Source organism: Amborella trichopoda, chromosome 12 (genome assembly GCF_054954075.1).
Source record: "Amborella trichopoda isolate Santa Cruz 75 chromosome 12, AtrichopodaSantaCruz75HAP2 v2.0, whole genome shotgun sequence".
NCBI classification, from domain to species: domain Eukaryota; kingdom Viridiplantae; phylum Streptophyta; class Magnoliopsida; order Amborellales; family Amborellaceae; genus Amborella; species Amborella trichopoda.
In genome coordinates, this window is record NC_142347.1 from 28,464,151 (window position 1) to 28,536,239 (window position 72,089).

Here is a 72,089-nt window from a genome sequence, read left to right on the forward strand (position 1 = left end):
TTTGGAGGTATACCCTAAGCTACTAGACACCCAAAACCAGTCCTAACCGGACTCGAAGCCCTAACGGTTTCAATCTAACTTGCCAGTTTGGGTTCTAACCAACCGATTTTGCTAACACTGTTATAATTAAAGATGAAAATATATTTTAAGACTATCACAAAGATTCTCAATATTGAAATCATATTTATAGACACTATATAAACGTGCACTTTACTTTGATTGTTTAGAGCCTCAGCTCTATACAAACCGCACCCTATAATTTAAGGAAAATTGTTTCATGCGGGCCGGACTGCATGACTACATGCCGTCCAAAAAGTGTAAAGCATACATCTTAAAGATGGATGCAAGTTGGTGTTCCATTTAAAACAATAGAAACTAACGGTCCAAATATTTTCTTACTAGAATTATTATTTCTAGTTTTTTAAAATTTATTTTATTTTTCATACTCATGATCTTCATGTTAGAGATTAGATGTCTTTAAAAATTAAATCCAAAAACCCATATCAAAAATAAATTTAATAAACCTGTATTTTCATATATATATATATATATATATATATATATAGTCTTGGCTGTATAGAAACCAAGTCTAAAATTTAATACTATAAAATAAAAAAGGTTTAACTTTCCAAGAAAATAAAATGCCTTAATTATTTCGCACGGCTGCATGGCCCGCAAAAGGACGGTTCTACTGCACCCGAGTGTCGTATTAGTAGCGGTTAGAGAGAGGACTCAGCTTCCACACAGCACTATTTACTATCTCAGGTCCCTCTCATTTACTACTGCCGCCGCCGTTAACTCTTTGTTTTCTCTCTCATCAACCACACAACGACTCCACTCTCTCTCTTCCCCTTCTTTCTCTCATCTTTTCCAATTCCTTGCAAGATTCCATTCCATGTCTTAATTCTTACATTTCTCTCTCATCGTTTCCATTTGAAATTTGAGTTGAAGTCTCTCTCTCTCTCTGACATTAGCTAACGGTGGGTTTTTTAAGAAGAGAGAAAAAGGGCGTGGAAATGGTCATCTTTGTTCTCACTCCGAAAAAAAGGCTTGTTAGGGTTTAATCCACTTGATCCATTCGCGTGGCCCTTTGTTGGACACGTGTCGCGATTCTAAGGGGACGCTGTATGATTGGGGATGTGGTCACCACCACGCACACCTAATACGTTCGAGGTTTCGTGGGGGATCCGCTACGTGATCGATCCATCATGCCTTTGGTGACCGGCCGTCCAATAGTACAACGCCACGTGTTGAAAGTGGCCAGAGGCTCAGGGCGGTGGGACGTGGGGCCCAGCTGAGGAGGACAAAATAAAAAAGTTGAGGCAGGTAAATCAGACGGGATCCCTGGGTTGATTTGTAATTTTAATATTTGAAATATTTATCGATTGAGTAGATCTATAAAATGCTTTATAAAATATATTATTTTTAAATTGATAAATAATTTTATTGATCACTTTTCTATTTATTTGTGGAGATATCAAATGATTATCAATAAATTTGTTATTGATCTTTAAAAAAAGTCAAGTATTATTTAATAACTTTTTAAGATATCTGTATTAAATTTAGTGGTGATTCTTTGAAATCTTACATACATGGAGAAAGGTCCTATAAGACCATTACTCTTCTAAAAGTTGATGTTTTTTTTTTTTCATGTCTATACATCTTGATGTCGAGATAATCAATTTGAGGTGAGTTTTAAAGCTTCAGCTCTATATAAACATTTTTTTTTATCTTTTGTACATGATGGTCATAATCATTTCTACTTATTAGATGTAAAATTAGATGACTTGGAGTGGGTCATGAAGTCCAAAAATTTTAAAAAAAACTTTGTGTTTATTCAATGGTATTTTTATACCACCCATTTTAAAATCTAAAGGACAAGAATGATTGTAACTTCCACGTATAAAAAACAAATGGTCTCTTAGTTTATAGATAATCCCATATTGAAATTCGTGTTGCCGATATGAAATAGTTTGAAAAAAAAACTTAATAATAATAGTTGTTGTTGTTATAGAGCCTAGGCTCTAAACAATCAAATTAGAGCTTGACTCAAAAATTTCATTGGAAGAGGTTATTTTGATGCTTAAATATCCTCAAATTGATCATCTCGACGTCAAGATGTGTGTGCTTGAGAAAAAAATGGATTTCAAGTTTTAGAAACAGTGCATATTGTAATGTATTTTTGGACATACAATTTTTAAGTTATTCAAGTTTTCATTGAGCTGCTCGATCTACACTATTCTTGATGCTTTAAGTTTTATAATTAAAGATGAAAATATATTTTAAGGCTTGTCAGAATGTGAGGCACCATGCAACTAAGGTATAGAGCCGAGGCTCTAAACAATCAAATTAGAGCCCACCTTCAAATAGTGTTGAGAAATATGGTTTCAATATTGGAAAGTTTTGTGATAGCCTTAAATTATATTTTCATTTTTAGTTATAAATTTTAAAGCTTCAAAAATAGTCTAGATCGATCAGATCTATGAAAACTTGAAAATTTTAAAAATTGACGGTTGAAAAATGAGTTACAAGATGCATTATTGCCAAAACTTGAAATTCATTTTTTAATCATGTCTATTCATCTTGATGCGGAGATGATCAATTTGATTGTTTAGAGACTAGGCTCTATATAAACTTTTCCTTTTTTTAAAGGGAAAAGTTTATATAAGGCAATCCTGTAAACAATCAAATTTGAGCCTACATCAAAAATTTCACTAGAAGAGGTTGTTTTTATGCTCAAATATCCTCAAATTGATCATCTCGACATCAAGATACATGAACATAAAAAAAAATGGATTTTAAGTTTTGGAAATAGTATATTTTGTAGCACATTTTTAGATCATCAATTTTAAAGATGTTCATATTTTCATAGATCTCTCGATCTACACTATTTTTTAAGCCTTAAACATTATAAATAAAAATAAAAAATATATTTTAAAACTATCAAAAAGATTTTCAGTATTGAAACCACATTTTGCAATACTATTTGAAGGTAGGCCTAGGCTCTATACAAACCTCACCCTTCTTTAAATGACAAACCAGCCTAAAAAGCATTCAGCACAAGTAATCCATTGATTTTGGTTTTGAATTCAGTTTTCAAAGTATTTTGGGTGGATTCCTAAAAGATATGAGTGGCAAAAGTAGCCTTCCTTATTACAAAAAAAATTAAAAGAGCCCTCACATTTGTTCAGGTATTCACACCATACACAAGTAGGTACGGTGTATAGTACACTGTGGTTGATGGCCACTGTGGGGGACTTGATCCCCCTTCCCTCTTGTATCCAGTAGTGCCCATTTAATCTGGCCTGTTCGTTTGTCATCGAGAACCACGTCGACGCATGGGGGTATTATTAAGGGAAAATTATAGACAGCCCTCAATAAACGTGGCAACGGATTAGGGCCGAGCCGGCCTATAACTTGGCCGGCCCTTGTCCTCGTAGGGCTAGCTATGCCCTTTTTTGGGCCTTACTAAAAATAAATAAAACAAAAGTAAAAGGAAAAGCATAAAAAAAAAGAAGAGGGTCAGACCGGGCTAAAACATACCAATACTTGCCATAGCCCATCCCTTGGGCCACAACTTATCACGTAGGCCTTACTTTTTAGGGGCGGGGCGGGGCGGGCAATGCGCCAAAAAATACTTCTTAACTCGTACTCTTAACGCACCATTATTTGTTCTTATATTCACCCCCAAGTAAAAAAATTCATTTTTTGAACCAAAATATCCCATTTTAACCCATGTTCCTCTCACAAAATGTGACGTATCACATGTGCCAATCTAGCACAAAAATGTGTCGGACCGGTTTTTCATCTTCAAAATGCCTCGAACCAACATACAATGTGTCAAACTAGCTTTCAATAAAATGTGTCCGTCTGATGCAAAAAATGGCTCTGACCAGCTTCTATTAATAACATTTTGCCAGTCCGTCACAAAATGCATAAGACCAGTTTACATTGAAAGGAATTGTGACCTCCATGTACAAATAATAAATGGTCTCTTTGTAGACAATTATATTCAAATTGTACCCCACTGGCTTCATCTTCAAAATGCACTAATCCAACATACAATTTGTCGGACTAGCTTTTAATAAAAGGTGCGGATCGAACACAAAAAAGTCTCAAACCGGCTTCTGTTAATAACATTTTGCCATTCCGTCACAAAATGCGTAGGACTAGCTTATATTGATAGGGATTGCGACCTTCATGTCATCATCATCATCATCATTTTAGCATTTTCTCAATTAATTCGGGTCAACTGTTTGCGACCTTTATGTACAAATGATAAATGGTCTCTTTGTAGACAATTCCATGTTCAAATAGTGCTGGACCAGCTTCCATATTCAAGTTGTGTAGGTTTGGCACAAAATGTGTTAGATTGGCTTCTATAATAAAATTGTGTTGGTTTGACACAAAATGTGTCAGACTGGCTTCTATACTCAAGTTGCGTCGGTTTGGCACCAAATGTGCCAGACTGGCTTAAAGATAAAAAGTGGACGCATATTTAGAAAATGACAAAGGTGGGTTTAAAATGGACGTTTTTGGTTAAAAAAATCGTTTTTTTTACTTAGGGGACAAATGCAAGAATGAAAGTGTTGGGGTTAATAGTATGATATTAAAAATTTTTTTTTTGTAAACAAGGGGAGAGGAGTTAGGAAAATGAGAAATAGCGAATGCCTAGAAAGTACAAATTGAAAGGCTTTCTATAATTTCCCCAAGGGCCAAAAGATTGATAAAAAAAAAGTTGCTCAAACTCCTTACAGTATCAATAATGGTGTTATTATAATTTAAATTTGAGTGTACTTTCATATCAACAAGTTACGTCAAAAAACTTATTAAAAATTTTTCAAGCCCCTATTGGGAAGCTAGAATAATTAGAATTATTTTGCTAATTTTAACCCAAAAGAGTAGAACTTCTTTAGGGCCAAATTATCATAGTACCCCCAATTATTATGGTAATTTAGAAATTTTGTTTTGGTTAGTGTACTTTTTTGACTTGCCTTCAAATGTATTTTTTAGTCTTTCTGATGCTTCCACCCTATGATATTTTAATGAAAAATAAAAGTTCAAGATGGGCATAGACTTTACAAAGGAACATGCCTCGTTTTCAAGAGTGGTGGAAACCTCCGTGAATGGCGCCTTACCTCCATTGAGAGAGAGAGTGTCAACCCCTTGGATCAATTTTAGGAATTGGGCTTGGGCTTGGGCTTGGGCTTGGGCCGGGGCTTGGGCTTGGGCCTGGGTTTGGGCTTGGGCTTGGGCTTGGGCTTTAGTGGATGGTATTTGACGTTTGCAACCCCACATATCAAGTTTCAATTCCTCCTGCTGAACTATCGAAAAATAAATAAAATAAAAAATATAACGTAATATTTGCAAAAATACAATTTTTTTTTACATGTGGTGTCTCACATTTTATGAGTAAAAAAGTAAGCTAAAATAAAGGCATTTTGGTCCAAAATATATCGAAAAGAAACTGAGTTCGTGGTGGTAGTAGACTCTATACCTCAGTTGCATGTTGTGGCTTCCATTGTCATAGTTTAAAAAACCACTAGTTAGTTAAAAAACGTGTAGAGCCAGTCCCAATAAATTACCCTAAAACAAAAAGGAAGAGAGAGAGAAAGGGAGCAATGAACTGATCTTTCTTCTGTCTCTCAACCACGTGGAATTTCATACTCCTACTATTTGTAGATAAATAAATAGGAAAATTATATAAATATCTGTTATATTTCATGTTATGAAGAAAATATCTGAAACTTTTTGTTATTAGACAGATGTCCGTTTTTTCAACTTCATAATACTTTTTTTAAAAAAAATAGACGAAATTGCCCATTTCAAAACCCTGGGGAGAATGATATCTATATATATATATATATATATATATATATATATATATATAGATTTAAAAACCCAAAAAAAAAATCAGTTTTCAAAAACAGAAATTAAAAAAATTTTTGTTTTTCAAAAATTGAAAAATAGTCAATTTTGTTTTTTTTTTTATAAAAAAAGTTATGAAGTTGAAAAAATAAACATTTGTGTAATAACATATTGTTTGAAGTATTTTTGGAATAACATAAAATATGACGGATATTTATGTAAATTTTCCTAAATAAATTATATAACGCTTGTGTTAATATGGTGGTTGTCATCTTGTGTTAATATGGTGGTTGTCATCGTGATGGGCAATGGCGATGAACAGCTAAGAGGCTAGAAAGGAAAATAGAGGATGAATGATTAGCGACTCATCTCCACTATCTATCATTGGTATCGGACGGTCAAGAGTTACTGACACATAGTATAAGATCATTGTACTGCATGTGGTATTAAGATGTTTCCTGCATTGATTGATTTTATTGTTTGTATCATCCATTAAGTATGACATTCGTAAAGCCGATCTCAAATAGTTGAGATAAGACTATAATGATCGACCCCAATAATTGAGATAAGACTATGATGATAATAATGACGAGTAAAATAAGATAGATTATATCTTTTTGCAGTGGTTCACATGCTTTGGAGGAATTACCTATGATTGCCAATAGGACATTACAATTCTTAATTTACTCCTAAGAAATTTTAGGCATTGATGGAATTGAATGGAATAGATTATAGTAGAATACAATATAGGGGCATTTGAAACGTTTCTCATATTTTTCTTTGGTGATTCTTGACTTTGAGATGACCCTACAATAATATTGGTGAAAGGGTCATCAATAATGTTAGGTGAAATGAGCCCCACATGATTTAAATATAGGGTGAAAAAACAAAAAAAATCAAAATTTAAATCGATGTTTTAAATTTCTAGACTAGATGCAACCATATCTTTCACGCTTTAAATTTCAATACCGCCCCTTTAACCTAGTATGGTGCTCTAGGCCTAGGTCCTTTTTTTATATTTTACTATTTGCTTTTGCTTGGTCAGCAAAATAAAAAGTGTGGGGGTGTGGTTTCTATAGGGTTGCAATCTTAAACAATCAAATTAAGACTCATTTTTAAATTTTATCATAAATATAATTTGGGTGTAAAAAATTCATAGGGTGACTTGAGAATCTATTTCATCTTTATTTTTAGTACTCAAAAATCTTTTTTTCTTTCATAATCATACATCTCGATGTAGAGAAAATCAATTAAAAGATTTTCCAACATTAAAACAATCTTTTATGATGAATTTTAGAGGTACACCTTGATAGTACATTTTGAGGGTTGCAACCTTATGAAAACTTTTTCTATCAATATATGACACATTTTTTTGGAAGATATACTATCCTTCATAGGACCATAATATATACATACTACCTCAGTGAGAAAACCTACTTGGGAAAATTTTTGAAATCTGAAGTTTTGAGAACCACCTAAGAATCAATAGATGATTATATTCAAAACAATAAAATTTAAATTTTGAGCTTTTTGACCCTTAAATCTCAGCCTCTTAAAATTGGAAGGCCTTTGTTCAATCTTAATACATTATTTCTTTTAAAGTGCATAGAGACAATCATTTAAAAATTGCTATTAATAGGTTACATCCCCAAAATTGGGTGTGCTATACTCACACATGAGTATCAAATCTTTTGGTTTTTTTTTTTTTTTTTAATTAGGTATAGATTGGGCATGTGGGTCACAAAAACAAACATCTAAGGTTTAAAATCTAACTTTTAGGCAAAATGAGGTCCATAGCAAGCAGTTGGAAAGTCATGCTAAATCATGTAACATTGATGTTGCCTTTTGTCTCAATTTACACCTTAGCCCCCATGGCCAAGAAAATGTATCTCACCCATGGTTTGGAGTTGTGTAAAGGGAGTGTGGTGGTGATAGGTGCAGGCATGAGTTGAGGTTGCACGTGCTTCATGTACCATCGTATCCTCCATCAACACATCTAATCACGCATGCGATTCAAATAATTCAACAACTACTTTATGTGAAAACATAGATGAGTCATCTTTCTAAGGAGACTAGAGGGGCTTTAATGGGGCCCTCTTATTCATATTTGTTTATATAGTAGAAGCCTAATGGTGTTGGGGTCAACAGGGTGCAGTGATTTCCACCTTGCTCATTAAATTGGACGGTGGAAAAAAAAAAGCCAATTGATATTCTACTCCTTTGGGAGTATTCAGTCTATTTGCTCCCTCGGGTGAAATCCCCAGCTAAGACCCCATAATTTGGGATATAACTTCTTTAACACATCGATTAATCTCAGTTAATTTTTTTCCTAATTGCACCCTCTAAGCCCTGGAAAAAAATAGTGCCCCAAGATTGTATAGAAACCGTCAAAAGTTTTAGAGGGTGAGATCTAAGTGTTAGAAAACACTTTTTTTTTTTGAGAATAATATCAAGTGATTCTAAAGTGGTCACAAAAATTTCAAATTGAAAAAATTCTCTCAAGTAAGTCATATGACAGAGGGAGTAGAAGTATACTATACTCCCAAGGGACATGCTAAAAAAAAGAAAAAGAAAAAAAAGGAAAATGCGTAGAGATTCTTGCCTATGTTTTTATGTGGAAAGCTCCCAGAAGAAATGAGATTCTTGATTGTGTTTATTGGGGATGGAAATTGTTTTGGCACTGTAGGGAATGGATTTGGTCAAAACAGGCTTTTTAAGTTGATGTGAGCCATGTGAACACAAGAACCTATAAGCTTAAATTATGTGGAAATGTCCCAACACTCTTGTCCCTTGCCCCACGCTACACCAATATGGACAATCTCACCTGTAGATATGACAAGTCATCTGCACATTAATTGTTGATTAAAAAAACCAAGAGGGTAAAGAATTAAAAGTAAACATTGTGATTACACCTCAATCATAGAAGCTCTACTGAATTGGATATTATTAATTTATTATGATTTATCCAACCCACGATGCCCCATCCAAATAAACTAGATGTAAGAACCTTGTCAATAAGAACACAAAAGATATGTGTGCAGAGACAAACTTGGGCCCTCTTTGTGAGCCTGATTAGAGTTGAAAGCAAGATTGGCAATTTGATTTAACAAAAAATCACATTGTTTGATTGTAATAATTGAGCTGATGGAGAAAATTGATTAAGACAAAACTTATGGATCAAATTTTACATCAATAGATTTTCACTTGTTTAATCAAGAACTATATACTTTGGCTGTACTCATCCAGATGACCAAGAAAATCCAATTAGGACAAAACTTGCAATAAAACATAGCAATATTAAGAGAAGTTCTTTCTTTTTATGCCCTCTTAGGGCTAGGTTTGGAAATAGCCGAAATCGTTACTCCTATGTTTTAAAAAAATGGTCGAATTGTATACAATCTCAGTAAGGGAAAGTAGAAATAGATCACTTATCTTTGGTACAAAGCGAGATATTAATCTTAACCATTGGATGTGAAATTGGGTGGCTGCAATTTTGTCATTGATTATGCTCAAACTTCAAAAGAAATTTTTGTGAACTTTGTGACACATCTACTATCGAACTTCACATCGGATGGTTATAAGTAATTGTGACCACCTTGTATCAAAGGTAAATGGTCTCATTGTATACAATCTAAGTAAAAGTATAGAATGAGACCACTTACTTTTGGTTCAAGATGAGATATTAATCTTAACCATTGGATGTGAAATTGGGTGGCTGCAATTATTCCATTAATCATGTTCAAACTTCAAAAAAAAATTTCTTGAGCTTTGTGACACATCCATGCTATTAAACATCACATCGGATAGTTGTAAGTAATTATGACCACCTTGTATCAAAGGTAAATAATCTCATTGTATACAATCACAGTAAAGAAAAGTATTGAATAAGACCACTTATCTTTGGTACAAGGTGAGACATTAATCTTGACTATTGGATGTGAAATTGGGCGGCTGCAATTACTCCATTGACCATGCTCAAACTTCAAAAGAAATTTTCTTGAACTTCATATCAAATGGTTGTAAATAATTGTGATCACCTTGTATCAAAAGTAAATGGTCTCATTGTATACAAGCTCTTCCAGTAAAAGGGAAAAGCAGTTTTTTTCAAAAAGCAAAGATGAAGCCCCGGTGTTCTGTATCAAAGAGATATAATACTCATCTCTTTTGGGGTCACTTTGTTGGTAATGGGAATTGTTGGCCTGTAGAAGACTGTTACAGAAGGACCTATAATAGAGAAGAACATGGTCTCTTAAAAAAAAGATGTGGTGTTACTATAGGTCAGTTGATCAATCTCTATTTACAGGGAGTGAAAGTCTCTCAATTGCTCTCAAGTTTCTTTTTCTAGTAGCGGTGGAAAAAATGAGGTTGATTGGTAGTATCGCTTGATCAGGAGAGCGAATTAAGAAGGGAAGTCTGATGACATTTTTATTGATGCTTAAGGAGCAATGCATCTCTTGTAATCCAAAATTGTAATCTTCATTGAGACAATAGATTTCTATTTACCAAATACATGGAAGTAGTCATACGGGGTGAAATATAATTTTTATGTTATTATGGTGTACCTTAGGTTTGATTTGTTTCTTACACTTGATTTTTTGTTGTGTTTATCTATTTCGTATTTAGCCAAGTATGTGCATGATCTAACATAAGATCCCGCATTTGGGTTCTTAGGGCTCAAGAAGGAAGAGATTCCAGCCCCGAACGATAGTGACGGAGCCTACAAGTCCTAATCAATAGGAAAACTATCGAACTATAGTTGGGTTTACTTTCTCAAAGAAGGTGAAGAACACTCTCTTATCTTTTGAGCATTTTAGGAAAGAATAGATAACTGACGCCATGTCAATAAGAAAAAAAACAGAAACAATGAGGATTGCATAAGACAGATATGATCGAAATGACCATATTGCACGTAGACAACTTTTTAACTGAAATTTACATTATATAACAAGAAATTTGTTTTCTCTTTGAGTACAGAAGATATCATAGGATATAAAGAGACAATTTATCTTGTGTACATGGAGGTCACAATCATTATTGTTCCTTAAATTTTAAAATAGGTGGTTGTAAGAGTATCTTGAATAGACATAAAATTTCAAAAAAAAAAAAATCTTAAACTTCGTGACTCACTTCAAACCTTCTAATTTGACATCTAATGAGTGGGAATGATAAAAGATAAAGAAAAAAGTTTATATAGAAGCCGAGGCTCTAAACAATCAAATTAAAGCCCACCTCAAAAATTTCACTAGAAGAGGTTGTTTTGATGCCCAAATATCCTCAAATTGACTATCTGGACATGAAGATGCATGTACATGAGAAAAAAAACAATGGATTTCAAAATTTGGAAATAGTGCATCTTGTAATGTATTTTTGGACTATCAAATTTTAAAATTTTCAAGTTTTCATAGATCTGCTCGATCTATACTATTTTTTAAGCTTTAAATTTTATAATTAAATATGCAAATATATTTTAAGGTTATCACAAAGATTTTCAATATTAAAACATTTTTCGACACTATTTGAATGTGCGCTTTGCTTTGATTGTTTAGAGCCTTGGCTCTATACTAACTGCACCCAAAGATACATGGTTTCTTTGTAAATCCCGAATATTATTTCCTAGGATGCGTTCGGCAACTCAAGCATTAAGATCAAGGTTCTAAAAAACAGATTGGTGATTTGAATTACCCATATGGGTTTCTAATCTAGTTCGGTGAATTGATATTTCAGATCGGGGATCCAGATCACCGAATCGGATATTAAAAAATAAAAAAAACAAAATTGAGCCAGTTTGGTTCGAACCTCCCAGAACCAATCAACTAATCATGGGTAATTGTATGAGATCAAGTAATCAGCATTAAGAGCAAATGAGATGCTCATGCAAATCATGTTTAAGTAATTTATTGTCCCCCAAGTATTCTCCAAAAAAAGGAAATGAATGAAGGGGAGGTACCTTGGAAAGTCCATTGCAATCTGAACTCGGATAATGCAAAATATATAACACCTCCATTTCACTTTCTAACCTAGCTATTGGGAAGTATCTGTACCCTTTTTTATCTTTGATGCCAAGAAGTTTCTGAAAGAAAATCTTGAGCTGGACTTCAGCCTTAAAAGGGTTAGGAGAATAATGTCTTTAAAGTTTGGACAGAGACATCTTTAGTCTATGAGGCCCAAGGCCTGTCAAGCTCAGAAAGGGACTTCTTAGTAAATTAAAGTCAGTCATCTGAGTCTTATCCTCTCCTATTAAGTTCTCTGAAATTTCCAAGTCATGCTCTGAGTGCTCATATTAAGACAGATTATTGCCTTTTCAGTTTACACTATGTACTCTGTCTTCATCTTTGAATAGCCCACACGTTATTTGGTATGCAGCACTATCATAGAGGTCACCGCTTCAAACTCGTTATTATTATAAGTAGACTTAGGGGATATTTTCCCAAGTGACAGAGTTATGTGAATTTAAAGGGAAATTTAAAACAAAGGAAAAAAAGAAAAGAAAAGAAAATATAAATATTCAAACTATTAGAAATAAACCTTAAATTTTTCAAAACCTCATTCACACCCTTTTTCATCAATGTTTATCTTTTTTTGAAAAAGATACCCTTCACGGTAGTCTTAGGTATGTGAATGCATCAGGGTTAATCTATAATAGTGATGGTCATAGCGGGTCCTAAGTGACTTTGTATTGGGTTTAAGTCATCACGGTTATAGTAGAACCGTATTTGAAGCATCATGGCAGTTAAAGCACTATGATGGGTTATTCAACGATCACAGTTTTAAATGAACCATGATAGTTTTATGTTTTCAAAATAGAAGAAAGGGTTTTTTACGACGGGTGAGAGATTTCCATGAAGGGTATCATGGTTGTGCGAGATCTGTGATAGTCAAGATGATCATCACAGTTATGCAAGTACCGTGATTGTTCTAATGCTGCCCCATTGTCACGGTCCTAATAGAACCGTGATGACTTAAGCCCCACACCAACAATGTTTGAACCCTCCATGAACATCACGGTTCCGTGTTAACCATAATGTCTTCACAAACCTAAGACTACCGTGAAAGGTATTTTCATAAAAACAAAATGCGAAAAGTGGTCAAAAGAGGTATGGATGAAGTTTTAAAAAATTTAGGTTTATTTCTAATAGCCTAAAAAAAAAGAGATTTTTTATAACTTTCCAAATTTAAAAGTAGGGCATAAGATTTCCTCATGATAGTTGCATGTCACAAGCAATTGAGCGATAGAAGTTCTCTCCACCGGTAGACAACCCCATTCGATTTTTGGCCAAGGGAATTTTTTGAAACCTGCATGATACAAATAGGAATATGTCTCTTATTTAGAAAAGGATCAGACTTGTCAATCCTAGTATGTGTATTAGGCTGCCGACATTTAATATTTCAAGATGTCTCTAGCTATATGTCCTAGTTCATTACAAACATCGACATTGAGATCTAGGTTTTCCTGTTGGGCAAGCAGGCTTACTCCATCTCTTTCTATAATATTTCTTTTTAGGAAACTTTTTTCTTTTCCTTACACAGGTGCAAAAAGGCTACGAGTTTTTCGATATGAAAATTTGGAGTCTGCTTTAGAACCACCAAACACCCCTTTTAGAGATTGAATTATGAGTTTTTAAACACTTAGATCTGACCATTCAAAATTTGGATAGTCATCGTTTAATCTTAGGATATTCTTTTATTTTGTAGCACATAAAATGCACACAATCTTCATATTTTTCTTTTTCTTTTCTGATGCTAGTAGCTAGATTGGGGCTACATCCCCAAAAAATTGGAGTTCTAATAATAATCCTTAGCACGATGCCTAAGGGAGTGAATGGGCAGTATGCTCCCAATGGAGCATAATATTGTCTTCTGACGTTTTGAGCATATAATCCTTCGTACGTTTAGATTTTTGCACAAGCCCACGGGTGTCTTGCACCATACCAGTCATAGGCCTTCCAAAGATTGGTTTAGTTAGCACAGGAATCTAACTTGAGGGCGTAATACTGCAAATAGTCAATGCAATGCCTGAATTCCAAAAGATAACTGTTCACTTAAATGCCAAAGAAAAGGGATAAAATTACACATTGGATCATGAAAATGAGTCATCTGCTCATCACATATATTCACATTTACGGCCCGCGTGTGTGAGAGAGACTTTGAATTTTGAATGCACCAAGCAGAAGACCAAGGGAACGCTGTGAGAGAAAAGTTTTCAAACTTCTCCCAAAAAAAAAAAAAAAAGAAAAAGAAAAAATCAATCGACTGGGAATGAGTGGATACGAAAATAGACACTGAATACAGGTTCAGAGAGAGAAATACGAAACATTAACGCACAAGACGGAGTGCTTTAAAGAGAGATTTGATGAGAGAGAGAATAAAATACAAAAAGAGGAAAGAGATTGTTAATCATTAAAGTATAGAGGGAAAGATCCAAGCGTGCCTGCGCTGGGAGTGTCGATATGGACCTCTAATTCTGCTATTTCTTTGCCAACAAAAAATATGTTACTCTTGTGGGAGCATACTGTTCATTTTATTTTTTGGACCATTTTTTGAGATGTAACCTCTTGAACCTAGTGCAATTTCAGAAAACAAAAAAAAGAAAAAAGAAAGAAAGAGGCTCAACATCCTCAAATTGTAGGACCATCTAATTTCTGAAAGGCAAGATCTAAATGTTGAAAAACTCAAAACTCCTATCTCTTTCTTGAAATAATAATCTAGTCATTCTTAGGTGGATCCCAAAATTTGTACTTCCAAATTGTTCTTTCGCCCAAGGGAAATAATGCTTGTGTAAGAGCATGATATACATGCTCCTCTTTTTTGAAAGGGGAAGATCTAAAAGTTGAAACAATGTTCGTAAAATTGAACCGGAACGGCTAACCGGACATGCGCGTGGAAGCGGTTTAACCAACCTAACCGATAAACCGGCCGATTCAACCGCTCTAACGGGACAAATCCTAGGCGGTCAAAAAAGTGTTGAGAAAAAAAAAAAAAAAATCTACTAAAATATGAAAAGCATATAAAGAATGATTAAAACAAAACACATTCAAATGAAGTTCAAAATTAATGAAAAAAATGGATTTTAACTCATTTACTATTTTTCAAATGCTATTTTTAAAACTTTCTAAAAAAGATGGGAAAATATAAAAGTGAGTATTAATGACCAAAACAATTTTTAATTTTTACCATAATGTAAAGAATATTTAAAAATGCATTACAAATCAAATTCCTTAATTTTGAGAATTTATATACATTTTTTTGAATTATTTTTAAAAATACCGGTTGATCACCCTAACCGCCCAAAACCGGAACCAGCCAGTCTAACTGGGCGTTTAGCAGTTAGATCGGGCGATTTTGCGAACAATGGGTTGAATGACTTAAAATCCTATATTTTTCTTGAACATAATCATCTTCAGGTGGATCCTAAAATTTGAGATAAAAAAAGTACTTCCAAGTAGCTCTATTACCCAAGGGAGATAATAAACAGCATGCTCGTGCAGTGCATTTTAGCAGTACTTTTGTCATTGTCCCTTTCTAAACCCAGACTGGTAAGAAAATGCTGCAAAATAGCGCCCAAATGGAAATAGCTGGAGGGAAAGAAAACCTTGTTTTCCCCATCTATGGAATCCTAAAACCTTGTTTTCCCCATCTATGGAATCCTAATAATAAGGATACTCGCAGAGTGACCATCGTCCAAATTGGCCCTCAGGTTCTCAATTGGAAATGGGTCTTGCTTTCACGTGAGAGTTTGTATAAAGGTTTTGTAGAGAAAAAGATTAGATCAAATTAGAGCTCAGGGAAGGAGATCGAACAAAGAAATATTTGGACGACACAGAGAGAGATTAGATGGTGGATTCCTCTGAGGAACTTGCACAAAAGATAATGGACACTAGATAATTGGTTTCTATCAAAGCTTGGGATTAATAGAAAGAAACAAGGGCCTGATTGTCCAGGTCAATGGACAACTGCACAAACTGAGACAGAAGATATAACACATAAATTCTCTGAACAAAAAGCCCCAACCAAAATTTGAATAAATAATTCAACTGCTCAACTTTATAAGGAGATTATCCCCATGTGCGGAGCATGCTAGCTGGGCAAGATGTTTAACTAAATATGGGAAAATATTTCAAACATAATAAACAAATCAAAAACATTTTTTGATATGTTACAATAAAAATTGAGTATATTGCATATACTCTGACATTGTCTTTATAAAAAAAAAAAAAATGTCATCAATTCATCATGGCAATCAAGGGGAAAGAGAAGGGTTCACCACTTTAAGCTCGCCACAATTACTTATGGAGACCGTCTTGAGAGGGCGGTTCCAAATGCTACGAGCATTCTGGGCTCTCTCATCGCCAAGGAATTCTGCTAAGTCATTGAACTGGCGTATCCGCTCAGATGGCTTGAAAGTTGGAATTGTAGCTAATGTTCTCACAACATCTAACCCTGAAACTCTTAGCTCATCAAAATATAGATGTAAAAGGAGCCACTAAAAAATGAAAATCTTTCTCTCATCCTAATTTGTTGGGGAAGTGGATTTGAAAACCCAAAACCTGATGATTGGGATGGGTTCATGAAATGAGTACTTTCCATTCAGAAATGGCGGAAGTGTAAGAAATTATTTGTAATCACCTTGAACAACAACATTTCAAGTACCAGATCGTTTTTCATTTAAGATGGTAACCGAGAAGATAATATTAATAATCATCTTTTGGCCTTAATGGATTCAGTAAAACATTTACCCAGTAAAACATGCCCTTTATAAAGGACTGCAGCTGTCCTCGCACAGCTGCATGAATATAGCAGAAAAGCAGAACACTCATAATAAAATGGGAAAAAAAAAAGGATTAGATTTCTAGCAAAACACACAAATTTGGATGTGGTAGTATGGCCAGAATAAACTAACAGTAATAGCAACTCAAATAAATTAAGGTGCGGTTTGTATAAGGTTGCAACTTTAAACAATCAAATTAAGGGGCACCTCCAACTTTTATTATAAATATACTTCTGGTGTAAAAAATTCTTAGGATGTCTTGAGAATCTATTTTCATCACTAGATATAAAATCTTAAACTCCAAAATAGTTCAAATCAAGTAGATCTATAAACAATTGAAAATCTTGAAAATGGACGGTCTAGATAATTTGTTGCAAGATACACTATGTTTAGGACTCAAAATCTTTTTTTCTTTTCATATTCATATATCTCGGTGTCAAGATGATCAACTAGAGGGTTTTCCAACATCAAACGACCTTCGATGATGGATTTTTTAGGTGCATCTTGATTCTACATTTTAAGGTTGCAACCTTATATAAACGTTTTCCAATAAATTATGGAAGACCCTACAAAAACAAATTGATGATACCAGCATTTTCTATTAAAAATTATTTGATTTTCAAAAAGGACATTTTTGCAGTTTTAAGAAGAAATGCAATACCCATCCAACCAATCATAAGATTATATAGCAGTAAACCATATATATATATATATAAAATAAATCAAGAAAAGAAACACTGCAGAACAAGTTAAAGAATTCTCAAAAAACAAGTTAGTTAAAGATAACATGTAAGTTGATTTTAAGCACAAGCTTTTTTCCAAGTAAGAATGATTTATTCACAATCTTTAACATTAAATAAAATATTACCCAACAAACTATTAATCTCTTAAGACCATGGAATTAAAACTACATTCATTATCCAAGAAAATGATTTCTTATGGTTGCGAATCAGTGCTACCGAATATTGAAGATATGCTCTTGATACCAGCAATCTTAGGGCAAGTCAGGATTCAAACCCAGCTCAGTGAACCTATCAACTTCTCCAGAAAAGTTAGTATTGGAGACGATGTTCAAAAACTTGGACTAAACTAAGTCAACTGGCCACGTTAAACAATTGACTTACTGAAACGCTGACAGGTTTTCAAGTTGATAAAATTTTCTTGAAGAAATAAAAAGTCTGTAATGGGATTTGAGCCGAGCTTGTAACCAAGTCAAAGCACATTCTTGGCACAATAGAAAAGGTTATAAGTCAGAGAGAGAGAGAGAGAGAGAGAGGTACATCCAAGTTTTCCAACTATAAAGTCAAGTTTGCCCAGCACATTTCCAAAGTTGAAAATGCGTTTTTAATCACTGCTTGAAGTGATTTTTATTAGGTGAAAGAGAAGTCTTACAGTCACCACGGTGGCTAATATACATTACCTTTACGGGGCAAATCACAACGGAGCAATAATGCACCTCTAAGGCCCATCCACTGTTGAAAGATATAGCATAGTACCACATTAGCCAGTATTCAGCATAATTATTGTCTTTTCTTTATCAGTAACCATGGGATTCAAACCTGCAACCTAGTGTTTGTCAAATTTCATGCTAAGTACTTAAATAAACAAACAGAAAATCACAAAAAAAAGATCTACCTTTGGGATTTCTTTTATTTATTTGAGGGTACACTCTTCAAGGGCATCAACTTGATGCGAGGTTAATTACATCTGAGGGAAAGACCCCTGAATCTCGAAACAAGGAAAAAATGAATGAATCTATCACCTAAGGAAATAAAAATGCTTTGAGCCACCTTTGGCTCAAACAACGCCTCCCTTCTTCTCTTATAAAATCTTCTCTTTCTCAGTTTCTCTAGTCATAGTTCTTCTCCTTTCTCTTCAGTCTCCTGCTCTCCCCCAAAGTCCTCTCCTTGATTTTATCTTTTATAGAGGATGCAATGGGTCATAACTTCACCAAGTGCCTTTAAAAGAAGGGTCTTCTTGTTTTGAACTTAAAAAGGATCCAGTGTTTCCACTTTGTTACGGGCTGTGTAGGACCAAATATTATCCACAAAAAGCACGGACTTTGAAATTGGGAATGCAAAGTAGTTCTCCTTCCTGTGTTTTTTCCCTAAGGAATTTGAAATCCCATCCATACTGGCGGTGTTTATGCAATTTGAGCCCCTTCATCATCTTCATCAGAGTAAAATAGAGCATTCAAAAAGTGGAAAGGAATGAGAAAGAAGCTGTCTTCTCTACCATTATCAATAACTTTTCCAATTCAACTTTTAGAGGGAGCATCAAGTTCATTCCCTTTCAATGTTTTAAAAACCATATGGTTGAACATAAACCAAGACCAAAACCGGTCCCATTTATTAAAAAGGTCATGTAGAGTCTCTGTATGTCAGTTGATCTGTTTCATATATATGTAATTCTAAGGGCACATAAGGGATTTCATCATTCTTTACGACTGATTAGTCCCTTTGTGTTTTCAATAAGACTATTTTATCCTTTGTAACTTAGTTTGTATATAAATACATAAAGGACAAGCCTAGGGCTTATTTTCAGTCCTCAACATGATCTCTCTCTCTCTCTCTCTCACTCTCTCGTTCACTCATTTTCTTTCCTCTCTCCTGCAGCCTTTTTCCTTCTTAGAGATCTAGGTCCACAAATTTGACATAGTAGCCTGAGTGGGAATAAGCTTTTTCTGGTTCAAGATACCAGATCTGAAGTTTGAAGGGATTCTTGAGGTTTGCAGTGATCAATACTTGCAGCCACCCTTTCCAGATCCCATATTTGAAGTTCGGAGAAATACCTAGGGATGGCAGTGGTCAATACTCGCAGCCCTGTTGTAGTGTTCAAATAGCTGGATTTTTGCTCAAATAATCACAACTGATCCAAGGTGTTTATTAAATTATCCAACTTTGCAACATCATTTTTTAGACAAGCTTCTTATCCATTAAATGGGAGATCAAGGAATATATCGTCGAAGTTATTCCATGTCCTGGCAATTGTTGCTATCAAGTGGAATGACAACTAATTAGTATGGCCAAGTCTATCACAATGATACTTCAGGGAAAATAAAAGATCAAATGCATAGAAGCAACATTCTGGTGCTCAGGTCCTTATGACCTAAAGTATGAAGGGTGCATGGCATCAGATTCAATTATATGCCATTGGATTCTCAATTCTAATCAATGAAACCATTAGAAATGGATTGTTACTCCTCCAGTCAGCCCAAGAAATCTGGGAAACTTTAAAAGGAGCAATTTTCCCAGAAAGATATATTACGCGAGTGGCATCAAACTCTAAATGGATACAGCCTTACGCTCTCAAGGAGAGCAATCTCTAATAGGGTATTATGGAGCACTCAAAAGTATGTGGGAGGAACTCAACTTCATAAGCCCTCGCGTATGTGCCCGACTGCAAATTTTGGAATGATAATGACGCAAATAAAAATTAGGGTCATCACACTTTTATTTTATGAATTAATTTTTGTTTAAATGAATAGGGTAGTGTGTGAGTTGTTTTGGAGATATGGTTGGAATTTAATATTATGTAAAGGATTAAGCTAGTTTTAAGGAGATAAATGTTAATTAGGTTTAGTTTGAGATAAATGTTAATTAGGTGTAGTTAGGATAAGGCTTACTTGAGGTGGTTTGATAAGGGAGACATGAGTTTTAAAGAGAGACAGAGAAAGAGTTTATTTTTGTCGGTATTTATTTATTTATTTTTCTTCTAAGTGTATTTAAAGTGAAGAAGTCCCTCATTGTAAAAAGAAGAGATTTGGTGATTAAATAACGAGTTGGTCTTGTGACAAGATTTTTTGGGGTGGATTCCCTTGTAGACCCCGAGAGAGGGTATATTCTCACCCATTATTATCATTTTTATTATTTCTTCCCTCCATTTCCCCTATATCAGTTAGTATCAGAGCAAGTAAAATCCATCAATCACAATGCCGCTAAAATCCGCTCTTACAATCGATGATACATTACTGCAAATCATGGAGTTTGTATGTTAACAAATTAAGGAAAGCATGAACACAACTATAGACCGTATCCGAAGAGGTCTAAGAAAAATTAAACACCGAGTGCAACGGTTGGAGAAGAGGGTCCTTGCAATCATGAAGATCTGACACCAGATTTTGTCTTAGGGATGAATCGAGACCCACGACTAACTAGGGGTGCCGATCCTGAATGTGACGATCACATTGTGATGCAACAAGAACCACGTGATCTTGACATTCAACTCGATCTTCTCAAATTTTACGAGGAACTTGAAAAAGAAAAAGAAATCACGATTGAGCCCGAAATCCAGCATTTGACTTCGAGATGAGTACAAAGTATTTGATGAATCGGTTTATTGAAGGAAAAGTACTGAGGCACATGGTGGGACTACATCACCAATTATTTGATTAACTTCTGAAGGATGTAAGCTGGAGATCGAGCTTGTCCCAAGCTTGGGAGAATGATGCAAATAAAAATTGGGGTTATCAAACTTTTATTATGGATTAATTTTTGTTTTAGTGAAAAGGGTAGTGCATGAGTTGTTTTGGAGATATGGTTGGTTTAAAAATTAGGCAGAAGATTAAGTTGGTTTTAAAGAGATAAATGTTAATTAGGTTTAGTTAGAGATAAATATTAATTAGGTACAGTTAGAATAAGGCTTACTTGAGGTGGTTTGATAAGGGAGACGTGAGTTTTAGGGAGAGGTGGTTTGATAAGGGAGATGTGAGTTTTAGAGAGAGTATATTTTCTGTGGGTTCTTTTTTATTTATTTATTTTCTTCCAAGTATATTTAAAGGGAAGAAGTCCCTCATTGTAAAAAGAAGAGATTTAGAGATTAAGTAAAGAGTTGGTCTTGTGAAAAGATCTTTTGGGGTGGATTCCTTTGCAGACCTAGCAAGATGATATATTCTCTCACCCTTTATTATTAGTTTTATTTTAATTATTTTTTCCCTCAATTTTCCCTACATCAATAGGTATAAGAGCAAGTAATATCCATCAATCACAATGCCGCTAAAATCCACTCTTACAGTCAATGATATAATGCTGCAAATCATGGACTTTGTGAGTCAACAAATTAAGGAGTCCATGAACACAACATAAAGGGTATCTGAAGACACCAGCAAAATTAAACAGCGAGTGCAACAGTTGAAGAATACTATTATTCGAGAAGGCACCAAGAAAAGACAAGAAGGAATAATACTATTATTCGAGAAGGCACCAAGAAAAGACAAGAAAGGATAAATACCATTATTCGAGAAGGCACCAAGAAAAGACAAGAAGGGATAAAATTGACAAGACGTAGTGAGATGAGGATGTTGAGATGGTTGTGCGGCAAGACAAGAAGGGATAAAATTCAAGATGAATACATTCGGGAGAACTTAGGTGTGGCTCTAATAGGTGATACGATGAGAGAAATTAGACTTAGTTGGGTCGGCCATATGTAGCGTAGACCCAATACAGTACTTGTTGGGAGGTGCGAGTTGGTTCATGAGGAAGGCTTAGAAGGGGCAAGAGGTAGGCCCAAAAGGGAAGATAAATAGAAGAATATTTAAATATTATAGAAGATAAATGGAACCCCCAGCTTCTGAGGGCCCTACACTTAACAGTTTACTTCCTTAACCCTGCTCACTATTATACTGATCATGAGGTACATACCAAGACTGATTTCATGAAAGCTTTCAATCAATGCAACATCAAACTCAGCCTTGATTCTGAAGTCCAAGACAAGGTCGCAATGGAGTTAAACAAGTATAGGCTTTCTATTGGGTCTCTTGGATAGGAGTTGGCAATAAGGCAAAGGACCAAGATCTCTCCTGGTGAGTTTAAAACTTCTTAATATACAAATACCTTATGTAATACATTTACATTTATGTGAAATAACTACATGGTGGAGGAGCCATGGGGGAAGCACCCCACATTTGTGGCATATGGCCATGTGTATATTGAATCTGACTTGTAGCTTGTCTGGATGTGAGCGTAACTTCAACATGTTTGAGATGGTAATATTACTTACATAGTACTATAGTTGGTTGCTCATTAGTTTGTTAGCCTATCACAAGGTAATATTACTTACATAGTACTATAGTTGGTTGTTAGTTAGTTTGTTAACCTAATCTGTGATATGTTTTTGTAAGTTTTAATTGTTCATTCAAAATTTGTCTAGTAAGGTTCATAAAAAGAAGAGGAACAGACTTGAGCAAAAGTGAATGAACGACCTAGTCTTCCTTCAGTATAACCACAAGTTGCATGAGCGTTATCAACAGTTAGAGCACAATGAGGAAGGCTATTGAAGTTGATGATACTTGAGAGTGGCTAGTTGATGCTAAGGAAGATGAGATATTCCTTGGAGAGCGCTCACTTGGGGCCGAGTTCATGAGGCTATTGAGATACCATTGAGCCCTATGCAGACCACTCAATCTCAATCTCAATCTCAAAGCCAAAGGAAAGGGATGGGGAAGGCAAAGGATAGGGTGAAGGGGTTGGTGGGATTGAGAGAGGAGGCTGAAGAGAATGAAGCAAATTCAAATGAGATAAGGGATGCTTCATATGTTGAGGAGGAGGACGACTTTGAACATGATGGCATGGCATCATCATCATATTCTACTCAGAGTGGTGATGATAGAGAATTGTCATTTTAAGTCGTTTGAGGTGGTGATGAGTGAATAGAATTGTTTGACTTTTGATGGTTATGTAAATGTAATATACTATATGACATTTGGGTTTCGTTGCAATTCGATGATGGTTGTGTCTCTGTACCCTATAATTATCTTTCTTCTTTTCTTTCCTTTTTTTATTTTATTTCAGGGGATTTGGGCCTTTAAAACTGGCCTAAGAACTCCCTACGGAGCCTATTATTCTTGGGCGCACGCCTAGCCCCCGAACCGCCTAGGTGGCCGCGTTCAACTTTTTGAACAATGCCCAAAGCCAAATCGCTTAAATTGCCTAGTTCTGCTTCAGCTAGAAATTCTCTTGGGATCACAAAGCATTTGTCCCAACCACTATCACTCAGATGACCAACCCCTTTCCACCTCCACCACAACTAATCTCGTCCTCTTGGCCCTAGTCTCCTCCTCTACTCCCTCTATGATTCCTCCAAACTCAAAACCCTCTACATTCCATCTTAATACCTTATCCCCCTTCACTCTCTGTTTACTCAACACCAAAACTCTCAGGCTACCCCTCCCACCTCAAATCCACAATCTTGTGATCAAGACAACATGGATCGACCCCCTTCAGTGCTCCACATGTATCAACTAACATTGAAGAAGATTCTCAACTGCCTGCCAATCAAATTTCACAAATGGAGCCAAATACCAATGCACTTGAGAAGATTGCTTGCACAGAGCCCCACATTGAAGAAGTACTTGATGACAGAGGCTTCTCTTTTGATGGGCCTACATTAGACGTTGCTGATATTCTTTGCACCAAAGCAGGACAAGTAAAAAATAAAGGGATCCAAGAACTGCTAAATCTCTAATCAAATTTTAGTGTCGACGTCAATCCCTCTTTGAGATTGACAAACCAATCCCTTTGTACACCTCAGATCAAATGCTCATCCAGAGGTCTGACTTCATCCTCTAATAAATTCCAATGAAGATCTTCATTTTGGAATATTAGAGTATTAAGCGAACCCCCTTAAGAATAAGGTGGTCATTTCGTTCTCTTCTGCTGCTCTCTGACATTCATAAAATCTAATAGGCAAACCTGTCAATGGACCGGTTTAGAGGCCCTAGGTGTTTGGGTGGCATCTGGGGGATCTAGAATCCTACTATTTACTCCCTCATTTTTAATAGCATTGGAACCTAATCGGTTTCAATTGCCCTTTCCAGAATCTTAGATAATTTCCCATGGAAATTCACCATTGGTCTACGATCCCAACATACCCAATCTTAGGGAAGACTTTCGGTGTGAACTTAATGCCATTGCCTCCCTTGTGCACAAAAGTCATGGGTATTTACAGGAGTAACATCAAATGGGTCCATGAAACAATTGTTAAGCTAGTATTGGTGCTAATATGATGGGCTTCCCCAACTTAATCTCACATAAATCTTATCAAAATCTTGCTCAATTGCTCTGCATATACTAGGTATAACCAATCCTCTTACCCCACCCTAACTAAACTTGACATGTTTCTAAACTCTCATGAGTGCGTAAGAGAAGTTTCCTAGCTTCCATTCCGTTGGCCTCTCCAAACCAAGCTTTGATCATAAATATATGCTTCAAGATATTCTACCACCTCTGTTAGGCCCAAAACCTTTTAGATTTGAACTCTCTTGATTCGAAGAAAAAGGCTTTGACAACCTCTTTGGGCCCTAGTGGGCCTCTCTCTTTCCATTGGTGGAGATTTCAATGTTGCCCCATCATTCTTGGGAATTTCATTGCGGCAAAACACGTTTTACTCACTTAACCCGAATCAAATGGTTTTCTACAGGAACAACAATATTGCCTTTTTCCACAAGATTGCTAGTTACAAATGTTGAGCTAATGCTATCACCCACATCTCCGCGGCCCAGCAAACTTTTGAAGACCCCCTACAACATATGCAGTTATTATCTCCTTCCAAAACCTTTTCATCACAATCCAACCACTGGCTTTCCATGTCAACCCTTGCCTTCTTATCCAGCAATCAGGGGAAAGCCAATTGGATAGAAAGACCCTTTAACCAAATGAGATCTCCCAAGCAATCTCTGATCTTGAACAAGACAAGGCACTGGCCCTAATAGTTTCCTAGTAGCCATATTTCCCAGTTTTGGGATACCCTGTCGTTGATATCCTCACCTTTTTCAGTGAATTCTTTCACAAAGGTATTCTGAGTAAGAAGTGAATGCCAATTTCATCGCTTCATCATCATCATCAAAGCCTTTTCCCAACTAAATGGGATTGGCTACACAAATCCTAGTCTGCTATTTGCTCTATTAAGGGTTATACCCCTAGAGACCATAAGTCCCCATATCTTTTCTCACTACTTCCAACCATGACCTTTTGGGCCTAACCCTTGCCCTTTATGAGCCTTCCACTTGAACAAACTCACACCTTCTAATAGGTTTTGTATTGGGTCTGCACCACACATGTCGAGCCCACGTAAGTCTATTCTCTCTCATCTTATCACCTATTGGTGCGACACCTAAATTTTCCCAAATGTATCATTTCGAATTCTATCCCTTCTTGTCCTGCCACTCATCCATCTCAACATTCTTATTTGCACTACCCTAATTCTATGGGTATATTGTTTTTTGACCGCGTAACATTCCGCCCCATACAGCAAAGCTGGTGTCACAATTGTCCTATAGAACTCGCCCTTCAGCTTCATTGGTATGCGGCGATCGAATAAAATTTCGGTTCAACATCTCCACTTCGCCCACCTAGCTGTAATTCTATGTGCGATATCTTCTTCAATCTCTCCATCTTCCTGGATTATTGACCCAAGCTATCGAAAGTGCGCTCTTTTTGGTATTTTCTAGCCGTCAATCTTAACTACTTCCTCGTCTCTACTCCTATTATTACTAAACTTGCATTTTATATACTCTGCCACTTTCATAGCTTCAAACCCCAAAATTGAAGGAGCGACTGACATTAAAGGACCAATTAGTCTCCTCGATTCCTCTTACAAAATCCTATCTAAAAACCTCGTTACAATACTTACATCTATCGTGGTCGCTATGAGATGTCCTATTCAAAGTGGATTTTCCACAATCATCAAATTCTGGATGGTGTGCTTGTTGAGCATAAAAATTCAATTTCGACACCTCTCATTGAAAACTCCCAGTCTAATTATAAAATGGGATATGGAAAAAGTTGATGATCTTGTTGACTGGTACATCTTGGAACAAGTTCTTTGCAAAGGATTTAGTCACAAATGGTGAAAATGGGTGTCGTATCATACTTTGTTTGCTTCTTTCTCCATTCTTGTCAATGAGTCTCCTAAAAGCCAGCTATGTTCCACCACTTTCTTTTCACGGCTACTGTTGAGGTTTTCAATAGGTCTCTTTCTAGACTCTACTCTAGAGGGTTACTCTAGTTTCAAACTGTCTAGAATGAGAAACGAGATCTGCCATCTTCACTGTGCAAATGACACCTTGGTTTTCTATAAATGCATCCAATGTTGAAATAGATAGGCTCTTATTGTTCCTCACAGCATTTGAGTTAGTCACAAGGATTAAAAACAACATGGCTATGTCAAAGCTTATTGACATCCTTTGCTTCCTTTGACGCTTTGTCTACCTTTGCTTCTAGATGGGGCAGCGGGACTAATAGTCTTCCAGCCAAGTGTCATGGATTACAGTTGTTTGTGAGTAAGCCTAAGACGAGCCTTTGGGACCCAGTTGTAGAGAAATTTCAAAAACGACTGGCCTTGTGAAAAGGCAGATTCCTCTCATTTGGTGGTCGCCTCACTCGTTTAAAAGCAACCCTCTCCAACATCCCTATTTTCTTCATGTATCTTTTCCTAATGCCTTCGTGTGCCATAATTTAAGAACACCTCATGAGGTACTTACTCTGGTCAGGTGATACATCCAAGCGAAAAATCCACCTAGTGGCTTAGGACAAGGTGTGTCCCCCCCCCAACATATAAGAGAGCTAGCATACACAAACTTAAGGCATACGATTCTGGTCCTTTTGGGTAAATGTTGGTGGCATCTTGCCTCCCAGCACAATTTGCTTCATGTGAGGTCTTACTTCACAAGTTATCATCATCATATCCTTCTCCCAATTAATTGGGGCCAGCTACACGAATCCTGGTTCTCCATTATGCTCTATTAAAAGCCACGCCCTAGCATAAGCAGATATTGTAGGTTCAGGATTCATGATAAGTTTTAGCAAAATTTTATGTTGGCTGCCTACCTAACACAACCCAGCCCCTTAACCCATGCATGGGACGGGTTGTCATCAACCTTCTTACACCAGTCTTAGTTCACAAGTATGGCACTGAAAACCTACATTAGCTTCTGATGAGAAGGCCTAACTCCAATAACTGTGGCACCTATAAAAGCATATTTGGTTGTCTGAACCTTTCATGTCCTTTGGAAGTCACAAAGTCAATCGTGGAGACAAAGTTTTCTACTTGAAGGACATTTGGAGAGCATCCCACTGGGGATATTTGGCCAAATTTGTTTTTTGTTGCAAGTACCCATAATGTCACAGTGGCACAATCATTTGAGCTAGTGTATAGAAGAGCAATGATATGATCATTTCCAGAACTTTTATAGTGTACCAATTCGAGCAATGATATGGTCATTTGGACAAAGTCTAATCAGGCATCTTAAAATTCACTTCTTTCTATCTATCATGCTCTTACTTTTGTTTTCCTCATCTTCCTCCACTCTAACAAAAGATTGATACCACCAAGCCACCAAAAGTTCAAGCTTTTTCATGGCTGGTCATTTCTAACCAAAATTTAACACCCAGTTAGCTATAAAGAAGAGGTATAGCTCCAGCTAATTGTTGCTATTGTTTAGAAGCTGAAGAAACAAATAGCCTTCTATGCCTTCATGGTAGAGTTGCTTTCCATTAAATTTTCATTGGCAACTCTTCTCTGCTTCTTTCTAAATGCCATACTACAAATCAGGAAGAATACTTGAGACACAATCTGGGAAGACATAATTCTGGAATCCTTAGTGCAAATAATAGACCCACGCTGGCACTGCAGAATATGTGACAAACCTCACCATTTTCTGGGGTTCAAAATTTAAGGATCTCAAAAACTTACTCTAGGTTTGATTTCGCCTCCACTTGGTCCAACATCATTACCCAACATCATCGAAACAGTCCTCCCAAGCCTTCCTGATCAACTCCCTCCAAGCCATAGAACCATCAAACTAAATATTGATGGTTGCTCTCTGGATAACCCTGGGCCTGTGGCTTCCGGGGTATTCCCCATGACTCAAACGGAGACATTTTATCCTCGTTTCATGAATACATTGGAACAAGGGATTTCACCCTAGCCAAGGCTAATGCTCTTCTAGAAGGCCTAAGAGATCAAGTCAAGATTGGGGACAGATTCTTGTAGTGCATGGGGACTCTATGAACGTCATAAGTTGGGCTACTATGAGAAATCAACACCTGTGGAGACTGCAATACATTTGATCAATTTCATCTATGCAGGCATCTTGGAGTCGCCTTCTGTGATACTTGGCAGGAAGCTAACATGATGATGGATGCTTTTTTTTTTATAAGAACATGATGATGGATGCTTTGCTTAAAGATGGGCTGCTAAGGGTAGCGCCATAAGCACCCACTCTACTTCTGGGTTCGGGATGGATTGGTGTTGTTTCTCTATGCCTAGGGAACCAGAATATCGAACCACGAAAGGCATGAGAGAAAAGCATATTGGATAGTGATTGTTGATTGTGAGGCGCCAATTATGGAGTGGAAGGGACACCAAAGGGAACCTCCCTCTGCCCTTCCATCCCTTTGATAGATAGAGAGGTAGGGTAGAGATTTTGGTTTTTCATGTTGTCTAACGCAAACCATATAGCTTGTCTTTACTAGCTTTGCTTTGCTTGCCCAAACCCTTCTTGCTTTATTAATATCTTTTTCAACTCCGATATCTCCACTTCTCTTTATTGGTCTTTCTCCCTACTTTGATGCCTCTCTCTCTCACTTCCCTCTTTCTCCCTTCTGTCACTTCCACCCAATCTTTGTCACTTTCTCTCTCATTTTTCTATCCATTTCTCCCTATTTCCCTTTACTTCCCATGCTATCCCTCTTATCTTATGATTCAAATGAGATGTAACTCTTGACATTGTTGAGTTCCCGACTTGTGGATAGACTTTACTACGTTTTGGATTTCATATGGTAACCTCTCCTTCGATTAGGGGTGGAAATGGGTTGAGCCGGACTCGACCTAACTAGGTTCTACATGGACCCAGACCAGACCCAAGTCGGGTCCAAGTCATTTGGACCCAAACTTGGATCTAGAAATTAAAAAAAAAAAAAAAAAATTTATATTGTACAATATATATATATATATATTTATATTTAATATATTTTATACCCGGTTGACCCCTATTAGGGTCGAGTTGACCCCGACCTAATAGGGTCCAAGCTGGGCCCGGACCCGACTCGCTGGATCCAAAACATGGAGCTGGACGTGGTTCTTCAACTCGACCCCATTGCCAACCCTACGTTTTATGATACTTTTTGTCATGTAGAGCACCCAATGTGTGGGCTGCCTTTCCTCACCTCTCGGGGTCAACCCGACCCGGCGCGGTATAAAATATGTATTGTACAATATAAAAATTATTATTATTATTATTTTTAATTTCTAGACCCAAGTCAAGGTCCAAATGATTTGGATCCAACCTATGTCCAGTCTGAGTCCAAGACACATGGATCCGACCTGGGTCCTAGTCGGGCCTAGGTCCATGTGCAACCTAGTTAGGCAGGTTCGGGTTGACTTGGACCTTCCCATGTTATCCCTCTATCATATGATTTAGATGAGATGTAACTCTTCACATTGTTGAGTTCCCGTTTTGTGGGTAGGCTTCACTGTTGTTTGGATTTATTTGTTAACCTTTCCTTTGGCTAGGGGTGTAATTGGGTCAGGTCAGGTTCGGGTCGACCACGACCCAAACCCGACCTGCCTAGGTTCCACATGGACCCAAACCCAACTTGGACCCCGATTGGTCCACTTGACTTGGACCCAGACCGGCCCTGTACAAATCATTTGGACCAAGATCCCAGTCTAGAAAATCAAAAAAATAATAATAATATTTATATTGTACAATATATATTTAATACATTTTATACAGGTCGGGTCCAAACCGAACCCGGACCTAACCGACCTGGGTTCCCAGACTTGCCAGGTCTAAAACATGGTCCCAAACCCGATTCTTCAACCCGACCCGATCGCGAACCCTACATTTGGTGATACTTTTTGTCATGTAGAGCACCCGAGGTGTGGGCTGCCTTTCCTCACCTCTCGTGAGAAACCATGTAATTATTACTCAATATTTGAAAAAGAAAGAAACTCAATAGAACTTTCAAAAAATAAAACAAAATATGAAATTGTCCATGTAACTAGTTAGTATTCAATGGAAAGTCGAAAGGAATTGAAGAAGATAAAACTAACCTTCAAGCACGGCTCCAAACACAATGTTTCTGTTATCCAGATTGGGGCAAGGTCCAGGCCCGGTGGTGATCAAAAACTCAACATTCCTATAATTTGGATCGAGCTTCACATCATCTTCATCATCATTCTCTGATAAACAAAGAGAAAGGGTCCCAGGCCTCACATGCTTCAAAAGGAAAGCTCGAGGATCAACAGTCTCCGTATTCCTCTCTAACCCCAATGGAACCTGGACCTCTCCTTTATCCCTTCTCCCCTGTTTCCCCGCCATTAAATATTGGCCAGGAAACACCTTTTGAACAAGACTCCCTTTATATGAAGAACCAGCAGATCCATTACACATGGCCTTGAAGTTGGCCACAGTTCTTGGCAAGTGCTTCCCATAAAGCCCTAAAACGACCCTTCCTAGGAGCTCTAAGTCTGAACATGCCGGTAAGTCTTCTTCAGCCGTCCTTTCCGGCCTGAAATAGCTGGGGCAAACGCTAAAGTCCATGAAAACTCGGTCTGTAATGGTAGTATCAAGTGATTTTCCAGCGATCTCAGAGGATTCTCCAGAAATTTCATGAAAATTTCCGGCGAATTCAGATTGATTTCCGGCAAGGTATTCGCTCGCTAAGGCAAGAAAATGAGGGGAGAAGTTTAGGGCAGAGGTAGTTACGGTTAAGAGAATGAGGTCTCTGCGTCTTAGGGGTCTGGGTTTAGTGGACCTGGGTCCAGGTCGGTGGATGAGGTGGGCTCGAGCTCGGAAGGTGGTAGGCGAGGAGAGAGAGAGGAGAGCCATGAAAAGGCATTGGATGCAGGCATGGTGGCGTATGGAGAGAGTGAAGAGAGGGGGCTGGGTTCACTCGTTTGTGCGGCCAGGCTTGTGGTTAATCTCTTCGATCGCCCCACCGCCGCATCTTGCTGCATCGACCACGTCCGACCCCTTTAAAAATTGGTACTCGGATAAGCTAGAGTGATTATTAATATTTTTTTACCCTTTAATTTTAATTTTTTTATCTCATTGTACCCAAGGATTGAAAAATATTTTTCGGAAGCAAAAGATTTCGATTTTTTTGCAACCTTCTAAATCTATTTTTTAATAAATTTTTTACTTCAATAAAAATTAAAATAACATCCTATCTTGCAAAAGCTTCGTTTGTGAGGTTTTTTAAAAAGAGAAGAAAGGATCTCTCGTCCTTGGGTCACTTGCTTTCAGGGGAATGATCTCTTGTTCCATTGCTCCATGTCTCACTGTTCTCCGACGATCACGATTTTGTGATTTTCTCTTTCATGTACGCTAGTAGATAGCTTTTCTTCACTAAACCAACACCGAGTTCACTCTCGCTTTAACTCCTGATCCATTCTCTCTCTAACTGCAAATTACTCCCTCTCTCTAACTCCTAATCTATTATCTCTAACTGCAAATAACTCTCTTTTTTCACTCTCTTTAATTGAAACTTACTCTCTGTCTTCATCCTCTCTAAGTGCAAATTACAGTCTCTCTCTAGATGCAAGACCAAGACAAAGGCATTTCAGGATGGTGGAACTCAGAGCCAAACGCCTCGCAAACTTCACTCTCTCTCTACCCACCCCCAGTTGGCATTTGCGCTTTTTGTCTCCAAAAAAAAACTCATCACCTCTCACTCTCTCTCTATCCACCTCTCCCCCCAACCCATCTCGGATTCAAGCCAAGACACCTCAGAGTCTCACATTTTTGGGGTTGGCAAACTTTCCTCTCTCATCAAGGAGAGAGATCCACAACCCATCAAACCAGACTCCACATAAGTGCTCAAGATAATTATTTCTCTCTCTTCTCGTTCTTCTCTCTCTAACATCTTGAGGAGAGAGAAACACCCACAACCCAATCGTCACAGAAGTTTTTCCTCTTCTCTCTCTACCACATTAAGAGAGAAGAATTGCCCACGGTAAGTTGCCATGATCCCTAGCTTTGAAATTCTAGAAAGAGAAAACCCACCTGAACATATATATGGAAAATCCCTACGTGCGGATTTTCTTGCCTAGAGAAGCCGGCAATTTCAATTCTTCATGATTTAAACCTATGTGCGGAACACCATCTAAGATGGCTATAGTTGCAGAAATCACCCCGTTTTCTTTTACAATCTGCTCAACTTTCTTTGCACTCTCAAGATTTTGGGGATAATGCATTCCATGAGATATGATGGTGGACTCGAGGGCAACAACTGCAACTCCATGTGAGAGAGCATCACGAACAACTGGTGCAACCACCATGCCCATTGTGCCAACATGAAAGAAGCACCTCTCTCTCGCCCAAGTGATGAGAGAGAAGAAATATCTGCAATCCCACCATAAGAGAATCTTCTCTCTCTACCATGTTGGGGAGAGAGGAAAAATCTACCTTTCCATGATGATAGAAAAGCTTTTCTCATGAAGATAAAGCGATAGTGAGAGATCATTCTCTCTCTAAAAAAATCCACAGACAAAGCCTTTGCAACATAGGATGTCATTTTAACTTTTATTGGGGTTAAAATTCTTCAAAACGGGATTAAAGGGGCTACAAGATAGGAAAAATGGAGGTCGTCATCCATGGGTCCAAAGAGATAGAGAAGTTAAAATTAAGGGGTAAGGAGATATATTCCTTTTAAAACACGTTGGGTGGGTATGGAAATTGTCTGATTCCAGGAATCACCCATCATAATTATGTCAATATATTGGAAATGGTGTGGTTTCTATAAGGATGCAACCTTAAACAATCTAATTGAGACGCACCTTAAAATTTTATCCTAACATGTAATTTTGTTATAAAAAATTCTTACTAGTATCTTAAAATCTATTCTCATACCTAATTAGAAAATTTTAAATTTAAAAAATGGTTAAAATCAAGTAGATTTATATATATATGAAAATGGAACTGGACAGTCTAGATAATGTGTTGCAAGATGCATTATTTTCGAGACTCGAAAACGGTTTTTTTTTTCATATTCATACATCTTAATGTCGAGATGATCGATTAGAAGATTTTTTTAACATTAAAACAACATTTCTGATAGATTATTGAAGCGCATCTGTGATTCTACATTTTAAGGTCGCAACCTTATATAAACTTTTCCCTACAAGAAATTGTTCGGGTCTAAAAGAAAACGGGCAATTCACCAAAATGGGGTTATGCAATAATAAAAATCCTGTTTTGCTTTGGTGAAAATGTGGATTCACCAATCCTGATAAGTTTTTGACCGGTTCATTAGTTATTTCACGCGCTAAAATGACGATCCGAGCCAGTTTTACGATGCTCGATCCTAGTCACTAATCCGTTTTTTAAATTACTCTCAAGGGGGATTAGCGATTGTCTTCTTACATCCCATGAGCTTGGTTTTTTTTTTATTTTGGATTTTTTTAGGGAACAATAATTGATTTATAAGATAACCTAATCAACTTTTATGTTCACAAGTTCACGATCAGCGATTTTTTTAAAAATCAACGACTTTATTGGAACCGTTAAAAACTGTGACTTTTTGAAGAGGTAGGCAAAAAATCGTAATATTTTCATAAAAACGTTTAAAATGCATAAAACTATTTAAACAAGACAAAAAAGAATCATATTTTTTTACTTTTTTTTTTCCTGTTCGAGTTCTCTTTCTTTTCTCTCTCTAAAATCCGCATCCCAGACCTTGCCCGAGCCCAAAAGTACCTTTTGTCATCTCTACACTTCTTACTTGCTAAAATCCCACTTAGAATTGTCTTGCACTAGTTGCTTCGAAGTTTACATTGAGGAGGCACCATTAATTGTGGAATATATGGAAAGCAAGATGTGAAAAATGCAGTACTAAGAAATAATGTGAATGTATGAATGTAAAGGAAATTACATATTTTACATAATTTTGGTGACTAATATGATAATTATCTAAAACAACCATTTAATTTTTTATATTTTACAATTATGGTCATTTGTGACATCATGTAAAGAGTATAAGGTTTCCTATTTACACAACGTAGGTTTTTTTTTTTTTTTGGTAAATCAATGAGGGAAAAGGGTCCCTTACCCATTTTTCTATTAATTTATAGGAAAATGGAATACAAGCTCCTAAAGATACAACGCTATAATAGAGTGCCTATGCAACACAATAAAGCAAATGCATACAAATAAAATATTGAGGTTACAAGCGCCAAATGGTAGCAACTAAGTAATAACTGGTAGACCTTGAACAACTCGTGAAGCCCTGGAAGAGGCGCTTCGCCGTTCACTAAATGGTCACCAAAGATCGCCAAATTGCTGGGTACAAACTTATTGTACATCTCGCCTAACATACATAGGCCACTCATAAAGTGGACGTTGAGAAGAGAGATCCCTACCTCTCCATGAACGAAGAGCCACGAGTTACTTACATAACTCCATGTCTCTAGAAGGGCCCTCGTGGTGTTTGAAGAACGATCATAGTAGCCTGCTGAGCACTAACAAGCTAAGAGTAAGGAAGACGACCTGAGCTACTCCTCATGATGACAGAGTATATCAAAGGTTCAGGAGCTATACCCTCTTAGTTACTGGTGCTCGCCTTGGAATTGAAGCCCGTGTGAAGACCACATCAAACCTTGTGTCCTCGAGAGTAGGAAGGTCTAAGTGAGAACCATAATCATAGTGAAGGAAATGAAACATGGGCACACTGTCATCTTGCACTACCGACTCTCCATCCTAAGTCTCGCGACGATGGAAGAGGGCATTGTCACTCACAAAAGTGATACTCGAAAGCCATTGTAACTCAGGGACTATGTCTTGTAAGGATGACTCCAGTAAAAGTACTAGGCCCAACCTCCCCATGCTTTGGAAGATTCGTAACATCAAGAATGTTGCCTACGAGATACAAGGAAAGAAACAAAAGTAAGTTCATGTCATGCTATGGACTTCATGAAAGAGGCAAGCCTGACCAAAGCTGGCAAAATTTCTGTAGTATCTCCCCTAAAAATGGAGATCTAACAACATAAAAGGTGCTTTGCCAGGCCAATTCATCCTAGAGGATTCAAGGGTCGCAATACTAGTGGGTCAAGCTAGAATGACAATATAAAAGGTGCTTTGCTGGCTCAATTCACCCTGGAGCATTCATGGATCGCTATACAAGTGGGTCAAGCCCTTTCTAGCAAAGAAGCATATATATATATATATATATATATATATATATATATATATATATCAATAAAGACTTGGAAAATTATAAAAAAGCATGTAAAAGTAAGGAAAAACATGCAAAAATGAGCTAAAGTCATACAAAAAGAGAACGAAAAGAAAGTAGCAGGCTTACTGCACTCAAAAGCTAGAGAAGTGCTCGCCATGGGATCTGGATGCTCGAACACTCACTAAGCCCTCAAAGGTTCTCCCTTTCTCTCAGTAAAGAGTTAAATATTCACTTTCTCTCTCTATTAAGTAAGAAAATGAGGAGAAGTGGTAAAAATGAGGGGGTTACCCCTCTTTTATTCATGAACAAGGGGTAAAAGTGGTAGAGTTTCCCCCATAACTCCTCACAATGCCTTAATCCCCATATAGTCCACTCTAAGGAAAGTGTCTTTTGAAGTGATCAAGGAATTTGAGGTAAAAAGGAAGAGGAGAAATGGTTGCCCTTGCCCTTGCCCTTGCACAAGGCATGAAGCAAAAGTCACCCAAGGGAAATGGTCAAAACGACCGTATGAAGGCCCAAATGGTGTCATAATCAAGAGAAACCGGGCCCATTGCAAAGATGGGGCCCTGCTTAGTTGAAAATACCCAAGTTTGGGTTGAAATCGGGCTCCTGAGCAGGGCCACCATCAAAAGTAAAGGGCAGGGGTGAACCCCCCCACTCATCTCTCTCTCCCTCTCATTGATTGCCAGCCTATTCTCCTCTCCCTCTCATTCATTTCTCTCCCCATCTCTGATCTCTCCCCTAGGGCCACCGACTCGTCCTCCCTCTCTCTCATCCCTCTCTCGTCTCTCCCCTCTCCCTCATGGGTTGGTGGCCTAGCCACCGACTCGTCTCGTCTCTCTCTCTTCTTGTCCCTCTCTCCCATCTCATCTCCCTCTCTCTCCCCCACCTCTCGCATCTCATCTCCCTCTCTCATCTCTCTCTCATCTCATCTCTCATCTCATCTTCCGTCTCTCCCCCAAATCTCATCTCTTGTCTCATCTCACACCTCTCTCATCCCTTCACACTTCCATCCTTACCTCTCACGTAATCTCTCATCACCTCACATTTCCCCCATCATTCAGTCGTCGCACACGAGGGTGTCGATACCAACACAAACCATCGCTCTTCAGTTGAGTCTCCCTCTTCTCAATTAAGTCGCACCTCACATGGCTCTCTTTAAACCACCCATTGCAACAAACCACCACCCCATGACTCACTTCGGTCTCTATCTCCCCAGTAGAGTCACATCACTGGACGCTCCGAAATGTGGATGCTTAAATGTGGAACGTTTAAACAAATATTAGATTCCAAATAGAAAACCATAGGACATCATATTCAGGGGCAATTTACGATTGCACTTTATATCAGAAACATAGGCTTTATATTTATATTAGCCACTTAACAATTCCGGGAGGATTAATTATTTGTTACAATTTACATCGACTGAAGAAAAAGAAATAAGTCAAAAACCTTTTATTCTGGCTTTGAAACCTATATATTCGTTTCTGAGGAAGAAAATATAGACATATTAAAGGAAAAAGATAACATCGAGGGCATATTGACCCATATACCCGTGGATGTACGCAAGGGGGTGTTATCTTTCAAGTCCGGTCTTCCTAAGAGAACGAGTCTCAAATGAGTCCTAGGAAATGATTATCTCTCTCTTCGTGTCTTGAATATCACCCTCTTTACCACTCTTAGTTCTTACCTGAGGTAGAACCACGCAGGAACGCTTGTCTTTACTGAATTGTATCTATCAGAAATGTGCGACATCTTTTCAATTGAGAAGTCCCCTTTTTATACTGCTAAATTATGCTTTTTTCAAGGGATAACCATGCATTTCCCATTTTCAAATCTTCACCCTCCATCTTTTTCTTGGATTTATCCATTTGAATCACAAATTTTGCAGGACATAGTCATTATCTTCATAATGTTGTTTACCTCTTGCGTTTATTCTTTCACGTTGTTGTTTACCTCTTGCGTTTATCATTGGTGTTTGTCTTTAAATTTCAAACTTTCGAACCTCATGATCTCGCGGGAGGAAAATCAGGGATTCGCAAGTGTTGTTAGTGGGCTACAACTACTTTTGTTGTTCAACTCAATCCATGCTACACCTTTTAAAGGTGATAAGACAAAGAGCCAAGAGTTTAATGGTGCTAATCTTTATGAGAGAACTTGTATTGAGGAAGAAATTTCTCCTTTGGTAATTGAATGTCGTACAACCCATAAAGCTTTTAAGGTGCTAACTGCTGAACTATGATGCTGATGTGTTAAGCCATCATTGAGGCTGTCGTTGAAACTCCAATGGGATTACTGAGCAGCTTAAGACTGCCGTTGAAACTGAGATGGGTTAAGCCATCTCTCTAGGCAGCTTGAGACGATGGTTGAAACTGAGATTGGTTAAGCCATCTCTGGGTAGCTTGAGACTGTTGTTAAAACTGAGATGGATTAAGCCATTTATGGCAGCTTGAGACTGTCGTTGAAATTGAGATGGGTTGAGCATCTCTGAGTAGCTTGAGACTGTTGTTGAAACTAAGATGGGTTAAACCATCTCTGGGCAGCTTTATACTACTGTTGAAACTGAGATGGGTTAAGCCAACTCTAAGCAGCTTTAGACTGCTGTTGAAACTGATATGGGTTTAAGCCATCTCTGATCAGCTTGAGACTACTGTTGAAATTGAGATGGTTTAAGTCATCTCTAGGTAACTTGAGACTGTGATTGAGACTGAGATGGGTTAAGGCATCTCTAGGCAGCTTGAGACTTCCGTTGAGACTGAGATGGGTTAAGCCATCTCTGGCCAACTTAAGACTTCCATTGAGATTGAGATGGGTTAAGTCATCCCTGAGCAGCATGAGACTGCTGTTGAAACAGAGATGGGTTAAGCCATCTCTGGGCTGCTTGAGACTGCCGTTGAAACTGAGATGGTTGAGCCATCTCTAGGTAGCTTTAGGCTATTATTGAAAGTAAGATGGGTTAAGCCATCTCTAGGTAGCTTGAGACTGTTGTTAGAACTGAGATGGGTTACGCCATCTCTGGGCAGCTTTAGACTCCTATTAAAACTGAGATAGATTAAGCCATCTATGGGCAACTTGAGACTGCCGTTGAGTCTGAGATGGGTTGAGCCATCTCTAGGCAGCTTGAGACTGTTGTTGAAACTGAGACTTCAAGGGAAGAATTATAATGCCTTGAACATGAATCTTCGAGAATCTTTGCTTAGTCTCAAAACTCATAAACTAAGTCACACTCGTAATATTGCTAAATGTGGACACTTGAATGATGTGATTAAGAACCACACTTATTCTTGACCATCAATTAAAGATGATCATCCATCATATGTTTGTTGCATGTCTTCAAGTGGTCGTTCTCAGCCTTGTATTGGGGCTAAGTAATATATTTTCAAGGCAACATATGGGTCATTCACTACTCAACATTCACCAATGGTTCATTAGAATGTATCTAGTCTTACATAAGACAAAAGTAGACCCAACAAAACCACCTTGGACGCTTCATGTATGAGAGAACCTTGAAAGGTGTGTAGCGTTTGGCCAATCTCAGGCGGACTTGTTGACACGGTACGTCTTACACCCTCTTCATGAAGGCAGCTCATGCGCACCTCTTCCCAACCTTCTTAATTAAACATGGGAACGGATAACCATCTCATTCATTATTTCCTATACATCTGTCATCATTTCCAGGGAAAAGATCCTTCTACTTCTTCATGGGATTTTATAAAACCATCGGTTACTCGGTTTTGTCAGTTCATCGTCCTAACGGTTTCCAACTCTTCACCTTCTTTTAAACATTTCTTCCCATGTTCTTCCTAGGCATCTCTCCATTTCTCTCAACCCTGAACTTAGTGTTGCCATTCATAGCGATGAGGGCGAGGAAGGGCGTACCACTAACATCCCTACGACTGTTGGTCTGTCCGAGGTCGAGAAAAAGTGCATCACATCCTTCGTTGTTGTGGGCCTGGTCTCTTCTTTAGAGGAGGCCATTGCTGCTTCCATCGTCACATTGTCCTTCAAGGAGATTCTTGAAGCTGGGCTTATGTTGGGCATGAAGTCTAAGAGATTGCAAGCTTAAGGGAAATGGTGGTTCGTTTCCATCGAGAGGTGGAGCACCACCAAAATATGTCCGACTTCTATCGAGGAGAAGTTGAACGAGTGAAGGAGCTTCTGACCTCTGTGAGGAGGAAGCTATCTAAGATTAGTAGGATGATCCGCTTCGGGGAGTAATACCCCAAGGCATCTGCAGGCAGAGCTTCTTCTTCTCTTCCTTCTTTTCTTTTCCTCTCTTTTTCTTTTTTTAAAATGTATGTAAGGGCTAAGTCCCCACCTTCTGCTATTAATGAAGCTCGTTTTTTTTTTTGTTTTTTTGTTTTGTTTTTCAATTGGTGCCTTGTGCTGCATAGTTTCACATTCTGCATCATTTTTGCCCTTACCGGATATGCATTTCATTTTGCAAACCTATGGTTTGCATCCCTATCTCTTGCTTATTTGATGCAAGATAAGCTTGATTTCAAAAATAGAAATTTTTTTCCTTACATTACAACTAATGCCAAGGGCAATCCGATACTATGATAATAAGATAAAAGGACTTTTCACATTCCTTAAGGGGAATTTTAGTAAAGTGGCTACTAGTCGTCATTATCCTGCCATCAGGACTTTCGGTTTTCGAGACGCGGAGGCCAAGCACCTTATCCCTCTTTAAAACACCCATCTCTTCGCATCATTTTATCCTCAACCTCTGTCTTTGGAAATCTTCTGCTTTACGCAACCATTTCCGTTATCCTTCTATTTCCTTTTCAACAGATTTTCGTTATCAGAAAAACCTTTTGGATCTTCTTCAACCTCTTACATCTTCTTCAAGGAGAGCCTTTTGCATCGTCTTTAAGAGAGCCTTCAGCATCTTCTTCAAGGGAAGCTTTTTCACCTACTCATTCATCCAGAGAAGTTTTAGACCTTTCTTCGATTTTTTGAAGAGTTCTCAGTTTTTAGTTCAAACAACTCTTCGATCTTTAAATTATCCAGGGTGAGTCTTTCTTCCTTCTAGGGATTTTGCTATGCTTTTCATCCATGTTTCTTTGTCTATTTCCTTTATTCATCCTGATTGCAATCCTTTTTCCTAAGCATATGCTTATGTTGAGAAGAAGATTCAGTAACTTCAGGATTGATCCCCTTGTTGATGCTTCAAAAGCATGTCTCTAGCTTCGACCTTTGATCATCTGGTCACAAGGGATATTTCTCTTATTCTCAATACTTCATAGAGGGATTTCATTGGACTTTGTTCAACTCCATTTGGTGTTCTTTCAATGTCTGACTGAACTTTCCTTAAAGTGTTGGTATGGGAGTCAGAGATTTCCATCAAATCCCTTTTTGATCCTTGGTGATAGATCTTGGTCATGAGATCAATGTGTTATCATTTAGTTGTCAGGCCTTGGATCTGTGCTTGGAATGCTTTCAAATACCTTTGCTCGTTGGACTGATAGAAGTGTCGGCCATTTTCTGAGTTTAAGAGTTAGACCTTGTTATGACTATGAAGGCATCGGGCGTAAGTTTGAAAATCTTGAACCATGTGGAAGATAGGTGAAACCAAAGGGCCGAACCTTGCTATTTTGGTGACACGAAATTCTCCCATGTGCCAGCACGACAGCAAATATCCAACACACATTTCATGGCCTTCCGATATCACTTTTCTGGTGGACCACGTCAAATGTGGGGAATTCACCCCTCACTCCTTCCACGGCCTTCCCTGATAGAATCTTCTGCTTCATTTTGCTCATGCAAACATTATTGTACCCAAGACTTTTCCAATTTTGGGGCATGAAATCCGTGATTACAATGCTTCTTGGACAGACTCCGGCTTCAGATGCGAAGGCAAGAGCGGATACATTTTAGGTTACTATTCTTGGACCTGATATGTATGCGAGAGTTTTCTCGATACCCCTAGAGCGTGTTGGGCTTCTTTGCGCCTATAAATGCTCAACCTTCCTGTATGACCGCTATTCCAATGTCATGTGAGCCTTTTTGGAAATTAGGTGTGCTAAGACGAACGCCAATTTCTTCGGCTATGTCAAAAGCGATATGTCCCTTCTAGAGTTGAACTTCATTGGTGGCCTCTCTCTCTTTTAGGAGAGCGTTATGATGAAGTCATCCTTGAGAATAACATTATTTTCGAAGGCGATTCCTATAATGGGCTTCGAAGGCCCAGTTGTTTAAAAAGCTTGTACAAAGAATATGTGAAACTGGCCGTTGTGAGTGGGAGCAAACACATTCCATTTCAAATATGGATTAATCACTTCTTTGATATGGAGAAAGCCAAAAGGGAGCCAAATAATCCCCTCTTTAATGGTCTTGAAACACCTCCTCGTCTTATTGTGAAGATGCTTTATCACCCCGATATTTATGACTGGTCGATTATTTGACCTCCTATATTGTTTTATTCTTATGCTATTTTACGATTCCGGACTCTAGAGGCCATGTAGTCAGGTCGAAATGCCATTATGTTGCTTGTAATTGGTTAGGTGCCTCGATCTCGCCCTCAGGTCGGGATGATCTAGTGGCACGTGTCTCAGTTTCAAGGAGAACTAAGGACTTGAGACCGCTCTCTCGAGATCCTTGTTAAGAAAACAAGGGTAGGTACACCAATCGGTGAGAAAGGAATTTAATGTGAGGCGGGACACACCTCACCTGGGTTCGTGACTCACTCGGGCTAACTCTCGTGGGCGCCCTCTTAGATCACGACGAAAAGCCTCCCAGTCTTACAACTGGTTCCAAATCGCCTCCCTTGACTTGTACACTCTTGTTTCTGCAATCACACATACACAGTTAATTTATAAAACAAGTGGGTCAAGGGACCCCACCTTGTCTTTGGGTGAATGCACACAGGTGTGCACATTCAAAGAAGAAAGGGAGGAAGTGATGAGATGAAGATTGGGGTGATGAAAGGAGAAGAAAAAATAAAATAGAGAGAAGGGAAGAGAAGAAAGAGACATTTGACCCGGTGGCTAGCTTGACATAGTGGCTAGACTAGTATGGTGATTGACTTGACGTGGTAGCAAGATGGGCACAGTAACTCAGACCGGCACGGTGGCAATACTACTCGACGATAGAACCAACACCAACTAGTCTGACACAATAACGAGTCTGACATGGTAGTAAGATGAGCACAGTAACTCAAACCAGCACGATGGCAATACCGCTCGACGATGAGACTACCATGACAGTGCTAGACTTAGCCTGTCCCTTGGTCAAACAAGAGAGGAGGGAGAAAGAAGAGAGGAAAGAGAAGAGACGAGGGAGAAGACATAAGAGCGAGAAGAAAAAGTGAAGAAAAGAGAGAAAAGAAGAATATAAGAAGAGAAGAGAAGAAAGAAGAAGAGAGACAGAAGAGAAAGAAGAGGGAGAAGAAGAAGAGAAGAAGAGAAGAGAGAAGAGAGAAGAGAGAAGAAGAGAGAGAAATAGAGGAGAAAGAAGAGAGAAGAGAGAAAAGAGAAGAAAGGGGAGAGAGAAAGAGAGAAGAGAAAGAAAAAAGAGAAGAGAGAAGAAGAGGAGAGAGAAGAGAGAAGAAAGAAAGGAGAGAAAAGAGAAGAAGAGAGAAGAAAGAAGAAAGAAGAAAGAAGAAAGAAGAAAGAAGAAAGAAGAAAGAAATAAGTGAAAAGAGAAGAAGAGAGACGAAAAAAAGAGAGATGAAAGAGAAGAAAGAGGAAAGAAGAGAGAAAAGAGAGAAGAGAAGAGAGAGAAAAGAGAAGAAAGAGAAACATGGACAGTGATGGGGTTCTGCCGTCTATGATATAGGAGATAGAAGAGAAAAGAAAGCATGGACGGTGATGGGGTTCCACCATCCATGTTAGAGGAGAGAGAATAAGTGGGAACATGGACGATGATAGGTTCCACTGTTCATGATAGGAGAGAGAGAGTAAGAGAGAACATGGATAGTGATAGGTTCCACCGTCCATGACAGCAGAGGGGGAGTAAGAGAGAACATGGACGACGATAGGTTCCACCATCCACAATAGGAGCGGGGAAGTAAGAGAGAACGTGAACGACAATAGGTTCCGCCGTCTATGACAGGAGAGAGAGATAAGAGAGAGAAAAAGAAAGACACACGCTATAATAGGTATCACCGTGCTTGTCAAAAGGGACTTAGACACAACATGGCCCGCCACTTGGGAAAGGGCTCGGTTCAGCATCCTTATCAAAGAATAAGGGAAGAAATGTCGTGCACGACGATGAGCATCGCCGTGCGTGACATGGGGAAAGAGGAACTTGGACAAAGGCTCGACCTGCCACTCGGGTTAAGGCCCCGCCCACTGTGCACGTTCCAAGAGAAGGAGGACATCATACCCAGCGATAGGCACTACTGTGTATGATTGGGGAGGAGAGAGAAAGAAAAGAATAGACAAAGAAAAGGAAAGAAAGAGAGAGATTAGGAAAGGAGAGGAGAGAGAAAGGAAGGACAATAGAGAGAAGGAGAGGAGAGAAAGAAGATTAGAAAAGAGAGAAGAGAGAAAGGAAGAGTAGATGAGAGAGGAAAGGGAGTAGAGAGAAAGAGGAAAGAAGAGAAAGAAAGGCACGTACAACGATCGCCTACTGCTGTGCATGTTGAGAGAGAAGAAACAGGAAAAAAGGAAGAAGATAGAGAATGACATAAGATGAGAGAGATAAAGAGCAAGAGAGATATACACGATGATACTTACGACTATGCATGTTTGAGGCAAAGAAGGAAGGGACAGAGAGAAGAATAAGGGGAGAGTGTGACACGCATGGTGATGCTGACTATCCTGTGTGTCGAGAGGAGGAAGAGAGAGAGAGAGAAAGAGGAAGAGAGAGAAAAAAAGAAGAGGAGAGAGAAGAGAGGAGAGGAGAGGAGAGAGAAGAGAGGAGGAGAGAGAAATTTACCTTCATCGAGGGGTACCCAAATTTTCTTCTTTCTCATCTCTTTCTTTATTGGACATGACCCTCAATCTCAAAGCTTAACTCCCAATTTTATTGATAAAAAATAAAAGTCCCTTACAATGGGGTATAGCATGGTATTTATAGACTTGAGCTCAAAACATAGGTGGATGCCCAAAATCTAACCTAATTGATGATAATTACAATTTATTTGAATTAAAAAAAAGGGTGCAAAATTACGGTTTTGCCTTTGCTCAACAATACATGAAATCTCGAAACAGTCCCTGCTGCACCAATGGAACGTCTGCAATTTTTTAAGTCGATTCGGGGTTACTCCGATGCCCGTTTGACTGAAAGATGATTGCTTTCTCATTGGGCTCGACATGATGATCAATTTGATGCTAACTTCGAGCCACGGATCATGTTTTTAGGCCACGATCATGCGACTTGAAATTTGTACGAATCTTGGAAACTTTGGATCAATAATGCACTCGTTTCATGATGTATTTTTTTGATTTATTTGTTGAATTGCATTAATCATGCCATCACCTTCGCGATGCAACAAACACAGCTCGATTTCATGTCTGAATCAAGATTTCGCCATCTTGGGTTTTTGGTCGGAACTTGGATTTCGGCAGCCAAAATTTTGTAACAAATTTAACACCTTCGTATGCCAAATCTAGCTGTTCATCATGCATAGGGTTCGGACCAGTCATAGCCTCGGACCTTATGTACGTGATGAAACTAGTTTCGTGTCGATCGGGTACCCGAGCGCCGTGATATGACTGCTCGAGTGGGTTGTGCTACTGCTGATTTTCCTGCAACCTTGATCACGAGTCATCATCTTCTCTCCACCTTTTCTCCCTGCTTGAGCATTGTTATAGAGCGTGCCATATATCAAAACGCTCGTCTTGATGAGACGAACATACTTCCAAGATTTGAAGACAATCTGACTCCTAATGAGGAAGATATGAGCCTTCCAAGTTTCTATTCGTGACTGTGAAAACCAGTCTCCTTTAATGGAGATTGGTGCAGGGAGGGCGCACGGGAATAACGTGCGACCTCTCCATTTTTCAATCTTTTCCCCATAACTTTGTCCTAGAATGTCTGTTTAAGCCGAATTTAACTCTTGAGGGTTTTTGACCATGCCGGATCCGATGATGGTGGTCCCACAGCCATTTGACGCACTAAAAATTGGGTTCCAGTTACAGGATCCGTTTCAGGGCGTTAGAGACCGATTTTTTTGAGACATTTTCTTTGTTTGCACTACCTTAGACATGTCGGATTGCGACGAAACTTGGCAGGTGGCTCTTTGGGGTTCTTAGGAAGATTCTCACCAGACTCTGGGGAAATTCTAAGGCTATGAGAAATTTTACTGTAAATTAGGGCTTTATTGACCGACTTCTCTTTATTCCGCATCAGGGACCCAGGTATTAAAAAAATGTGTTTAAACAACTTGCCCTACCGAATGTTGTGCTCTGAGAGAAGCGAGAAGGACAACATTAAGAAAATTTCCTTCGGCTTTATTACTTTTTTCTTCCTAGCTACAGGATTACGTGAACACCGAGGAGATATCCGCGCAATGCTATAACTAGGAAATGTTTGGATGCCTTTGTCGTAGATCCATTCGTGGAGACTTTGGGGGAGAAGAGACTTGAGCTACTGGTGGGGGACATCTCATGAAATGCCCATCATTCACATCAGGAGCTCTTCTTGAGTTTTGGCCGCTGGGGGCCTTTAAAAGTTTTAGACTCAGTTGGTTAGAATACATGCTTGTCTGTCAGTCAGGTGCCTTACTTAAGGGCTTTCTTCCCAATCAGTCAGGGTTTTTGTGTCTTCTGGTGGTGATCCACGTTTGAGGCTATGTTTTGGATACATAGTCAAGGAGCCCTTGGTGGGCATGTATACTGCTACACCAGGTTTGCTTTTTGACAAGCAAGTTACCTCTGTGGGCCCCATCTTTCGAGGTCCAGTTAGGGGATTTTTGTTGGCCTGTCCCAAAAAGTCTAGGCCTGTAGGCTAGAGAGGGGTTTGGCGAGGCGGCCTCTTGGTGAGGCTTCACCCTAAAGTCTTTGGCAAGTTTTGACGTGGCTTGACAGTTATGAGCCTTTGGGAGCGTCTTTGGCTTGCTATTGTGACTTTCTTCTTTTCGGTTAACTCTTGGAAATGTGGTTCTTTAACATGGGTCCCTGACTTGCCGTCTTAGGGATTCTTCTGGCTCCTAGGTTCTTTCGTGAATGAACTCAGACTGTTGGATTCTTCTTGGAGCTCATATTTTTTGGTCTTGATATCAAGGCATTCTGACACCAAGGATTTTTCTTTTGAATGCCGGCTGAAGCCGCCCATGAGGCGTGTGCTGCATCAACCTGCTTATTGATCCAAGTGCCCTTTGCTGATTTTCACTTAGACTTGGGAAGTGGCATCGTAGAAATGATTTTCACCAACCTCCTTTAATTTGGGACTCTTTTACTTTTGACCTTATGGCCACGTCCACCCTTATTCTTCCATTTTTACTCACGATGCCCTTTCGGGTTTTCACCGTGCCGGGGTTTTTATTTTCACGAAACTCTCTTAGTCATGGTTTTGTGACCATGCCCGTCCGTCATTTTTACTCATGACGTTCCCTTGTCCAGGTATACACCATGCCCGTTATTTTTTTTTTTTTTTATATTTTTGTGGAGGCGTGTTTAGGGTCATGCCTTCTAGACCTGTGCGAAGCCTTTTAACGTCATGCGGTCAGGACATGCACTACAGTTTATGGTCATACAACTAGACTATGGTGGAGATGGATGACAGTATGTGGAGGCCATGTAGTGAGTATGGTGGTGGTTTGACTCACTTTGGGGAGATGGCACGAGGCTGCCTGTGAAAGATGGATGGTGTATGGATGGAAGGTGGAAAGTGGTGACCCACCAGTTGACGACGGGTATAGATGACAGGATGGTTCACCGTTTGTGAGCACGGGTAAGACTCACTGGGGAATGATGAAGGGTAATAAAGTGAATGGATTCACCATAGAGTTGATGACGGTGATGCGCGTACACGGACGGGTCGGTTAGGGAAGGCATGCGTGAAGACGCATGTAAAGGGCGTGTGTGCGTGTGTTTAAGGTCATGCCTCTTAGACCTGGACAAAGCAGTTTAACTTCGTGCGGCCAGGACTTGTACTATAGTTTAAGGTCATATAGCTTGGACCGTGGCTATACAGTTTAAAGTCATGTACCTAGGACCGTGAAGTTTAAGGTCGTGCAACTAGACCTTCGCTACAATTTAAGGTCGTCTAGTTTGGACCATGGCTATGCAATTTAAAGTCATACAGCTAGGACCATGCAATTTAAATACGTGCAACTAGACCTCTGCTATAGTTTAAGGTCGTGCAACTAGACCTCTGCTGTAGTTTAAGGTTGTGCAACAAGACCTCCGCAATAGTTTAAGGTCGTATAGTTTGGACCATGGCTATGCAATTTAAAGTCATGCAGTTAGGACCATTGTTACAGTTTAAGGTCGTGCAACTGGACCATGGCTACGCAGTTTAAAGTCATGCAGCGTGGATCATGTAGTTTAAGGTCGTGCAACTAGACCTTCGCTACAGTTTACAGTTGTATAGTTTGGACCATGGCTATGCAGTTTAAAGTCATGCCGTTTAAGGTCGTGCAACTAAGCCTCCGCTACAATTTAAGGTCGTATAGTTTGGACCATGCAGTTTTAGGGTCATGCATCTAGACCATTGTGTGGGTCATCATGTAGGTGAAGCTCCTTAGGGAATAGAATTATGAATGGCAATCTGACTCCTTGGGGATAAAATGGTTGATGTCATACACAAGCAGAGGGCTCAGATGGAGATGGTGGCCTGACGAGGGTTGGCGAGCGGACTTCATTGGGGATTAGCGGGGCAAGTGTGACTCCCTGGGGATGAAGGGCAATGGCATGCTTATAATTCAACTTTGGATGACAGGCCAGGGTACCAATGTAATTCCACTGGGGATAATAGTAGAATGCGCACGGCGGTAGCCAGGCTTAGACACGTGCGACCTTAGCTTGAGCGGCAATTGCATGAACGTTTCTAAGTGGTCATCACAGACAACATTGATCGCACACGGCGTTGATCAATGACTTTCCCACGCGACATTAGTCACAAACGGCTTTAGTCATAGGCAGCATTGAGTTCGGGCCTCAAGCCTGGGCCTGACCCGGTCCTGATCCATCTGACACTAGATGTTCGGTGCTACATGAGCGGCGGTGACATGCGTTTGGGCTTCGGGCCTGAGCCCGACCCGGTCTGGCCCATCGTCGTTTGGCCTTCAGGGACCTAACTGGCATTTTCAGTTTGTTCAAGGCATTTCAGGGGAAGCATCATCTATATAAAGGGGAAAACCTCTTTTCACCATTTTATTGAAGGTAAAACGTTTGTGAGATTTAGTAGTGAGAGAGGGAAACTTCCTAGTGAGGATTCCGGTAAGAACATATGGCACTCGAGGGGCTTTGCAAGAAGACAACAATAGTGGCAAGAAAGAGAAAGTTTCAGCTGGGAAGCGGAAGCACCAGCAGGGTTACACAGGGAACATAGAGGCATTCAAGGGGGGTCACTGTTTCTGGTGTCTTGTTAGCGAAGTTATTCTGGCAAGGGTTTTGAGATACCAGTCGAGTGAGAAAATAGGAATTGAGGGTGTAGCATAGGCCTGCCGCAGGCTTGCGACAGTTTTTTGGTGGTTTGGAGGAGTTCCCTGGTGAGATAAAGGGGTTTCCCAGCTAGAAACCGAGAGGTCGTAAGGCAGTGAATAGTCACTGGGGGAAAGGAAGGGTCTCGGGGAAGGTGCATGGTCACTAGGGAACTGAAGGGTCGCAGGGAGTTGAATAGTTGCTGGGAAATGAAGGGTCACAAAGCATCTGAACAGTAGTAGGCCAACATGCGCGGCGATAGGTTGCATATAATGCTCATCCTGAGAGGCGGTAACTATGGCCCCACGTCCACTCAACAATCCTTTAATGGACGACAACAAGTCGTGCTCGGCAATGAGTTGCGCACGACAATTATTGTGCATGGGGCTAAGTCATGCGCGACGATGATCACGCATGACGTTAAGTCATGAGCGATAATGATCACGCACGACACTAAGTCATACGCGGCGATGATCACGCATGACACTGGGCCGTGGGCGGCGATGATCATGCACGACATTGAGTCTTGCATGACGATGATCATGCACGACGCTGAGTCAAGTGTGGCAATAGTCACATGTGGCGATGACTTGGGTAGGCAAAGGGTGGTGACCAATGGCAAGGCCAGGCTTATGAAGTCTGTTGGAAGCCAAATCCTCCAGCACAACTGTGAACTCCATATTGTTTTGTGGAAGAGTACTCACTGCGAAGAGCGCATGTTCTCTATCATAAGTCAGTTCCTTACCAGAAGGGTTTGCTTTGTATGTCTGATAAACTTGATCTAAAACCCTTCTGCCTTCCTCTGATGCGAAAGCGCTTTTTGGCCTGTAACCGTCCTCTTTTCCTCAGATGCAAGAGCAACACTCTGGCACAACTACTCTCTTTTAATCTGATGCGAGAGCAACTTTTTGGCCTGTAACCATCATCTTTTCCTCAGATGCAAGAGCGACACTTTGACGCAGCTACTACCTTTTTTTCTGATGCGAGGGCAACTTTTTGGCCTGTGACCATCCTCTTTTCCTTTGATGCAAGAGTGACACTCTGGCACAACTACTCTCTTTTCTTCTGATGCGAGAGAAAATTTTTGGCCTGTAACCATACTGTTTTCCTTAGATGTAAGAGCGACACTCTAGCGCAACTACTCTCTTTTCTTTTGTTGCGAGTGCAATACTGCATGATAGATTTGTAATCTCCCTAATAATGGTCTTTTTGGCTTGTAATTCCTTCTAATACAATAAGAAGAGTTAAACTTTGTTTGAACTGTCTTGCTTATTTTCTTTCGCTCATTTGCCTTATTTTTATTCTTACTTCCTTTCTGCTGCATATTGAGTCTTTTGAGAGCGTATCAAGGATAGTACTGCTTTAGGTATCGCCCATTGATGGGGGGCATCGCCTCCTCTCCATCAGGATCTGCCAGTATGTAAGCCCCATTTTGGCGAGACTTTCTTGACTATGAAGGGGCCTTCCCACTTAGGTTCAAACTTACCTTTGCACCGCCCACGCATAACGATCAGCCTTTTGACAGCTAGAACCAGACCCCCACGAGTGAATGAGCGGATTTTGACTGACTTGTCAAAGGCCCTCTTCATTCTCCCCTGGTTGAGTTCGAGATTCTGTTGAGCTTCTAGCCTCTTTTCATCAAGTGCATCCATTTCTTGATAACGAAGCTTGACTCTCTCATCTCGGTCAGTCCTTGATGTATGACGACACGCAACGAGAGGAGTATCTCAAGGGGAAAAACTGCTTCACCCCCATAGACTAGGGAATAAGGAGTAGACTCGGTGGCATTTCGCGTGGTGGTGCGATAGGCCCACAATGCTTCAGGAAGCTTCTCATGTCAGTTCTTTTTTGTCTTTGGTATTGATTTCCTTAAAACACTGCACAAGGTTTTATTGAAAGCCTCAGCTAAGCCGTTCGCCTGAGGGTGGTACATAGTCGAGTATTTCCACTCGAAATCGAACTGGTTAACTAAGTGATCAATGTGATGACTTCTGAATTGAGGGTCGTTGTCAAATATAATCCGATCAGGCAGCCCAAACCGGTATATGATGTGATGGCACACGAAGTTGGCCACCATAGCCCCAAGAACTTGCTTGAGGGGGATTACTTCAGCCCACTTAGAGAAATAATCTGTTGCCGCTAGAATAAAGACACGACCCATTGCAGAAGAAGGGTCGATAGGTCTTACAATGTCCATACCCCATTGTGAAAAGGACCATGATGCCACTGTAGGGTGTAAGGGCTCTGAAGGTTGATGAATAAGGTTCGAGTGCATTTGACACACCTGGCACCTCTTGGCGTAGTTTAAGGAGTAGGCAACCATCGAAGACCAATAATACCCCAATCTACGTATCTGTTTATAGAGCTTAGGGCTGGACTAATGCAATCCATAGATGCTTGAGTGTACTTCTTCCAACACCTTATTTGCCTCTTGTGCGTCTACACATCTAAGAAAAATTCCGTCAAAAGGCCGTCTGAAGAGAGCATCTCCTTCAAGGAGGGTGTGCTTGGTAGACATCGACGCACATTATTGCTCTCGGCACGATCTTCAGGCAGTCTGCCTTATTTAAAAAACTTAATGAGGGGCTCTCTCCAATCTTCCATCTGCTTGATTTTTACACATATTGGGTCGAAGATCCTTGGTTCCTGTTTCGTAACGTCATCTCCTTGACTCTGTGCCATTTCCTACTCGGCCTTAATAACTTCTTTGGCTCTTGAAGTGCCCCGAATGGGTAAGGCGGTCATTCAAGAAAGAGGAATCTCTCATCATTCGCGTCCACTTCGGTTCTCAATTCAATGTGTCTCCACTCTGCTACCCAGACGGGTGTGGGCCTTGGTCAGGACAATTGAATTGTAGCCCCGAGCTTACGAGTGCAGCAGCCTGTGAGTTTAACCTCCTGGGGATGTGACTCAAGGATACATCATCAAATTGAGCCATATACGATTTTGCAGTACCATGATAAGGCTTGAAAGTGTCCTTTCTCACTTCATAGATCCCCTTAAGCTGTCGAATAACCAACTCAGAATCACATACAGGATGAGAGGTCTTCCCAACACTGGTGTAGAGAGCACTGGAGGATCGAGTAAATACTGCTTGATGTCATCAAGCGCGACTTGGCATGCTGCATCCCAGATGAATGGGGTATCCTTCTTTAACAAGTGCATAAAAGGTTTACAGTGACCTGAGAGGTTTGAGATGAACCTGTGGACATAAGCCAGCTGCCCTTGAAGGGACCGCAGCTCTCGCAGTGTAGTTGGTGGCAACATTTCCTAGATCGCCTTGATCTTGACTAGCTCAATTTCTAGTCCTCGGTGTTTAACAATGAATCTCAAGATCTTGAATGTAAGCTAAAAGCGTATTTTAGCGAGTTCATCTTAAGCTGATGAAGGCGTAACCGTTCGAACACCTTTTCAAGGTCTCACATATGAGCATCTTTCTTTTCAGATTTCACGATTAAGTCACCCACATAACATTCCACCTCCTTGTGCATCACGTCCTTGAAGATGGTCGTCATTACTCTCTCATACGTGGCACCGGCATTCTTCATTCCGAAAGGCATCATTGTGTAGCAAAAGACCCCTTTTGGAGTCAAGAATGCGGTGTCTTCCTCATCTTCTAGCACTATCCATATCTGATTGTACCCGAAGTATCCATCCATGAAGGAGAAGATCTGGCAGTGAGTTGTAGAGTTAATGAGCATCTCCATAAATAGCAAAGGGAAGTCATCCTTCAGGCAAGTGGCATTCAGGTTGCGGAAGTCGATGCAAACCCTATATTGGTTGTTTTTATTCTTAACTGGGACAACATTCGCCAACCACTTTGGGTACTTGACTTCACGAATAAAACCTTGCCTGAGTTTGTTCACCTCAGTATCGATCAGCATTTCGAGATTAGGCTTGAACCTTCTTGATTTCTGCTTGATAGGCTTGTTGGATGTATCGACGCCGAGACGGTGGACTGCGACTTGTGGATCTAAGCCACGCATCTAATGGTAATTCCAGGCAAAGACGTCCTGGTTTGCTCATAAGAAGGCAGTAACATTCTCCTTTTCTTCTGGTGACATATTTGATGACATGAAAGTGAGCATGGTGTCTGCTTCATCCCCTAGATTTATCTCCTCGAGTTCATCTGCTGTGGCCTGACCGCCTTCTTCCCATTCTTCTGGGGCTTCCTGCAACTCCTCATCATTGATTTGGAGGGCTTCTTGTTAACCTCTAGTGAAGATACCCATACTCCTGACATTTCTTCTTCTAGCCAGGCTTCGCTATGGAACATGGTTCTTGCATCCTCATCTTGTTTGCCGACGAAAGGATCAACTTCGAGCGGAGCCGATGTATCCGATTGAGGGAATTCATTCTGAGGTACCTGGGACGGCTGCGACTCAGTGATTGTACAAACAGCTAGTGCCTCATGAGGATCTTCTCGATGTTCCCATGTATCTATCATGGGTTTAGGTAATATGGTAGGTTGAGGGTCAGGTTTAGGAGGAGGGGGTTTATTTTGGCCTGCTGGCTTGGTTGCACAACCAGCTTGGTTTGGGGAGTCTGGGTGGATTCGGTGACAAGGATTTGTTTTAGTGGAGTGGAGCTTTGAGGTTGAGTCTTAGGAGGTGGTTGGGTATATGAGATCAGAGGCATCCCAGGGAATTTGAGGATGGGTGGATTGTCTGGGGTATTTGGGCTAGGAAGGATCCCATAGCTCTTAAGGATGGGTAGATTGTCTGGGGTATTTGGGTGAGGAAGAAGTGGTGGACCAAGAAACTTCAAGACGCTTGGCCTCTGAGGTGGAGGTTGCAGCGTTTTCCCTGATCTCAGACTCATTTGCCTCGTGCTGGGTGATGTTTCCGAAATTTGCACCATGTGGCAGGCTTCTTGAGAATAGAAGCTCTGTCCTCTTGATTCTCTCAACCTCTGTTCAAAGTCGGGCTTAGGGGGCCACTGGGGTTTCTTTGGTTTTGACTTCCTACACTTCCCAGTAGATGAGGATGGCTCTAACTTTACTCGAGCCGCCAGGGCATTTGCGACTGTAGAGAATCCAGCTGCCTGGGTTAGCGTCTTTCTCAGCCGTCTCTGGTGCGTCCTTTTTATATTGGTTCCTTCGAGTTCTCTATCTAGGGCCTCGAAGTCTGGACATTCCTGGGTTGTACCTACAGGAGACATAGAAGAGGAAGGGGCAGAAGAAGAAGAGGAAGAAGAAGAAGAAGGGGTAGAAGAAGAAGAGGAAGAAGAAGAAGAAGGGGTAGAAAAAGAAGAGGAAGACGAAGAAGAAGGGTTAGTAGGTGAGGGACTTTTAACGTCATCCCCCTCATCGGACTGATTTGGGCAGCTTTTTACGTCGTCACTGGAGTTGGACGTGTGCGAGGGATCTTTTGGGACTTTTCCTTGTTTAGACCGTTGGGGGGTGTTTTTAACGTCGTCACCCTTATTGGAAGTGCCCTGAGTAGAAGATGGCCTAGAGATGTCCTCCTGATGAGATGAGGGAGGAAGAATGATCGAGCCAGGGATGAAGTCCTGTAAGGTTAGCAATGGAGGAAGAGGCTTGAGAATTCTTACTCGGTCAATGGTTGAGGAATCTTGTTCTTCCAGGGAGCAGACCACGGATTGCCTCTCGCTTTAGGGACTTAAGTCAGCTCCACCCGTGACAGACTCTCCATGGCTGGGAAGTCAAGGGTTCAGCAGGATCAGAGGCATCAACATGGGAATCTTGCACTGAAGCATTCTCTTGGAAGGGGACATTGACTTGCAGATGATCTTCTGAGATGGCGTAAGCAATGTGACCTCTTTGCACCTTCTTAGCGGCTATGGCTTCGAACTCATAGCATTCGCTCAACTTGTGGCCCCATATTTGATGATACGGGTAGCAGTGATTCTCAGTTCCCTGAGCAAGGCGTGTGAGATGCCTTGCCAGCTTTGGTGTGACGAGTCCCTGTTGGAGCATCATACCGAACAAAGCCTGAAGGAGATCTGATGGTAGCTCATCAGAAGAGTGCATGCCTTCGCTTTCCTCCTGTATTGTCACCGCGTGGGAAACCTCAGTTCTCCGAATGCTTTCTTAAGTTCTTCGAGTTTTATCTGACCCTTCTGAATTAGAGCCTCGATGAAATCTTTGACTGTGTAGCATTCCTCTGTGGGGTGACTTATCCTTTGATGATAAGCACAGTAGTTTGCATGGGTGTCGAGTCCAGCTTGATCAGGAAACTTGCTCTCAGGCAGCTCAATCATGTTTTGCTCCAGTAATAGTCGGAGTAGTGCAGGAACCCATTCCTTTTCAAATGGATAAACCTTATTCTTATATTTGACCCAATAATCATCTCGACTAAGGTTCGCAGGTGGAGATACCCGGTTGTATGACTGTTGCTACTTGCTTGCCTGAGGCACTATTTGCGTCTTTGCTGTGCCTACCCCTTTGGAGAGGTCCAAAGTTTGGGAAGCGACCTTCTTCGGATCGCTAACGGTCATAGCTGCATTGATTACCCCTTTTTCCTAATTGCCCCGGGTGTTGGTCCGAGAATTGCCATTGCCCCGATTATTTTTCGAGCTTGAAGACTGTTGCCGTGATCCGCCATGGTGGTGTGACAGGCTCTCTATGCGAACTGACTTAGAGATCAGCTCTGACATGGACGTCGGATTGGAGGCCTCAATATATATGGCAATCTCAAGTCGCATGTTTCGTATACGTATACATGTCTCTTGACTGCTTCCTTCTCAGACATGGGATTAGAATGGTAAGCTGCCAAATCTCTCCATCTCGCTATGTACTGGTCCACAGGCTCGTCTGGTTCTTGGGTCAAGGTGAGAAGCTAGATGGTTTGGACCTCTCTTGACCTCATATAAGCGCTGGTAGAACAGTCGCTTCATTTCCTCTTAAGTATGTACTGGATTCGGGGGAAGCCGAGCATAGCACTGAAAGGCCGGGCCTCAAGAGTTTCAACTAACTGACGGAGGAGGAGTCTCCCATCAGCTGCTGTCACTCGACATGCCGCTTGGAAATGCACGATATGCTGGTGTGGGGCTATTGTACCATTGAACATGGGGAGCTTCCCTTTTTGGTAATCCGAGGGAAATAGAACCTGATCAATGTAGGAGGGGTACGACTTTTGGTAAACCGTTGTACCCTGCATTCTTGGGATTTGTCTGTTCTTTAAGCTGTATCTGTATGTGAAAACATTCAAGGGGCAAAGTTTTCTTACAAGGTCGGCGGGGAAGTCTGCTTTGGAGCTGCATCTGACGGGGGATGGAAATTTGCCTCATGGTGGGGCGAATTAGCTGCGTATCGCATGCTTTCCATGCGGTCAATCTTCTCCATCATGGTGCACACCATGCGTTCGAACTTGTCCATAAGCTCCTCTTGGGAGTCGTTTGGCTCGTTCACATTCATAACGCTGACTGTTTCTCTAGGGAGATCAGCTTTAGGTGCGGTTGAAGGCTTCTAAGCTTGGCGGGTCGTGTGTGGCAGATCGGTCAGCAAGGGCTCAACATACCTCGACTGAACTCCAGTCTTATATGCCGACCGCGTGAGGATTGGTTCTCGATGGTCTTGGGACCGTGGATGCTGGGTGGTCAAGTCATCTTCTATGACGCTGACCACTGTGCAAGATTCACACAGCTCTTCTTCAAGCTCTATCATCTGAAGAGGGTAGAAGGGATTCTAGTGAAGAGGGTCGTCGAAGTTGGTTGGCTCAACTATTTTAGTGGCTTCTTTGGTTAGGATTTGCAGACCCCTGTCGTGTTTGGCTTTGAGGCTTTGATAAACCTCATGCCAGAACTGTGATCGGGACTACGATTGGTCGGCTTTTCTTGCTCAAGAAAGAGCTGTCTCCATCAGATGAAGCAATGGGTGTGGGCTAGGAACTGGGGTCAACCTAGGTCGGGGAGGACGAAGGACTTGATCTCCCATTGGGTCTTTGCCCCGAGTTCTCTTATGGGCTCCAGAGACACGACCGAGCTGATGGGGCTGTCTCAAGATGGTACTCTTGGGGAAGGTCTTCGAGTACCAAAGCTCGAGGTGCTTGCGCGAAAGAGAAGGAGCAGGTGGGGGAAGGATCGACTCATGATGGCACCTGAGTAGGGAGTGAGGAGCGGTTCGTGAACGTGGCGCGTGTGCGCCTCTTGAAGAAGGATCACGGGTGACTTTGGGGTCAGCCCAGGCTCGAACAGTTGGTTTGGGCTTAGGAGGCCGAGAACTGCGAGCAGGTGTCTGTAAGGGAACAGGTGGAAGCCTGCGCCTTACAGGGTGCATTAGTGTGTGCTAAGAGGGAGGATGAGGGGGTCGTCTTCTGTGTACTCGTGTTGGTGCAGCGATGACGTTGCCCCGAGCAGTGAGATGCACATGTATATGTACAGGTTTTGGACAAGGAGGATCCTGGACACTTACTCGAGGTAACACAAGGGTTGCCCCGAGGTGTGGCTCGAGTGGATGACCCACAAGCCTTAGGGTGTGTGCGTGAGGTGGAGGCTTCAAGGTCTCCGCCTCGATGTGTTGAGTCTCTAAGCATAGAGACCCGAGGTGGTGTAGGAAAGTGGGGGGTAGCCTTGTGGCGACCCACAGGAGTAACAACAACCTTGCCTTTAGCAAAAAGGGAATGGGTAGCCTTTCGACGTACCTCGGCAATACGACCAGCAAGTGACTTGATGATTGTGGGGTGCATGCTGTGTGTGGTAGCATATGTACTACCGATGCAGAGTTCTTTGGTGGGGATTCCACCAGAGCTATGAGATGGGGAGTTAGGGACCTTCAAGTCCCTTCTCACTGGTTAGGTGCCTTGATCTCGCCCTCCGGGTCGGGTTGACCTGGTGGCATGGTTCTGGGTTCGAGATGGACCCGGGACCTGAGATCGTTCTCTCGCGAACCACGTAAAAAAGACATGGGCATGAGTACCAATTGATGAGAGAAGAATTAAAGCGTGAAGCGGGACTTACCTCATTTGGGTCCATGACACACTTGGGTTATCTCGCCTGGGCACCCTCTTAGATCACGTTGGAATGCCCCCTGGCCTGCGGTCGGTTTGTAATCGCCTCCCTTGACCTGTTTCTCTTTTCCTGCAAACACACACACATAAAAAATACAGAGGTGTGGGTCATAGGACCCAGCCATGTTATAAAGAGATAGAAGAAGTGAAAATGAGAGAAGAAGTTCGACTAGGCGGCTAGGCTGGCACAGTAGTTAGACCAGTACAGTGACTGATTTGACGTGGTAGCGAGACGGGCACGGTAACTCAGACTGGCACGATGGCAGAACCAGCATCAACTAGTCTGACATGATGGCTAGTCTGTCATGGCAGCAAGACGGGCACGATAACTCAGACCGGCACGACAGCAATACTGCTCGACGACAAGATTGGCACGACAGCTAGTCTGGCACAACGGCTAGTCTGACGCGGCAGCAAGATAAGCACGATAACTCAGACCGGCACAGCGGCAATACTGCTCGACGACAAGACTGGCACGATGGCTCAAGGCTCAGCCTGCCCTCTGGTCAAACAAGCAATGGAGAGAAAGAGAGGAAGTGAAGATTAGCTCGATTGTCGCTAGGTCTTCTAGAAAAGACGAAGGTGAAATAAAAGTGATGATGAAATAAGAATGATGGAAAACAAAGTGAAATGAAAATGAGAGTGATGAATTAAAATAAAATAAGATTAGAAGATGGAGTTAGGATGATAAAATGAAGTAAAGGAAAATAAAATAAAAGGGATAAAAGAAAATGAAATAAAATAAGATGGGGAAAATAAAATAAAAGAGGTGAATAAAATAAAATAAAATAAGTAATTAAAATGGAATAAGATAAAATCAATAAAGTAAATGAAATAAAATAGGATTGGGGAGAATAAGATAAAATGAATGGAGTAGAAGAAATAGGATTAAGATAAGCTAAGATTATAAAAATGGATGAGGTTAAAAAATAAAATAATAATAAAAGGTTTAATTGATCAAGGGAGAAGGGGGGTTTTATTACTAGGTTATTGAGTATTATGTGAATAAAGGAGAATAATGTTTGGATAAAGAAAGAGGGGTAATTAGAAATAAGATGGAATATGACGAATGTTTTAGAAGAGGATAGGAGGGATAAGATAATAATAAAATAAGAAAGTACTTTTGGTTTAGAGAGACAGAGGGCTATGCATTGAATTGTTGTGTGAATGAGGGAGGGTAATGTTAGATAATAAAAAAAAGATTAGTTGACAGAGAGAGGCTTGGGGTAATGGGTTTCTTTTGTTTGAACGAGAGGGTATAAAGTTAACTAATAAACAAAAGGGTAAGGTTGCTTAAGAGAGACAAGGGGACTTGAGGTTGGATGAAGTAAAGGGGGTGGACGAAATCAACGAAAACTTAAAACGAAAAGAAAGAGATGAAAAAAAACAAATCGGGTGTTTTGTATTGTGGGTTTTTAGAGATAGAGAAAATAGAAGTTTGCAGAGAGGAGCGTGGGGACGAAGGAAAGATGATCGAGAGGGGCTGGAGAGCGAAAGAGGCGGAGGTGGCTTAGCAAGGTTGGAGCTTGGTCACAGGCAGCAACAGAGGCTGTTGCCTGGTTGAAGGCGAGGGCGATGGTGAGGAAAGAGGAGGAAAGAAGGTGGCAGAGAGAGAGAACGCGGTTGGTTGCAGGTCGGAGGCGAAGAGAGAGAGACTCGCTATTGGGTTTTTTTTAGAGAGCGAGTAGCGCATGGGTGTATGAGTTGCAGGTTGCAGAAGAGAGAATGGGGTCGCGCGTGGTCGCGGAGAGAGCAGCTGGTGGCTGAGAGGAGCAGCAACGAGATGGCAGGGGTTGCTGGCCGGAAGAAAGGGCTGAGGCGCAGCTGAATGGGAAGGAGGTGATGGCAGCCGGGAATGGAGGAGTACAGAGAGGTGGCTGAGATGAGGGCGAAGCAACGAGATGGCAGAGGTCGCTGGCCGGAAGAAAGGGCTGAGGCGCAGCTGAACGGGAAGGAGGTGATGGCAGCCGGGAATAGAGAAGTATAGAGAGGTGGCTGAGATGAGGGCGAAGCAACGAGATGGCAGAGGTTGCTGGCCGGAAGAATGGGCTGAGGCGCAGCTGAATGGGAAGGAGGTGATGGCAGCCGGGAATGGAGGAGTACAGAGAGGTGGCTAAGATGAGGGCGAAGCAACGAGATGGCAGAGGTTGCTGGCCGGAAGAAAGGGCTGAGGCGCAGCTGAATGGGAATGAGGTGATGGCAGCCCGGAATGGAGGAGTACAGAGAGGTGGCTGAGATGAGGGCGAAGAATGGTGGAAAGGGGGGCAACAGCCGGGTTGAGTAGGGGTCCGAGATATTGGAGAGAGTAGCAAAGAGAAATAGTAAAGGTACCTGAGTGAGAGACAACGGTAGAGGAGGTCGCTGGTTTTTAGAGAGAAAGAACAACGAGAGGGTGGGTTGGTAGTGGCTGCAGGTGATGGAAGCAATAGCCGAGATTGGGGGAGACAGAGCTAGGATGGAGGCTGCTGACGAGAGATCGTGGCAGGTGATGAAGCAATAGCTGAGATTGGGGGAGACAGAGCTAGGATGGAGGCTGCTGACAAGAGATTGTGGCAGCAGACAAAGAGGGGGCTCATTAGTGGAGATCTAGTGGAGATCGAGCTTGGCAATGGGTTGCGGAGAGGAAGAAGAAGCGCACGGCGATGAGGTTGTAGCCGTGCACGGCGATGGGTTTTGGTCGTGAAGGGTTTATGTTTGTAGACACGGCATTGGGGTTATGTTTGCAAACACGGCGTCGGGGATGATTGCTCCGAAAACGTTGGGGTAGATTGTACATACGGCGTTGGGTAAAAAGGCTTAGGGAATAGTGGTCGCGTTGGACCATGGATCGTGAGAGGAAAAAGGAGATACGAGGGTGCATAATAGGGGTGTAAGGGATTATAACAAAAGAAGGGGACAGTAGGTGGACATGTAGGACTACCAAAAAGAAAAGAAGAAGGTGGACTCGAGCATGGACAGGGAGTAGGTGGGCGTATAGGGAGCATAAGGAGTGAAGAGGGAAGTGTGGTCATGAGGGATCACAAAGAAGAAAAGAGAGAGGAAGAGAAACAGGAAGAGTTAAACACGGACGACGATGGGTTCCATCGTCCATGAAAGAGGAGAGAGAAAGAGGGAGAAAGAGAAAAGAGAAAAGAGAAAAGGAGAGAGGAGAGAGAAGAGAAGAGAGAGAGGGGAGAGAAGAAAGAAGAGAGAGAGGTGAGAGAAGAAAGAGGAGAGAGAGTTACCCTAAGCTTAAGGGTTCTGTCTCAAAAATTTATCTCTTTTATCTCTCTCCAAAACGTGACCCAACAATGAAGAAAGATAGAAATTCTATTAAGCAAAATGGGTTTTTTGTACATTGGTATCACGTGATATATAACTTTTACTTAAATATGGGTGGATTAATCAAAATCCACCTTAATTGCTAAAATACAACTTAACTGAATTTAAAAAAAATCTAAAAATAAGGAAAAATAACGATTTTGGCCTTGCATATCAATTCTTGAAACTCCACTTCAGTCTTGTTGCACCGATGGAATGTGTGCGCTTTTCCTAGGCCGATTCGGGATTGCTCCAGCGATCATCCAACCAAAAGTTGATTGTTTTCTCGTTGAGCTCGAAATGACGATCGATTTAATACCCATTTCGAGTCACGGATCGCGTTTTTAGGCCACGATCATGCGATGCGAAATTTACAAGAAACTTGCGATTTTCGGATCGAGATTGCGCTCTTTTCTTGACGTGTCTTGATGATTTCTTCGTTGAATTACACTGAGCATACCTTCACGATCGCGTTGCAACAAACGTAGCTCGATTTTGTGCCCGAACGAAGATTTTGCACCTTTGGGTTTTTGGTCGGAATCTGAAATCTGGTGACCGAAATTTATAGGATATTTATCTGCTTCACGCGTAAAATTCGACCATTCATCTGCGAGAGGTTCGGCCTAGATGTAGCCTCATACCTTACGCACGCGATGGAACTGGTCCCGCATCAATCCGATTCGTGAGCTCTCTGCTCGAGCATCGCACGGGGCGTGCCACGTATCAAAATGCTCGTCTTGATGAGACGAACGCACTCACAAAATTTGAGCACGATCTGACTTGGGATGAGGGAGATATAGCATATGAAAGTCACTGCCCGAAACTATGAAAACAATCACCATTAATGGTGACTTGGTGCAGGTAGGGCACGAGGGAATCGTGTGCGGCCTACCCCTTTTCAGTCTTTTACCCATAACTTTGTCCTGGGGCGTTTGTTTGAGCCGAAACTTGACTCTTAGAGGTTTTCGACCGTGCTGGATCCAATAGTGGTGGTCCCATAGCCATTTGACGCACCGGACATAGAATTCTAGTTACGGGGTCCTTTTAAGGGTGAGGCTAATTTTTCCGAAACTGTTTCTTCACCTGCACTGCCTTAGATATGTCGGATTACAATGAAACTTGGCAGGTGACCTTTTGAAGTCCATAGGAACATTTTTATCCGTTCTAGGGCAATTCTAAGACTGTAAAAAATTCAACTGTAAGTCAGGGCTTTATTGATCGGCTTGTCCTTTATTCGGCATCGGGGACCCAAGGTGCTGAAAATTGTGTTCAAACACTCACACCTATCCAGGTTAGGACCTAGGATCTAGACACTGGGCCTTTGCTTGGAAGGAAAGTTGGGAACAAAGTTCGAGGAACTTGTTCTTATGGGAAGCTCGCGAATGCGGGAATGAGAAAATCCCCGATCCGGATGAATGGGTTAAGGAACCCAGAAGCCATGTGTGTGTAATACAGAAACACAAAAGAGAGATAACCAAATAAGGTCCATCCGACAAAGGGGTAGTGTGTCCCCAGTGGAGTCGCCAAGCTGGTTAGGTGCCTCGATCTCGCCCTACGGGTCGGGATGACCTGCTGGCATGTGCCTCGGGTTTCAAGGAGAACCCGAGACTTAAGACCGCTCTCTTGAGAACCTTGTTAAGAAACAAGAACGGGTACACCAACCGGTGAGAGAGGAATTTAATGTGAGGCGGGACACACCTCACCTGGGTCCGTGACTCACTCGGGCTAACTCGCGTGGACGCCCTCTTAGATTATGACGGAAAGCTCCCCAATCCTACAACTGGTTCAAAATCACCTCCCTTGACCTGTACTCTCCTGTTTATGCAATTATACATGCATGATTAATTTACAAGACAAGTGGGCTATGGGACCCCACCTTGTCTTTGAGTGAATGCAAACAGTTGTGCATATTCAAAGAAGAAAGGGAAGAAGTGATGAGATGAAGATTGGGGTTATGAAAGGAGAAGAAAGAAATAGAATAGAGAAAAGAAAGAGACATTTGACCGGGTGGCTAGCTTGACACAATGGCAAGACTGGTATTGTGATTGACCTGGCGTGGTAGCAAGACGGGCACGGTAACTCAGACCGACACGGCGGCAATACTACTCGATGTAGAACCAACACCAACCAGCTTGACACAATGGCGAGTTTGACGTGGCAGTAAGATATGCACGGTAATTTAGACCGGCACAGTGGCAATATTGCTCGACGACGAGATTACCATGATAGTGTTGACTTAGCCTATCACTTGGTCAAACAAGAGAGGAGGGAGAAAGAAGAGAGAGAATAAAGAAAGAGAGGAAAGAGAAGAGACAAGGGAGAATACATAATAGTGAGAAGAAGAAGTGAAGAGAAGAAACAAAAGAAGAATAGAAGAAGAGAATAGAAGAAAGAAGAAGAGAGAGAGAAGAGAGAGAAGAAGAAGAGAAGAAGAGAAGAAGAGAAGAGAGAAGAAGAGGGAGAAATAGAGGAGAGAAGAGAGAAGAAGAGAGAGAAATAGAGGAGAGAAGAGAGAAAAGAGAAGAAAGATGAGAGAACGATAGAGAGGGAAGAAAGAAAGAAGAGAAGAGAGAAGAAGCGGAGAGAGAAAAGAGAAGAAAGAAAGAAGAGAAGAGAGAAGAGAGAAGAGAGAAGAGAGAAGAAAGAAATGAGTGAAAAGAGAAGAAGCAAGACGAAAGAAAAGAGAGATGAAAGAGAAGAAAGAGGAAAGAAGAGAGAGAGAAGAGAGAAGAGAAGAGAGAGAAAAGAAAAGAAAGAAGAGAAACATGGACAACGATGGGGTTTCGTTGTCCATGACAGAGGAGAGAGAAGTGAGAAGAGAGAAGAAAGCATGGACGATAATGGGGTTCTGCCATCCATGACAGAGGAGAGAGAGTCAGAGGAAACATGGACATCGATAGGTTCTACCGTCCATGACAGGAGAGAGAGTAAGAGAAAATATGGACGGCGATAGGTTCCATCGTCCATGACAGGATAGGGGGAGTAAGAGAGAACATGGACGGTGATAGGTTCTACCGTCCACAACATAACGGGGAAGTAAGAGAAAACATGGACGACGATAGGTTCCGCCATCCACGATAAGAGAGAGAGAGATAAGAGAGAGAAAAGCAAAGACACACGTGACAATAGGTAACGTCGTGTGTGTAAGAAGGGACTCAGACACAGCCCGGCCCGCCACTTGGGAAATGGCCCTATTCAACATCCTTGTCAGAGAATAAGGGAAGAAATATCATGCACGGCGATGAGCATCACCGTGCACGACATGAGGAAGAGGAACTTGGACAAAGGCCTGACCTGTCACTCAGGTTAAGGCCCGGCCCACTGCCCGTGTTTCAAGCGAAGGAGGACATCATACTCGGCGATAGGCATCGCTGTGTATGACTGAGGAGAAGAGAGAACGAAAAGAACAAAAAAATAAGGAAAGAAAAAGAGAGATTAGGAAAGGAGAGGAGAGATAAAGGAAGGACAGTAGAGAGAGAAGGAGAGGGGAGAACAGATATTAGGAAAGAGAGGCAAGAGAAAGGAAGGAAGAGTGGACGAGAGAGGAAAGAGAGCAGAGAGAAAGAGGAAAGAAGAGAAAGAGGAAAGAAGAGAAAGAAAGACACATCATCGTGCGTGCTGAGAGAAGAGAGAGGTAAAAAGGAAGGAGAGAGAATGATAGAAGAAGAGAGAGAAAGAGAGAAGGAGACACATGCACGACGATGCTTATTGCCTTGCATGTTTGAGGTAAATAAGGAAGGGACATAGAGAAGAAGAAGGGGAGAGTGTGATACGCATGGCGATGCTTACTGTCGTGCATGTCGAGAGGAAGAAGAGAGAGAGAAAGAGGAAGAGTGAGAAAGAAAGAAGAGGAGAGAGAAGAGATGAGAGGAGAGAGAAGAGAGGATGAGAGAGAAAGTTACCTTCATCGAGGGGTACCAGACTTTTCTTCTCTCTCTCTTGAATGTGACCCTCAATCTCAAAGCTTAACTCCCAATTTTATTGATAAAAAATAAAAGTCCCTTACAATGGGGTATAACATGGTATTTATAGACTTGGGCCCAAAACATCAGTGGATGCCTAAAATCTAACCTAATTGATGATAATTACAATTTAATTGAATTAAAATAAAATCTAAAAATAGAGAGAAAGAGAGAACGAGAGACATGCACGATGATGCTTACTACCGTGCATGTTTGAGGTAAATAAGGAATGGACATAGAGAAGAAGAAGGGGAGAGTGTGACACACACGACGATGCTCACTACCGTGCATGACACACACGACGATGCTCACTGCCGTGCATGTCGAGAGGAGGAAGAGAGAGAGAGAGAGAAAGAGGAAGAGAGAGAGAGAGAAAGAGGAAGAGAGAGAGAGAGAAAGAGGAAGAGAGAGAAAGAAAGAAGAGGAGAGAGAAGAGAGGAGAGGTGAGAGAAGAAAGGAGGAGAGAGAAAGTTACCTTCACCCAAGGGTACCAGACTTTTCTTCCCTCTTCTCTCTCTCTCTCTCATGGATATGACCCTCAATCTCAAAGCTTAACTCCCAATTTTATTGATAAGAAATAAAAGTCCCTTACAATGGGGTATCATGTGGTATTTGTAGACTTGGGCCCAAAACATGAGTGGATGCCTAAAATCTAACCTAATTGATAATAATTACAATTTATTTGAATTAAAATAAAATCTAAAAATGGGTGCAAAATTATGCATCCCTGCTTAACAATACACGAAATTTTGAAACGGTCCATGCTGCACCCATGGAATGTGTGCGATTTTCCTAGGTCGATTCGGGGTTGCTCTGGTGCCTGTTTGACCAAAAGATGATTACTTTCTCGTTGGGCTCGACATGACGATCAGTTTGATAGTAACTTCGAGTGACAGATCGTGTTTTTAGGACACGATCATGTGACTTGAAATTTGTACGAATCCTGGACACTTCGGATCTATAGTGCGCTAGTTTCTTGATATATTTCTTTGATTTCTTTGTTTAATTGCATTGATCATGCCATCATGATCGTGTTGTAACAAATGCAGCTCGATTTCTTGTCTGAACGAAGATTTTGTCATCTTGAGTTTTTGGCCAGAACTTGGATTTCGACAGCCAAAATTTTGTAGAAAATTCAACACCTTCTTATACCAAATCCAACTGTTCATCATGTGTAGAGTTCGGACCAGTCATAGCCTTGGACTTTATGCACACGATTGAACTGGTTTCGTGTCGATCGGGTACGCGAGAGCCATGATATGGCCGCTTGAGTGGGTCGTACTACTGCTGATTTTCCTGCAACCTTGATCACGAATCATCATCTTCTCTCTAAATTTTCTCCCTACTTGGGCATCGTTACGGGACATGCCACATATCAAAAGGCTCGTCTTGACGAGACAAACACACTCGCAAAATTTGAGAACGATCCGACTCGTAACGAGGAATATATGATCCTTCCGAGTTACTGTTCATAACTATGGAAACCAGTGGTGCACGTGAATAGCATGTGGCCTCTCCGTTTTTAGTATTTTGCCCATAACTTTGTCTTAGAACGTCTGTTTAAGCCGAAATTTAAGCCTTGGGGGTTTTTGACCGTGTCGGATCCAATGGCAGTGGTCCTAAGCCATCTAACGCACCAAAAATGAGGTTCCAGTTATAGAATCTGTTTCAAGGTGCTAGATACCCATTTTTTTGAAACTGTTTCTTTGTCTGCATTACCTTAGACATGTAGGATTGCAACGAAACATGGCAGGTGGCTTTTGGGATCCTTAGGAAGATTGTCACCCGTTTTGGGGCAATTCTGAGACTATGAGGAATATCATTGTAAATCAGGGCTTTAATGATCGGTTTCTCTTTATTTCGCATCGGGAACCCAAGGTGCTGAAAAATGTGTTCAAACAGTAATGTGGTTGAAGGCCATATGTATGCCTTGTAATATGGGCCGATGTTTGCAACGGATCTTGAGAAGGTCCTTAGGAGTTCCAAAACTCCTTTCCCCATCCACTACGTCTATAGGTGGCTTTGTGCCTATTTTCTGGACACCTATAAGTATTCGTTAGACGACAAAGTCAACACCTTCCCCCTTCTTGTTCCATCTAATGGGATATAGGGCAGTCTTCCACTTACCTGTTCAAGCACGATGACTGTTCTGAGAAGACAACTTCCTCCGGTTCACGCCCTTTTCCATTGGGGGTATCCAGTAAGGCCTTTTCACGGATGAATATACACTTGGGATCGAAAGGACCCCAAGCACTGATTAGGAAATCATGTCCCTACAGAACATTCGAGGGTCCTTACTTCCTTTGAAAGTGGGCAACCATCGGTTTGTTGAGTCCTACAACCCTCATCGCTTCATAAGGAAACGTCAGATGGACCACGGTTGTCCCATTTTTTACAACTTCACCATGCATGGGTCTTGATAAAACCTTCATGTGAAGTCGGCATGGGATTCCTGCAAAATGCTTGGTCAGTCTTGTAGGTTCTTTATTCCTAGCAATCGCTGGGAAGTTTTCATGACTTGCATCTATTTCTCCTGGTATCACGAATACCAGTGGGGCTACTTCCAGGGGCCTATCTATGCTATGTTCAATTTCTGGGGCGATGGAACCTCGTGTACTCGCTTCAAAATGAGGTTCGATAGAGTTTCAATGAGTTGGGAAACTGGGTTATGCTTTGTTGAGGGATGGAGGGTGATAAGTGCTAACCATCCAAAGGGTGAGATTGTTACAGAAGGGGTGATTTGAGAGACTCGAGTCTCATTCTATCATCATCTTGATGATATAATGGCCCCTAAGTTGAAGACCCTAGGACGCTCTCATCAATCTCAGGATTATGAGAAGTGTAGACACCCCGATCTCGATTGGAAAGGTTAGGATAGCTTGAAATATCCCAGGCATGCCACTCAGATATTTTAAACCATTCACCTCATCAGAAACCCTTCTTTGTCAACCTAGCCTCCATCGAACCCTTATTGCTCCAGTGGGACCAAAGGCATCAAGAGGTAAAGTAAGGCAAGGCAGACCCAAAGCGGCATGAACATGAAGCATTCAGAAGGAAAGGATCTGATGTCACCTCAACAGGCAACAAAACCCTACCAAAAGTCCAACGGTAAAATACCAAAAGCACCTCAGTCATAGCATGAGTAACCTAGAAAACAAAATGCATAACACCATTCCCATTGGTGTCAGTGCCAATCCAAATGGCGCAAAGCTCCGGGCCTCCCTTTTCAAGCTACCACATGACCAAGAAGCATGAGAACACCATTTTCACTAGTGCCACATCCCGAGACCTTCACCAGGCAGGAAACAGTGTAACCGGTGTGACTGAAGGGATTGGTTGGGTGTGGATTTACCTCGCTCGGGTTCCCTCGGGGATCAAGGCTCGATGAACCCCCTCTCGGAAAATCACTTGACCTCGCGAGCTTGCGTATGCTTCGTGTGCCGTGTGCATAGGTATTTCCAATGGTGAGAGGATTTTAAAGCAATGAAGTGGTGGATTCGAACACCTACCACATCGCGGTTGCGGTCGTGGCATACACCCTGGCTGCTGCCCTTTTAGATCAATAACAAAAGCCCTTCGGTTGTCCAGCTGCGCGAATTGAATTCGGCCTCCTCTTAAATCAACACCTCACCTAGACTCTCACAAAAAGACTGCTAATGGAATCCACTTATGACAGACTCCTCTCTAATGCACTTATAGGTTAATGGCTCTAGTTTTGGCGGTAGAGTGATAGTAAAATAGGTAAAAAAGGAAATAAAGAAAAATAATAAGAGTAAGAGTTGAGTTTAGAGATGAGAAGAAGAAGAAGAAGATGGAGAAAAATAAGTGAAGGGATGACCCAAAATCGGGTAGCCTCCCCACGTAATCTCTCTTAAGAGATATTATCGGAGACAACGAAAAGCACCAGGCTTGAAGCCTTGATACCCATAGGATTTGGAAAGTGTAGTTATAAGACTGAGCCTGTAACTATATCACTAACCTAAAGAGCTCCCTAAAAGTGATCCAGAGACAAAAGAGAGGAGAAAAGAGAAGAGAAAGAGAGTGAAAGAGATGAAAATCTCTCACAAGTCGAACACTGTATAATTCGATAGTTAGAGTAGTGTAAGGGTTAGAACTCTAAGAAAAGCTAGCTCAGGATGACCTCAGCCCGAGTGATCGAGCACAAGAGAATCAATGTCTCTTACAACTCAACAAAACTATGTGAACTGTGGTTAAAGTAGCAGTCCGAGAGCTAGAACCCTAGGGCACTATCTCAGAAAGACCCCAAATCCAGTGCTTAAGGATGAAAGTAGTGAGTAAAGAGAGAAACAAAGAAATGATGAAATAAAAATAAAATGAAATGAGTAAATGGGAGATGAAGATATGAGTTAGAGAGATAGAATTATTAGAGTGAGAAAGAGAAGAGTTAAAAGTGATTAAAAGAAGATGGACCTGCCTATGGTGTGTGTCCGGGCTTCGGGTGAGATAGGAGGTTGAGAGATGGAAGAGAGAGAAGAGAGCAAGGGTTGGACTCGCCTTAAGTGCGGGTCTGGACTTTAGACTAGACGGGGGAGTGAGAGAGGGATGAGAGAGTGGAGAGAAAGAAATTGGACCCGTCTATGGTGCGGGTCCGAGCTTTGGACGAGATGGGAGAGTGAGGGAGAGCAGAAGAGAGGGGAGAGAGAGAGCTGGACCATCCTATGGTGCGGGTCCAGGACTCTAGACGAGAGAGAGGAAGAAAGAGAAGAGGAGGAGGCTTGAGCCTACCCTTATTCCGAGTAGAGAGAGGGAGTGAGAGAGAAGAGAAAAAGAGAGAGAAGAGAGAGAAAGAGTGAGAAGAGAGAAAAGAGAGAGAAGAGAGAAGATAGAGGAGAGACAGTTGACCTAGAATGGGCTTGAGCCTAGGTGCACCTTCATTGGTCCTTTTGCATGCATTTGAGAGAGAAACCTTGGTCTTTGTAGGTCAAGGCTAGGGTCTAAGATCTGGGTGTATGGTTTAGGTGGGTTAGGGTGAGGTATGGTGATGAAAACTAGGGTGCATAGGCTAGGTTAGTATGCATGGGAGATTCAAGGTGTATAGGCTCTATGGATTGGTGTAGCTAAGGTGTATGGGATAAAGCAGGGTGTAGGAAAGCTAAAGGGGTATGAGATAAGTTATGGTATATGGAGCACTATGTTATAAGGAGTAGAGTAAGGTGTAGGAAAACTAAGGTAGGGTATAGGATGTATAGCGTAGGATTGGGAGTTAGGAGTCCTAGGGTGTATGGGAGCTAGAGTGTAGGGAGTAGGATTGGAAGTTGGGAGTCTTAGGGAAGTTGGAATTTTGGGGTTATAGGAAGTGAAGGGTTCCTAGGGGTATTTTCTCTCTCTATGAATTATTTTTCTCTCCTATGATCTTGACCTTTGAATTTGGAATAAAAAAAAAAGAACAAGCTTAAGCTCTCAAATTCTTCTCATTAATTTCCAAAGAGTTTTCAAGAGATCATTACAATAACTACACTTTGCTTCTATAGAGTATCCCCAAAACAAGGGTGGATACTAAAACACCTACAAAATTGTTGAAAATTAGACATTTAATGAATAAAAATATTAATCCCGTTTTTAGAATTAATGACTAAAATACCCCTAAGCACTTTTCAACAACTAACAAAACCATCACTCCATGAGGGGCCTCTTGCCATTGTTAGGCCTCAAGACCTTTTTCAAAAGTTTCCAGTGGTAATTCAAGCAATCAAACATCGTAGAATTGATGTTTGGATTGTTACACACATTTTAATATCCATCGATCATCTTGAAATGGATTTTTAAGGAAGAACCCAAAATCTGGCTAAGTTCTATAAACTTGTGATTCTTCAACCACCGATTCGGCACGATCCATGATGTTCTGAGACGTCATTTTGATCACAAATTGAAGAGGAAACTATGACAATCATTTTGTGATAAATTTTGTCCATTTTGGTCTCCATTTGAGTGCCTTCCAAATTTCGAAAGTTCGTCGAAAAATAGGATTCCAGCTACTAGAAAAGTATGCCTTGTTCGACCTCAAAATTTGGTGTCATCCAGGCTCTGATCATACTAAAAAATTATATCAAGCTGAAGCTCTTTGAAGCACGGTCACAACAGACCCATACTTGCGATGGTCCAACATCAGTATCTTGAGCTATGGCCTCTCAAAGAATGTGATGTTCTACTTTTTAAAATCTAAATTTCATGTTTCATGCCCATCTTCCCTCTAAGAATTCTCTCATTTCGGGCCACACTAAGTTGCGTGCCATATGTTAAACTTTAACGTATTGTCTCGTGTACGAATTTGAACTTAATTGGACCTAAAATGAGCAAGTTATGAACAATTGAAATTCATCTAGAAATGAGAAAACAAAATTTCCATAAATAAAAACTAGTTCACCTAGGTTGCACCGCAATAGTGTAAAACCCACCCTTTTTTTGGTAAGTTAGGTCTAGAATGGTCCTAGAGGGTCCGATTGAGCCAAAATTTGGTGCTTGGGATTTATCGATGTTTTGGATCCAAACGCGAT

The 72,089-nt window shown here is 40.8% G+C and overlaps 1 protein-coding gene across 3 annotated transcripts; it reads right to left on the reverse strand.

The window, feature by feature from the left end:
• Nucleotides 1-15,881: 15,881 nt before the first annotated feature.
• On the reverse strand, nucleotides 15,882-34,228 carry LOC18438577 (Cyclophilin-like peptidyl-prolyl cis-trans isomerase family protein). Of its 3 annotated transcripts, none has more exons than XM_011626770.3 (2): nucleotides 30,686-34,228; nucleotides 15,882-16,305 (listed from the first exon to the last, which is right to left on the reverse strand). In XM_011626770.3, the coding sequence occupies exons 1-2, from the start codon at nucleotides 31,461-31,463 to the stop codon at nucleotides 16,106-16,108; spliced, it is 978 nt and encodes a 325-aa protein (XP_011625072.1). In that variant the 5' UTR covers nucleotides 31,464-34,228; the 3' UTR covers nucleotides 15,882-16,105. The 3 variants fall into 3 exon arrangements, with proteins under 3 accessions (XP_011625072.1, XP_088710315.1, XP_011625073.1); XM_088854189.1 differs by lacking the exon at nucleotides 15,882-16,305 and adding an exon at nucleotides 17,971-18,105; XM_011626771.3 differs by lacking the exon at nucleotides 15,882-16,305 and adding an exon at nucleotides 18,250-18,802.
• Nucleotides 34,229-72,089: the final 37,861 nt, after the last annotated feature.

Excerpts from the sequence above, each read along its gene's own strand:
- LOC18438577 (XM_011626770.3), bottom strand. The coding sequence starts at position 31,463 with ATGGCTCTCCTCTCTCTCTCCTCGCCTACCACCTTCCGAGCTCGAGCC. Across the intron at positions 16,306-30,685 it reads GTTTGGAGCCGTGCTTGAAG|GGTTAGATGTTGTGAGAACA; the intron begins GTTAGTTTTATC and ends TAAGAGTTTCAG.